The sequence below is a fragment of the Solea solea genome, chromosome 21 (assembly GCF_958295425.1).
Source record: "Solea solea chromosome 21, fSolSol10.1, whole genome shotgun sequence".
Classification (NCBI taxonomy): domain Eukaryota; kingdom Metazoa; phylum Chordata; class Actinopteri; order Pleuronectiformes; family Soleidae; genus Solea; species Solea solea.
In genome coordinates, this window is record NC_081154.1 from 10,740,704 (window position 1) to 10,804,012 (window position 63,309).

At 41.8% G+C, this 63,309-nt stretch overlaps 1 protein-coding gene across 2 annotated transcripts; it reads right to left on the reverse strand.

The window, feature by feature from the left end:
* Positions 1 to 9,143: 9,143 nt before the first annotated feature.
* LOC131449029 (glutamate receptor ionotropic, NMDA 2C-like) lies at positions 9,144 to 54,360 on the reverse strand. Of its 2 annotated transcripts, XM_058621957.1 has the most exons (17): positions 53,604 to 54,360; positions 53,006 to 53,146; positions 44,921 to 45,293; positions 43,781 to 43,879; positions 35,265 to 35,330; positions 34,585 to 34,773; positions 34,117 to 34,457; positions 33,399 to 33,513; positions 29,631 to 29,842; positions 23,848 to 24,016; positions 21,687 to 21,840; positions 21,162 to 21,287; positions 19,499 to 19,728; positions 17,223 to 17,383; positions 16,802 to 16,989; positions 13,304 to 13,536; positions 9,144 to 12,232 (listed from the first exon to the last, which is right to left on the reverse strand). In XM_058621957.1, the coding sequence occupies exons 3-17, from the start codon at positions 45,275 to 45,277 to the stop codon at positions 10,682 to 10,684; spliced, it is 4,191 nt and encodes a 1,396-aa protein (XP_058477940.1). In that variant the 5' UTR covers positions 45,278 to 45,293; positions 53,006 to 53,146; positions 53,604 to 54,360; the 3' UTR covers positions 9,144 to 10,681. The 2 variants fall into 2 exon arrangements, with proteins under 2 accessions (XP_058477940.1, XP_058477941.1); XM_058621958.1 differs by lacking the exon at positions 53,604 to 54,360 and having other exon boundaries at positions 53,006 to 53,255.
* Between the last annotated feature and the right edge of the window lie 8,949 nt (positions 54,361 to 63,309).

Below are 63,309 nucleotides of genomic sequence, written 5' to 3' on the forward strand. Positions count from 1 at the left end.
AATAAGCAAATACTAGGTTTGTTTACCATTCCTTACGTAGTAAAACTCAATCTTTATAATCTGACATTATATCGACCGATGTGAACCCTTTTCATTGACTTCCTTTCCTTGTCTTGTCTCATCACCTCTGTTTTTCTTCCTCTCCTCCTTACCCCTCATAGTTTTTTTTTTTTTTTTTGTAGGCTTCACATCCAAACCAGTGAGTCTGGTTTGATCTCTGCCTGATGGTGATCTCTCTCTCTCTCTCTCTCCCCCGAGCGCTGACAGATACAATCCACATCCTCTGCTCAGCAGCCGATGACTCAGGGTGAGTGATCAGAGAGAGCAATGTTCTCTCCTCCATAAAAGAATGGGCTCCACCATATCAAGTCTGGAGAGGGAACTAGTGAGTGCAGGTGAAGATAGGGTGATGTCGGCCCAGGAGGGAAATCAGTGAGAGCTGTGTGCCGTCTTGCATGTGTATGTGTGTGTGTGTGTGTGAGAGAGTGACAAAGTAAAGTGTGTCCATCGGAGACAGACACTTTCACTGATTCACAGATTTGTTTTCTGTCACAAGGTTTCATTAATTATATAATAGCATATTTATTTTACTTACCAAAACATATTAGAGAGTCTGAAATGACTCTTCTATGACTTTCCAGTCAACTCTTTTGGACTGTTAAAAATGTGATATTTCCTGTTTTAATTTGAAGTAATTCTACTTCCTGTGTGTGTCTGGTTTCCTGCCTGTGATTGTCGGCCTCATGTGTTTCACCTGGGCCTGGTCTTGCATGCCTCCCTTTTGTGAGTAGCCTCTGTGCTTCTTGTCCTTTTTGTCACTTTATCTCTTTATTAGTTCAGCCTTGTTCTTCTCTTCACGTCACAGCACAAACTTTACTTTCTAATACATTGTTTATTGATGTTGTTTGCCTCAGTTTTGCCTCTGAGATGTAGATTTAATTATGTACTGTTCCCAGTTTGCTTGACTCTCGTCTCCGTGTTCACTGTGTGTTATACTGTGTGGAAGTAGAGATTGAATGTTATTATGTGGTGTCAGCAGCATTGATCTGAAAATAATACAACTGCGGAGTCACTTTGTGTTTTCACACAGATTTTTACTGAATTACCCTGGATGTACTCGAGTGTCAATCAAACTGACCTGATTTAGCAGGTGGATGAGAGAGTGTCTGACAGAGAGGGAGGAGGGGGGGGGGGGGAGAGAGAGATGGATCAGCAAGTCTGTTTCACACTCCCGAGACTCGCTTTGAAGAAAATGGTCCTGTTTTCTAAAAGAAGCACAGATCCTATCTTCTCAGTGTGTCACACACACACACACACACACACACAAGTGTATTATCGGTGCTGTTAAAGGTAGTTTGTGCTGACTCAGACAAGATATACTCATCTTATCTCCATTACAGTGTGAACCTGTGTGTATTCGTCTGGTGTGCTCGCTTTACTTTATCACCTTTTTATGTTTTTTCAATATTATTTTATTGACCGATTTTAATTTTATATCATCTTGCACTGATGTATTGAGTATAGGGTGAAATATTAAAATGTTTTACTGCTTGAGAATATGCAACTTGGCTTGACTTTTGAGTTTATTATACTTTATTTTACTAATTATTTTTCTTTTCTTTATAGGACCCGTTCTGTTGCTATGGATTCTGACGGTGACATCATGAGTTGTGTTCAATTAGCTTAACATGAAGTACATGGTTGTGGTGCTGTTTAACGCTCTCAGGGTTTGTGACAAGTCTATGCGGCAAAGTGATAATCTAACTGTCTGTAAAGAAAATGCCCTTTCCATTTGTAATCCAGATTTACTTTAATCCCTTTGGTGAACTACATTCTCTTTACAGATTTAAATGACTTTCTAACTAACTAGAAGTAGAAGCATTATGAAACAGAAAATCAATGTCAACCCAAAAGTTGTTTTTTCAAACACTTGATTGGCATTACATGTGTGGCATCACCTTGAGATTGTCTAATCCATGTTCTGAGAATTTGTATTTCACTTATGAAACAATCTCTAATTTTCCCTCTGTCATTTATTGACTCATACCTAAAAACTCATTTCTAATAGGAATAAAGAGAAGGATGAGCAAAAGTGTGTGTGTCTGCACCCGCACGTGTGTGTTTGTGACAGTTTTGAAGGTTGCTGTGTCCCTGTACCCACTGGCTCGGAATCATTGTTCCAAATGTGTAATAGTTGCTGCTCCCTCATTGATTTCCTCGGGGGGTACAAACCAAACTAAAATGGACTTTTGCTCAACTCCAGATACATTATCATATGTTTTTTTTTTTTTTTTTATTCTAGTTCGTGTTTCAGGCATGACCGTACTCTTTTAGAGCTCCAGCTGCTGCAAATAGTTTTATTACTAACTAAATGTTAATTCTCTAGTTTTCCCAGCCTTGGCCATTGACCCGCTTATGATGCCAGATTCATATGCTTAGCTACACACACATGCATTAACATCCATCTACGTACTGTCCACGCCATTGTGAAGTGCATGTTGACAGAAAGGAGTAAAGTTAAAATGTTTAAAAAAAAAAAATATGGTGTAGAACTCATTTATTTCTCTCTACGGTTCACGCTTGGATTTCTTTTTCTTTTTTTTATGAAGAAAATACGAAATACTCACAAAAAAAAAGGAAGCCCTTTTTAGATTCTGCATCATCCTTTCTTATATCAACAATGAATTAATTATTTGACCAGTTTTTGAAATCATTAGGGGAAAAAAAATGTATATGCTGTTTTATGTTTTTTTTAATGACACTCACACAAAGGTTAGGAATCAAACCATACACTGCAATAATATTTAGTGATGTTCCATCAGTAACAAAGTAGGTCACCTGTCCTCCACATTAATCCATATGTCTGGTTCATAAATATGTCCTGAGTATTAATGTTTTCCAATGTAAAAACATTTTATTATTATCATTACATTATCAAATAAATAGAATCGCATTCGTTTTCAGTTTCAGTTAGAGAAAATAATCACCCACTGAAGTCCAGGACTCTTGTCCTGATTTTCTACACTGAAAATAAGCATTCTGACTTGTTTTGTTAGTTGCCTAAAATAGGTCACATTAATTTGGCAAACAATATTGAAATATTACAACATGAAATCAGTTTGTGTCTGATCTGAGTGGAATACAGGAGTCCATCTTTTGATGACTCAAACCTGACATGGACTTAGTTTAGTGATTTGATTGTAAGACTGTTGTCAAAAGGAGACAAAATTGGTCAAATGATCGAATGACAGGTCAGGGGAGATCTTGTCATACGACTTCGAACCTTCATGGAGGAAAAGGCCATTTAGGAAAAGATTGAACATTCTTCAGCATTAGCAGACTTACAGAGTACAAGACACCGGTATTTATTTATTTATTTATTTATTCATTTATCTACTTTATTAAGTTAGAGAGAACAAAATGTGGACCACACCAAAGCACTCTTGCCTTTGCAGCAAGAAGACCCGGGTCAGAAAAAGGACCTTTCTACATGGAGTGTTCTCCCCCGTGTGTGTGTGTGTGGGTGGGTTTAGTCCAAAAACAGTGCAGATTTGGGGATTAGGCAAATTGGACACGTCAGGAGAAGACCCAATGTGTGATTGATAGACTGATAAAGGTTGAGCACCAGAAATCTTGAAGGAGACTGAGCAAGAACTTGGAAAAATAAATAAGATTACAAGGCTGGAAGTAATCACATTTTTGGAGTATGATGGAGTAGAAAATACAGTCTGTAAATTCTCCCATAGCACACTGCAATGTTGAAAGGGGCCCAACATTTCATTTGTTAATGGAGACTTAACTAACTGCCTTCTCTTCTCCTTTGGCAGTGTTCCTCCTGGGTAGCAGAGACCTGAACCTCATTTTCTAGCAGAGCAGGAAGATACTTGGAGAAGATTGAAGATCTGGCTGATACTAAAGCTGCTCTTGGCTACCAGGTCAGAGGGGTGTGACTGGCTAATTAGACGGCTATGGTTTTGGCTTCTGTAGCCTGCAGAGAGTGTGTGTGTGTGTGTGTGTGTGTGTGTGTGTGTGTGAGAAAGTGTCTTGTTGCTTGTTGGCAGACTGGAGGATGTCTGTTCACGCTCTGTGATATGGCATGTGTGTGCGCGTGGCCTGTTTCCTTGGTGATGTTGTTGTGGAGATGGTGTCGGCAGGTCGTCATGGGGTTTTGTTAATTTGCTGAGGTAATGGTTGCCAAAACAGCCCAGGAGGCTGTCACCTTGGAAGGACACGAGGGGAGACGACAGAGTGTGTGCTTTATGGTGTCATTCACAGGACGTCAGTAGTGTGACACCGCTAATGACGGCTGCGGCTTTCATCTGATGACCTACGGTTTCAAGCCGCTCCGCGGAGCTGATTTATTTTTCAGATGAGGTGAAGGTTAGCACAGAGAACTTCTCTGGATGCGGCTTCGTTTCTTAGTACGGTGATATATAGGCTGTGTACGCACAAGCCAGACCCGAATGTGCCACACCGAAATTGCTCACCAAAAAACTCATTGAGAAACTGGTGTGCCTCAGGATTGGAGTCTCTGGTCTAATAGAGATCCTTGACAGTTAGGAGAGGATGAAAAATCTGTCTGATCAATAAGAAGCTGAGGAAAACACCACATGAGAAATAGGACGTAGAATTGCATCATTATTCATCTACGCAGTCTTCCACTATACTGTTAATTTGTTTCCCCTAAAAGAAATGGGGTAAAAAAAAACATAATCACTGCCAGTGTTGTGTCCACTAGCAATTTTTTGAGTGTGGTAAATTTAAAGTTAGGTGTGTGCAGGACAAAAGTTGTAGGAACAATGCAGAGGTAGATGGAGTGAGTGTATAAAAAGGGCAGATTAAATAAAAAGGGGTTTGCAGCCCAAGTTCTCAGTGTGGTGAGGTTTAAGCAACAGAAGTGTTTGTTTTTCAGATTTTAACCAAATTATCTGAAAATCTGCAAAAAGAAAATGCTAATCTGTGCCCATTTCTATCAGGAGTCGGTTAATCCAGATAAGCAGTAGGGGGTGCTACTTCTCTGGTAGGGTGGTATTATATCATGAGTGCCAATCAAACCTGAGCCGTGACTTTATGAACACACTGGAAAGCTTGAAGACAAAGAACACATTGTATTTCCCTGCGTTCATACTAGAGCTGAAACAATTACTCGATTACTAAGTTAATCGTCAACTATTTTCATAATCGTTTTGAAGCTTTTTTTCGTTATTAAAACAAGATTTCTGATTGTTTCAGCTTCTTAAATGTGAATATTTTCTTCATTTCTTTACTCCATATAACATTAAAAGAAATCATTAAAAGTTGATCATTTTGGTTTGTGGACAAAACAAGACATTTCCAGGTTTGAAAAAAACTGATCAGCATTTTTTAACGTTTTCTCACATTTTATGGTCCAAACGATTAGTCGATTAATCGAGAAGATAATCGCCAGATTAATCTATTATGAAAATATCTGTTAGTTGCAGCTAGTTTTCATCCGCTTTCATGTGAGTCAGTCATGTGATTTCTGTACATCATTTATTTTGTGAATCTGTGAAAAAATTAGCAAAAGTATATTGTATTTTGTCATTTTGTTTTAGATATGCAGATGTTATGATTTAGAGCAAAGCATTTACAATGCACACAAATTGTATCCTAGCTGTTTTTTTTTTGTTTTTTTTTAAAGTAAAGGATAAAGGTGTCATTTAGAGCCTGGAGGAAAAACCTCTGGACCTGCTCTGGACCCCATCTGTATTCTGCTTATTTGATTTCCCTTGTCCCTCCAAACCAATGTGAGTCAGAGGCAGGGTTTGGCTTCTTGAACGGCCGAGTTCATTCCCATCCTAGAGATGGAAGTGATTGTGCCAAGTGAGCCTGAAGAACTGTGGAAGTAATTAACGTTCCTGCTGGCTGGCAGATCCAATCGTCTAGTCTCTGCTATAACAGGAACTGCTACACTTATGTACACACACAGACAAATGTGGATTCTCATATTCAACGTTGAAATGTTGCACAGTGTGTGTCCTCAAATGGTTGAGTGGCAATAGGGTGAATGACAGTCCTGTCAAAGCCTGAGCAGCTCTGCATCACCTGCACTGGCACCATAATAACTTCTGCATACATCCCTATCTTTCTTATGTCGTGATTTTTTTGAAAGAATAAAAAACATAGGCTACTGTACCTGGACATGGTTTGTTTGTAAGTCCACCGGTATCACTGGCTTGTCAACAGAATGCTCAAACACCATTGTTACTTTAATTGTGGTATTGTGTGTGTTTATCTCCCTATAATGAGACTTTATTTTAGACGTTGAACTTTTACAGTCTCGAAATGAAGGTGTGTTTTAGAGACGCTGGATTTTTCTTTGTCAGGCTGCACATAATTCATTGCCCTCAATTGAGATTCTAATCCTTTCCGTGTCAGAAATATAGAAATTCATTCTCTCTCCTCCCCTGCCCTCTTCTTCTTCTCTCAATCTCGCCTCTTTCTGTTCACCTCCCTTGCCTTATTCTCTCTATCTCCTCTCCAAAGCCACCTCATCTCCTACCCTTCTCCTCCTTTAAGCGTATCCCATCCCTCCTTTGACAATTCTCAGCCAACTCCTTCTCTTTTTCCTCTTCACTGATACCCTTTACCCTCGTCCCAAATATTTCTCTGCCTTTTTTTTTTAATCTCCTTTATGTCTTCTCCTCTTCCTCCCTCTCACCTATCAGGGAGGGCAGGACAGCCTTTTGTCTCAAGGTGACTCTGAGCATCTGGAGCTGTTGCTGCGATATGTGAAGCAATTTATTCGCAGGTGGGAGGCGTAAGGAGACCGGACTCGGGCCCTCTGGTGCCTCCACACGTCTTGCCCATCGACCCTGTCAAGGTTGCCGCATCTTGTTGTTTATATACTGTAAATAGTGTGCTTTTAAGTCAGCTGGGACACGCGTTTTGAGTTTTGCAGTTAATCTAATTCAAAAAGAGATCCGAAAATAAGCAGATGGATAAAAGAGCTGAACGTCCCTGGTGGAAAATTAACAAGTGGCATGAGTCTGTGCATGAGTGAATAAATGAACACATTTTGAACTTCGTGGGTGGTCGTGCTAGACTCCTGACACGAATATTAAATCCTCATCCTGGATGAACATGCCTAATTATTCTTCATTTCTGCATTTACGTCCCAGCTCCTTCCAATTTGGTTCAAGTACACCTGCGAGTGTGTATGCGAGAGATTTTGGAACGGGCACATATTTGTATATTAATGTGAGCTCTGTTAGTGATGTGTCATTCTCTGTGAGCGTGATGTTTTCAGCGTGTCCCAGGTGCTCATTGATGTTTTTTTTTTTGTATGCACAACTCACATCTTTCATCATTTGGCAAGACAGGCCCTTCATCAATCCTGATGCAAGCACAGCACACACACACGCACACACACTGTGATCTGAGTGGGTGCTTCTCATTCACATCATGGGTGTTTGTTACTACAGCACTTGAAATTAAAGTTGAAATTATAGACACTATGAAATCCAAATTGCCAGCCTGGTGATTTGCTGATGTTCCTACAAGGTTTACGAGAACAGAATAGGAGGAGTTACTGGTGCAGTTCTGTGTGGTTTTTGAATTAAAGAAGCCTAAAGTGAAAATAGGCTACAAAGTACAGGTGAGACACGACTTGATTTATTTTCCCCTTCATGAGTCGTGAACTAAGAAGGTAAAATTTAAAATTCTGATGCCATATGTGAAGCCTGTAATCAGTTTTTTGTTGTTGTGGTGATGTAAAAGGGTGAAATGTGGCACACGGATGTGGAGCCCAGTTGGTTTGAAAGTGAACGGGTTGTTTACAGTCTGTCGGCGGTTAAAGTGAGTGGCTTCCTCACCTCCATGCTGCAGTCATACTGTATATGGAGACGAGTGTGCAATGTGTTTATCGTTGTACAAATTGTCTAATTATCATTAGAAATGCTCACCCGTCAGTGGAGAGATTTTATCTGTAGTTTTTCACATTTAGTTCCGTGATATTGCTGTGTATGAAGGTGGATGCAGGCGTATAACTTCATCCGTTGTTTTGCTACTTGTAGTTGTAAGTACTTAATTCAATAGTACTTAATTCATCAGCTAATTAAAGTGTCAAGTCAAATTAACTTCAACATATGTATTTATTTGTTTTTATACAAATATGATTTCATGTTGCAATGAAGGCCTTCAGCTTTGACTGATGATGGATTCTTAATATAGCGCGAGGATCAAAGGATGTAGTTATTTCGGGAAATAATGTGTCCTAAAAACAAATGGTTGCAGTGAATGTCACTTCCTCTTCAGTTTCTCATCCTCGAGTCCATATTTAATTTTTCCACTCCATAAATAGCAGGTTTAAAAACACTCAAAATGTCAGCGAGGACCAGTTTGATCTTGATAAAGTTTAAAAAAAAAAAAATTGTTTTGTGATGCACTGTAGATGGAGACATATTGTTCCATCCAGAGAATGAGACAGAAAATGTCTACCTGTACGTGCATACATTTGTGCACATTGTGAGACTGACAGTTATTTCTTAATTACATACTCATGATATCATATTGAGTCCCTCTTCAGACATGAAAGAGTCCAATTATCTTGAATTCTAAAAATAAGGGATCAACAGCACAGCAGGACTAAATCAATATTATGGCCTAGTTTTAAGCAAAGTATGGCAACAAAGCAGAGACGACTGGGAAAATCAAAGCGTTCAATGTTTGGACTCGAGAGTAATTGCCATGGCAACAGGTCATGTATGTAAACTTGCTCCAGGTGAGCACAGCTGGACACCTAAAGCTGTGTCGGTGATGATCATGCCGCCAGGTTCACCAAACCTGTCAGGAACCAGGTGTTAGGAGATCAAACATTTGACAGCAGATTTAAAGGGAAAACATCATTTTATCCTTTTTTTTTTTTTTTACTTTGCAGCGTATTTGTGTCACTCTCCAGCTGGCATGTGACCCGAGCACCAGAAGGATATTCCTCTAGGATGCTGCAGCAGATGACTGACCTCCACAGGACAAGATCAGAGAAGAACTATGATCTGCTGGTCAATCAAAGCGATTGACCAGCAGATCATAGTTCTCCTTCATGTTCTGTGCTTTTCCATTCTACCTCATGCATTTCTATGCAAAGGCAAACAATTCTGGAAATACCACTCTTATTCATAGAGTTGAAACAAATGGCATTTTATTAATCAATGAGCCTTACATGTGCTGGTAAGTGGACTTTGTTATTAATATTGGACAGTACCAGTGTGGTTTCTCCTGTCCATGTGCTGGAGTAACATACTGTAAGTGGCAGATGGCAACAGTTTCTACCTCATCATCTAATATAAATTGGACCATTTCCCTTAATGTCAAACCATGTCTTAAAACAAGCATTTCTTAAATGCTTGTTTCCATATGTGTGCATGCCCAGAAAGACAAAGGCTCTCCAAAGACACACACACGCACACAAAGGCTCTTTAATTTGTCTAAGTGATTAATTACAGGGTAAAGGAGCCAGGTAATATAGATACTAGAATAGCTTTCAATTACCTCATTTAAATGCAGTCATTACACAGTTAAAGGGAACGGAGAAAAACGAGGGTGGATGAGGGAATATAAAACAATGAAAAAGAGAGAGAGTGATGAAAATCTTAATGTAGGCCGACCGATGGAGATAATACAATAACAAATATTCAAATAAAACGGCAATGGCTTTACAAAAATGTGCCAGAAGTGTAATTATAAAATTTTAAGAGTGACTATAAATTTCCTATCATATGTAGATTACATAAACATGACACTAACCAGCCTCAAGTAACACATCTATATCTACATATAGTACTCAGAATACAGAATTTATTTATTTGTGAGGCCCTGTGTGATGTTGTGCTGTACTGTAGCCTCACAATGAGACCCAGTGAGGAAGAGTCCAAGGTTTAAGACACCTAGTGCTGGTCGTTGCTCTCTTGCTACTTTTTCCTTTTTTGCAGATTGTGTTCATATGGACTCCTCGCTTCCTCTGGCGCTTCACTAAATGAAGACGGGAAGGATTTAGCTCCAAACACACTTCAAGAAGTTACCTGAAATTCATAAATGGATGTCCAAAAATGATTATTTCATTCTAGAAACCTTGCTTCCCTGTGTCTGGTGTGAAAGTGTTTTAATTAAGTTAAACTCCGCACATGTACATCCCAGCTGTCTTCACACATTTTGCTACAGTGGCTGCTTGTGTTTTGGTGGCTGTATTTAAAGAGACAAAAGTTTACTCCTCCGCTATTTCTCACCAGCTGTAAACAGTTCAGCTACCTGACACTGACACCCAAGACTGAGTCCCAACCGTCCACAATAAAATACACACGACACACACAGAGACCATGCGGCAACACCGTGGACTGTTGTAGATCTTAGTGCACATTTAAGCACAGAAAAACACAGAATCGTTGTCGTAGGAAAGCAGTGAGTAAAACCTGCCGACCCCAGCTTTCCGCAGCTTGATTAAGAAAGATGCAGTCTTCTGATCTCACAGCGTACATTGAATTGGTCCCTCTCTTGTGGAAAATGCAGACCATAAGCTTTCTTTTTTTCCCCCAACACCCAAATGACCTCTTTCTTCAAGTCATGTTTCCCTGTTTTGTTAGTTGAATCACTATAGCCTCTCCACAGTGGTCTTATCTGTAGGAACACCATGGTAGCCATTTTCTTAGGTCCTTTTGGTCTTCCATCAGACCTCAGACTCCAGGCTAGACACCCGGCGCCAGGGACGGAGAACACAGGGACTCCCTACAGGCTGCCCCCCTGTTCCCTGACATGCCAGGGCCTCTGATCCAGTCTGGGACCCCTGATAGACTCCATAGGCCCCATACACATTGTCCTGATAGAGTACTCCTCGCTGACCCCCACATTGTCCACCTCCACAGGCCAGCAGCTGACACACTGGGCTAGGGTTGCTGGAGGGCTGACTGTGGTGCTGTAGGTCCAGGGGGCCATGGTACAGTGGTAGTCCTGGGTATGAGTTTAGGTAGTGGGCGTACTGTCTGCTCAGCAAACTTGTGGCTCTACGCACCATGCCCCGCCCTAACCCAGTCCCATGTCGCACTGCTTCTCCATATGTGGGTAGATGTGTGGAGTGGGAGTAGCGCAACCTCTGACCCTTTCGTCCATTGGGCCTCTTCTGGTCCTCCCTTATGTGGAGGTAGGCCTGGTTCCGTGGGAGGCACAGGTTGTTTCGAAGGTGTGCAGGGTTGTAGGCCTTGGCAGGTGTGGTTGATGTGAGAATACACGGGAACAGGTCTGGCAGGGTAGAAGGTGATTGGCTGGACAAGGACGACTGGGATTCGTCATGCTGGCGGATCTGCTCACTGCCCCAAGTGGCTTTAAGAAAAGAAGGGCGACGATGCCTGCGTCTCCCTCTCAATATGAGGTCTTCTGGTGGCCAAGAACTGTAGTTCTCTACCCGAGGAGGACCCATGACCTCTGATGAGTAGATGCTTTCAGCACTGGCAGCAGAGATGTGGTTGTCCTGGAGGTGGTTGGCTTTGAGTTCACTGACACAGATGGGACTTTTCTCACTCTTTTCCAAGTCCCTGTGATTTTTCCTCCCCAAATCCCCATCCTCGCACTGAAAACTCTTGGACCTCCTTTTCCGGCGGGAGAAGCCCATTTGGATGTGCTGGTTTTGAGGCGAGGAGACTGGGTGTGAGGTGTAGATGTCAGGTAGTTGGAGATCAGCGTATGGGATGAAAGGTGAGTGAGGATGGGTGTCTACATAAAGTCTCCCTGTGGTTTGAAAGTGGTGAGGGTGCTGATGAGGGAGGGGCTCGCCCACAGCCAGGTGGGGACTGCTGAGGCTTGATACAGGAAGTGGATGGTCATATAGACATGAAGAAGAGCGAGTTGGGAGTGTGTAGCGTAGTGGCGTGGGTCTGGTCACGCCCCTCTGCTGTTTAAGAGAGGTAACAGCAGACAGAGGTGGGGTCAGCGAGTGTTGGGGGAGGGAGTGATTCTCAGTAATGTAAGCAAACCCTCCAGGTACTGCTTCAGTGGCTATTTGTGAAATACGAATAGGCAAGCTGCCGCCATGACGGCTTAACTGCTCTATAGTCTTGGTGGCATTGTCCAGGGAGCCCTCTACATTGGCAGTGGAGACCAGGTTCTTGGCAGTGCGAAGCATCTTCAGCATGTTTGCTTGAGCATAGTTAGAGGTCAGGTCAGGTTTGGGAAAACCAGATGAACGTCCTGTTTCCTCCACTCCATTGAAGCAACTGTAAATACCCTGAGTGATGGAGAACAAAACGGATGAAGAAACAATGACATATAGGAGAGAATATGAGGTGGTAAGAAAGGACAGTGGAGAAGAAAAAACTTGCATTAGCTAATTATTTTGTGATTAAAACATTAGTTACCACAAACTGCTTAACCAACCTTTTGGTCCAAAAAGTGACAATTTAACAGACGTGACTCTAACCAATCTCTAAAAAAAAGATTGACCTCAAAGCTGCTAAAAATCCCACTGTCTGTAACAAAACTGATTTCATTAAGGTAACATTTTATCACTGAGGCAATACTTAGTCACATTCATTATGCATTCTCCCGGGACTCAAAGGAAAACAGTTTACGCCGAGAGGATTGCCCCAATAAATGCACATGGACACATTCGCCTAATGTCTCTGCAGAACAAACTGTCTCAAACTGCATGGACAAATAGAGCCAAATCCCATGACTGGTTTCTGCCTACATTTGGCTGTGAGATCCTGAAAGAGGCATATTGAATTTGGCCCTTGAGGCTGCCCCATGCGGATTAATGATCAGATTGTCATTTAGCCTTTAATCTGATAAAACTGAGATCCAGGCACTGTGGTATAATTACAAAGTGAAGTAGAAAAGAGGCTAGTGAACATAGTTTATTTTTCCCCCTTTTCTTTAACATTAGCCAGATATTTGCCTCAATAACTTCTTTGCCAAACAACAGCATCTGCACATGAAGTTAAATCCTGAATCCTGCAAGGATGTTTTGTAATTGTATGTAAATACACATCCATGTTGACTCATTTATCATTAAATGAAAGCCACTTAATTAAAAGCAGCGTAGTTGAAGGAAAAAAACATCCAAACTTGCCACTTAAAGTCAAAATAATCAACCAATCTCTTACTCACTCAACCGAGCTCTTGCTCGGCTAATCTAATCATATCCGACCAATCAGTCGCCTAACTAAATCATCAATGTAAAAATCTGTGAAGCAAATTCTTCACACCATCAACGAAGCAATCAGCAATTGAACCAATCAAAGGTTCATGAATAACAAACAACCCTGTCTTAAAAAAAACACTACTTAACAAATCTCACCCTACTGATGGCCAACAGGAAGTCAAGCTTGTGAGACTTGTTGACGGAGTGTCGCAGTTTCCAGTAGAGCAGGTGTTCCCAGGCAAAGACCAGCAGGCTCAGGCCCATGGCCACTAGCAGCATGTAGAAGACGCCCGCCATGTTGTCGATGTCTAGTTTGCTGCTCATCACCTCATTCTTCTCGTTCTGGCAGATCCCCGACAACCACACCGTCTCCAAGCGCTGGGTGTCTCCTGTGGGGCCGGAGGTTTCAGTGAAGAGACGGAGAAACAACAGGGGAAGGGAGGAGGAGGAGGAGGAGGAGGAGGAGGAGGAGGAGGAGGTGAGAGAGGAAAGTTTACAAAATCCGGACAATATTGGTGCACAATGATAACCCTGTATAACCTGTCTGTTTCTGATCTGTTGTACTGTGCAATCAGGAGGTTGGAGAACTTTGACTGGGAGATTAAAGTTTGAGCCAGACACTTGATTCTTTCATGGGTCTTCTTCATTTATATTGTGCTAATATCATATGAGAGGTCATTTCCAGTTTACAGCTTGTATTAAGCCACGATCCGGGTAATAATTATGGTACAGTGTAACAGTGGCACTCCTTACACTCTGTCGTCCTTATTCTTTGGCATAATAAGTCCATTCGCAATGCTGACAAAGCACAGTGTGACTGAGCCATATTTTCAGTGCTGAAGCACATCTCCATTAGCGGTCCTCACATACACACACAAGCTATTTCTTGAGGCCTATGAACAGGTGGCCACCTCTTGAGCTGCATCCTCCCCAGCAGCCTCAGGGGAGCACAACCATTTTATCACTGTTACCGTATGTCAACAATAAACTCACTATTTATTATATCATTGTGAAAAGCTCAGAGTGAGAACAGGAGTGGGTGTGTGTGGGTGTGTGTGTGTGTGTGTTGGTCTTAAGCTCTCAGAGGAGAGAGGATATTAACTCCACAGCAGCAGCCACCATGGTGGGTGTATTCATGGGTATGTGTAGGTAGGATACGCTTGTGTGAGTGTGTCGTATAGAGATAATCATGTCCCCAACACTCCCTGCTGTTCTGCAGGATATTAACTCTTCACTCTAAGCCCACCTCCCCGCTGATGGAGCAAACACTCAACTGGACTGATGCCAGTCCCATGTTCACATACTGGGATCCAGTGGGTTTGAACCTGCTGCCCGACTGAGGCCTATCTGTGAGCTTGTGCTGACTGTTATATATTTTGTTGAATAGTTAGCCAAAAAGGTTTAAAACACTCTTAAAATCCGTTAAAATCTGTATTTCTCTTCAAGGACCATTTCCACGTTACCTGTCTCTGCTATAACCCCCCACCCCCCACCCCGAAATGTCAGTGAGGAAGAAAATATTTGGTAGGCCTACTACTATTTTCATTTTAATGCGTGTATTTGTCAGTAATGGATCACAACGACTCATTTCCATTTGCTGCGCATTCAGCTGCCAAAGCTCGCCCCATAAATAAAGAGTGAGAGCTTTGGTGGCAGAACAACAATTCCCATAATCCAACTAGGGGCTGTCACTTTTTAAATGAATGCATCCACCTTATTCCTCGAGGAACTACTGGAGCAGCAGCACGCTAGTTCTTTCCAGTGGCCGCTGTTGTGACTGTAGCGCACAAGCATCCTGCAGTTTGTAAATCACCTGGTGTGAAAACTAAAACCCAGGCTTGGTGATGTGGGACATACGGCTCTGACTCTGGCTCTATGTCTGACTTTAAATAAATCAGATTGTGTCTCACCTCCTTTGACAAAGCACACCTGACTGTGTATTGCTGTGTAAATACTGATATGCCTCTATTGTTCATAGCTTCACCATCTGTAGCGATGGAGTAAATCTCATTCTTTACATTTACTATTATTTGGGAAATACAAACACTGTTGCAGTGCGTTGTTCTCACGTGATATTTACACACGATAAAGCTGTCTCGCAGTGTTCAAGTAACTCTAAATGAGTCGATTTAACTCTTTATATTTAACTCTCAGTGTCATGTAAACACCATGTGAAACTCAAATCCCAATAGTAGCTTGTCTTAATTAGAACTGGTGTTAATTTGACACCTTTAGTGTAACTTTCGCACTGGAAAATGTACTGTGTAGACGAATGATGACATCATGACGCTTGAGGTTCATGTTCCCAAATGTTAAAATTCACAGTTGTTCTCTCAGATTATCATCCAGTTACCAGGGAAAACGCCGGCTCTGCTTCAGCAACAGGACGCTGCAGAGGTCGCACCCATAATTCACACAAGGTATCATGGGACTTGGGAATACTGTAAACCTCTCTGTGTCGCTGTCGCCGCCCCCTATTACTCGACAAAGTCACAGTTTTTATTCATTTATTAACAGTTTTAATAATTGTTACTTTATAACAGTGCTGCTCGTGTATTCATAATATACAGCACTCGGCAGAGTAGGGTGTAGTAAACGGGAAAACACATTTTTAGTTATTTCCTGTTTTATTTTGGTACTCACAATTACCTCTCTTTTCAGGTCACTTCACTTCCTGCCCTCTTGTGTCTCCCTGCTGACCGTCTGCCCCGCCCTAATTACCCGTGTCTTGTTAACCCCTTGATTATTTAAGCAGTGTGTTTTAGTTCAGTCTGTGGCAGAGCCTTTTTGTCTGTTTTTCCTCTTGTGTTCCAGTGTATGACCCAGTTTTCCTGATTAGGATTTAGCCTCTTGCCCCCTTGAGTTTTATCGGATACCTCTGCTCATTGAGCTGCTTTTTCTGTGTATAACCTTATTAAAGTGTCTCGTGAACTTGTCCTCCCTGTGTGGAGTTCTGCTCTTGAGTCCTTTATCTGAGCCACTATAACAACAACAACACGAGGAACCTTTGACCGCTTTTAACTATAATGTAATAATGTTACATAGGTTCTATGTTGAAACATAAAGCTGAGAGTCAATGCAAATGGCAAACACAAGTCTGTCAACCTGATAGGGATTGAGTGTGACACGCACTTGCATGTCCACAGATGTCCCTGGCACACATGGATATTTATGAGCCACCTTAAAGAGAATTAAGGTTACTTAGTGGACCTCGTGTCTCTCCACCAATGCAGGGGGTTTTATTCTGCAGGGAGAGGAGTCTTCCTCATGTAGTCTTGCATCTCCAAGATGCTGTCGCTGCTGCGGCTGCCTTTGCCTAAGTCACTTGGTTTGTACAGGTCCCTCTTGTGCTCAGTCACTCAGTCATATGATATGGTAGGAAACCTTACTGTATGTGCATCCTCTGCTTGATCCCTACCGGGTACTACTTTAAATGGTCTATGAGCCTGCATGCGTTTCAAGTTGGTCATTAGAGCTTGAATGTGAACCCATCGCGTACCCATCAGTGTTAAAAACTACCCCCATGACCATCAAAGGATATAGCGGTATAGCTAATGGATGTAGGATGGTAATAAAACAGAGTAAAAGTGTGTAGGTATGGATGCGTATGATATAATGCGAGTACGTTTGTGTCAGTGACAAGTGTCCACCCACCGTCTCCGAGGAACTGCAGCAGAGCCAGGTCAATGAGCCGTTTCCAGCGCGAGTCCTTCTGCAGAGCGATGCCGTATCCCGTGGTAGCAAACACTTTCCCACTGCCAATGGTCACCAGCTTGCAGCCCTCGTCCTTCCCAGCCATGTAGTTTAAAACAGCAGCATCATAGATGAAGGCATCCAGCTTCCTACAAGCAAAGAAAGCCCCTTTTGTCTGAGAGAAAGCACTGTTCCTCTGAAGGTTAACATGCGCGTTCTCTCAAATATGATATGAAGTTCAACAATTGTTCCACTGTCCAATCCAAAACACAATCACACTGTGGCCTGTTTTTGTAAAGGTGGGATGTTCGACAGCGGGTCAGTATAAATGGCATGAGTATTTGTTAACTTTCTGTTTAGTTGTTAACAAGGGAACAGTTACCCATTTTTGAGGCTCTCCAGGGCTTCCTCCACCCCCTTCTGGTTGTACTTCATCATGTGTGTGTGCATGTCAGGATAGTTGCTGCGGATGTTCCTCTCCGTGCTCCCATTTGGGACCGTCCCAAAGCGAAAAGGGGGATAATGCTCATGTGGTTTCTGGAACTGTAGGGAGATAAAGGAGGGTGTGAGGGAAGGGATAGATGAGAGGAGGGAAAGAAAAGTGAAGAAGGTTTAGTTTATGGGGAATTGAGAAAGGGGAGAGAAGGGGTGTATGGTGACCATGGTAGAGAGGAGGAAGACTGAAGAGAGTGAGAGCAGAACGGGCAGATGAGACACAGCATGAGATGACGAAAAGAGGAAAATACAAGACTGAGAGACAATGGAGGTTAAGAGGAAGGATGGAATTAGAGGAGAAATGGACAGGGCAGCAAAGATGAGAGTGAAGGAAAAGACCAGAAAACGAGAGAAAATTGAGAGGAAAGAGAACAGCAAACACAAAATAAATGGCAACAACAAAAAGAGGAAATGACAAACAGGGTGAAGGACGGAATGGAAGCAGAAATTCCAACAGATGAGAGAAGGTGAAATGTGGTGGGGGGTAAAGAGAAGGAGGGACTACTCGGTTAAATGAAATCCGTTTTTGATTCTTTCCGATTTCCCAAAACTGACCTAACACTCGCTTTAATCGACACACGTGAATCGTTCCACTCTTCAAATGTGATCCTAATCTGGTTCAATCTGTGTTGGATCCAAATTCCCATTTCACGAGCTGTCGCACAAAATGCGTCTGTTAGAGCTCAATTAAACTGTAAACGAGAAGCACCTATTCATCTTGGTTACAGCGGTGACCTTTTGAGCCGAGCACCAGCGAACGGGCCGCTCAGAGTTTGCGCCTGTGTAATCACACGCAGTCGTTTGAGCAGCAGCCCACGACACGAGGAGATTAGAAGTTAAAGGGGTTGTTTCACAAGTACCCTCATGTCTTCACTAAGGGAATTATTAGTCCCTGTAAATGTTTCCCCATTACTGACCACAAATACATTCCGTCTGAGACAGCTTTTAATGTAAATTTGACATAATAGTACTGAAACACTTCCCTATCGCCCTGGTTGCTATAAAAAAATGACTTTATTTTAAATGTCTTTAATAATTTCTTCCCCGTGAATTAATACAATTTTGTATGAGTTACAGGGAAAAATATAATTTCTAAGTGTTCTTCCAGTGAGTCAATGCCAGCTCTCTCCAGATTTCATTTACTGATAAACTTTGTGACTTTAACAGCCTCAATATCTCAATTTGCACCTTTAGTCCCGTCAAAACTAATTTCCACATGTATATTAAACTATAGGGCATGCTTATGACGACATAAATGTCTTTATTTGGTATGGGGAGTGAGGAAACGTATGCAGAGGAAACCCATTGTTGATTGTTGTCTTATTCATTGTGTTTATTTGACGGTTAGAAGCATTGTGTGGAATACGAGCAGCCTCTACCCGTTAAACCCGCATATGAGCCGAGCCAGGCTAGGACGTAAAGCCGCTAATCCTATGTTGTGTAGGATCTCAGTCATAATAAAACAGCTTAGGTTGTCCTGTGTGGGTTTTTTTTTTTTTTTTAATGCTGTGGGACTTTAATGCATCTGCATATAATTTATACAGTCACTTAATACAACTGTAGATCTCTGAGGTGGCTCAGCTGATCCCTGCCTGAGAGTTCTTTTCGCTGTCTGTGGAGAATGAAGAAGTGAAGAAGTGCTTTCTTGTAAAGCTCCTCTGATTCCAGGGTTGCACATTTAAGTGGAAGACAAATTCACGGGTGTTTTTGTTTGGTTGTTGTCGTCTTTTCATCGTTTGACATTTGGCGATCTTGTTCCGGCGGCGTGTGAGCGAGACAAGAGACGGAGACGGCACAGGGGGAATATTGATGGACAGAATGAAATACTGACAGGACAAGTCGAGACGCAGACACCATCTGTATTGACAGAAGGCAGTAATTGATTAGCCGTTCATGCCACCGGGCTCCCCCACTGATATGAAAAGGACAGACACGTTCACAACCAAGTCTTTTTGCTCGGTGTCCTCTGCAGGTCTTTTGTGTCTTCTGTTGCGTTTATTAATCAATGCAGTGACAAATAGAGAAAAGAGGAGATGACATGAGCTGGACTCAAACACAAAGACGCCGTGTGTCTAAGGAGACCTTCAATGACTTTCCCGTCCTAGAATCTCTTTGAGTTTATTATTCCAAGTAAAAAAAAAAAAAGGCTGCTCCATCTCTTACCTTCTTGTCAGAAAGCCCGGACACTGTGTCGATGTACTGCTCCTGGATCATGAAGGCAGCCAGGTTTGCAGTGTAGGACGCCAGGAAGATGACAGCAAAGAAGGCCCAGACCAGGACCATGATCTTACTGGTTGTGCCTTTAGGGTTCTCAATGGGGACTGAGTTGTTGAAGACGATGCCCCACAGGAGCCACACTGACTTGCCTATTGTGAATGTTGGACCACCAGGAGCTGAGGAAAGGAAGGGATGAGAGTGTGAGAGTTCTGACTCTGCTTCTTCATAAAAGAAGTTCACCCTAAATCCTTCCACTCATATGAAACAGACAGTGTGTGGTCAAATGGTGTGTCATGAAAATGGATAGGTTAGGATTTAATGGCTTCGGTCTGTTTGTTTTCTAGCCATTCAGAAGGTTTGAGTTTTATTTGGACCCAAAAAAAGAAATAAAAACAAATCAATGACACATCTTTTCAGCAACAATGTTCCAGGTATTGTATTTCACAAACCATGTTGTAAATGGCACACTGATGTGATTTCTGAGTCATGTTATGCGTCGCTTTGAAAACTAATTGTAAATTCTAAAAGTTTTCTTTCAGACATTTTCTGATCTAACAACACTTCAGTTGCTTTTCTTTTCTTTTCTTTTCTTTTCTCTCCTTTCCCTTTCTTTGTTTTTGGCATGCAACCTCTGAGCATAAGGCCTGCCGTTTGTGTGGAAACACTTAGCCATAGCCACGAGTCTGAATCAATTCTGTGTTACCAGCTGTTGCAGAGATGTGAGGATCCTAAAGTGCTTTGTACAGATACAATCAGGAGACTTGGAGCTTTCAAACTAAATCTATGAAGGTTGTTTGAAGAATGAGTCGAGCACGGACCAAATGACTGGCTTGTGATATAATAGGAATCAGGATCAGAATCTGTGGAATTTGCGTTTGTGCACTGGAGCAGAAACAACACAGAAAAAAGGAGAAATATGAATTAAGATTAAAAAGTCAATAAAGAGTCAAGATGATTAAATTAACAACCTAATATCCAGACTAGCATATTTCAGCTTGTGGTTTTAATCAAGTTGTTCTTTAACATAAGGTTGCTGGAGTTCTGAATCCATCACTCAGTTCTCTACTAGATATAACAATGGAATTTAATTTGTTGTCCGTAGTACATAGTGAAGCGGTTAACCATTTAAATAATATTGTTTTGTTTATAAATTCTGTCATCGAAAGAAAACATGTCTCATGTTAGCCATGTAAGCATTCGTCAGCTATCTTGTGCCCTTCTACCAAACAACACAACAATTCCACAGCCTCGGCCCGTTTCCATCGCTCTCTGCCACTGTTCTGCTCATGTGCAGCAACAAACGCCGCCGCCATCATCAATCACACTTTGATTAGCGCAGCAACGAATACTAATTAAAACAGGAAAGTGACCTTTTGGACCTGGAGACAAGGCACGCTCTGTCAGCGCTGCATTCTGGGATTGATTAGGCCTCTTTCTAAAGTTCTGTGGGGGAACTCATAGCGTCGCAGGACAGGCACGTGAGGCTGGACTTACTGTGAAAATGCTCTCTAAGATCCAAATAAAGAGCATGTTATGGATTTCCTTTTTGACTTCGCAGCTGTGGATCATTTGAAATGAAGCAAATACACGTAAGACATGTGACACTTACCCTTGGCGCTCACCAAACTGCGATTGTAGCCAACTGGACTGAAGTATTCAAACACGAAAACTGTCACCGCCACGACGGTCAGGCACATCACAAACATCATTACCCACACTGCTGGGCTGTAGGGCTCTGAGGAAGGAGGAGAATTCAATGGAAAAAACATAAAAGATTCAATAAAATCTCTTTTGTGCATCCTGCTTCTCGACTACAGTCTGTCATGGAGGTCACCATGTGTGGCCGGAGGATACCAAAAAAGGTAGAGCGAAGAAGGGAGCGTGTGTAGATATGAGAAGAGAGGAATGCACCCTTCATTTTGGGCTGAATTCTGTTTGGAAAGGGGATTAAGGTGTGTATGGTATGTAAGGGGATTTAGTTGTAGGCTACAGTTATCAGAGGATAAAAGCTTAATGGAAGATTCCTGAAGCCAGCAAAAGTAGGCCATGTGGGGAGAAAGTGGAAGAGAAGGTGGCGGCAACAAACCATTAACTAAATAAGAAGCCTTTGCTGTTGTTATTTTTTTTTCCTTACCAAGAAAGGCAGATGGCGAAACTGTCCCATTGCTCCGGGCCACCATGACGCTGATGCCCGTCTCAACAAAGGGCACAGAGAAGTCGATGATTTCTGAACGCTCCTCGTTGATAGTGAGGGAGCCGATGGCCATGTCAGCTCGTCTGTACACGACCTGAGAAAGGAGATAAATAAAGCACTGTAGCAATCAATGTGGAAAAACATCATTTCCTTGATTAATTTTGTCAAGGAGGTTACGTTTTCAGCCGCCTTTGTCTGCCTGTGAGCAGCATAACTCAAAAAGTAAAGGATTAATAATTAAGGTGACTTTTATGGGGATGAAGGTTATAGCCAAGAGGAGACATTAGATTGTTGTTGGTGATGGAGAATGTGTCGAGGCTTCGGTGGAGGTTTGTGCGTTTTCTCCGTTTGTACCACAACCGTATTCCCCTCATTAAAAGGAGAGAGCACTAAATAGTTATATATTAACTCAACAAGACAAGTACAGCGCTTTGCTCAAAAGGGAACACATTCTGAATTTCATGAACAAACCTCTTTGCACATTAAATGCAGCAAAACACTCTGTGCTGAATAATAAGAAGACGGTGTGCAGAGATAAATGACTAAAAATATTTGTCACATCACCTGAGCATCCAGGAAGAGAGAAAGCTGCACTCCAGGCAAACTCATACTCAAGGTAGCTTTTATATAAATAAATAAAAAAAATAATAATATAAAAAGATTTTATTTTTCTCTATAAATGTAGTGCACACATAAACACACACGCACGCACACACATACAAATACAGATGCAGAGCAAAGTGCCTTCAGGCATGGAAACACAAGCAAAAACATTTCTCCTGAGGAACACCTGTTCGGGGCATTTCACTTTGAGATGCAGCTGTGTTTGATGTGTGAGAAGTGAGCATATGTATATGCATGGCCTCACACCACTGACCTAGAAAGAAACACTTTGGGCTGCGCAGTGTTTCTGTCACTTGTGTATTACAATCATACACCATCTGTACTGTCACAGCGATGCGAGAATTCACTAATCTTCATCTACTCGGGTCCTCATTACACTCACACTATTTACAAAAGCAGAGGCTTCGAATCGAGACATTTCTGTCACGGGAGAAGCAGTTTAGAGTTAAAACAATACTCGCTGCTGCGGTTAATCCATACTGACAATACAGGCTTCGTTGGTAGTGTTTTAATAGTGTTCATGTGACAGGGATGATTTTGTATTCATGAACCCATGTCTGTTTTTCCTCTCCGCTCTGTGGAGAACTCTTGTGTCTTTAGGGTTTCGTGGTTTGGTGTTGTGGCTCTCAACTTGAATCAAATCATATGTTTCTCAGCTGCAGATCTTCAGGAATGAAGGGTGCCAAACATACGTCCCGTGGGCCAGATTTGGCCCACCCAAGGATCCAATTCGGCCCGCAGGATGAATTTGTTCAAATGTGACATTATGATTACAGTCTTCTCATAAAGTGAAGGACGATATTTGTCCGTTTCAGTTACCTGTGACTAAATGTGTGGTGCCTTTGTAGATCCACTGTGATGTGTGCGTGAACGTTTGCATAATGTTGTTGAAATGGCACTTGTTTTTCTCTAGAAATGTCAGGTTGTTCATCATACGTTTTGTAAAAAAAAGATACTTCATTAAATGTAAAACAAAGGGAAAACATTGGGAGACCTTGTTGTTTAGAGGTTATAATGCTTATTTATTTATTTACTGGTCAAATTGCGTTGTATGTGACCCCTGAACTAAAATGAGTTTGACACCCCTGCTATTAACTGAATGCAACAACTAGGTGGTGAATGTATTTGAAAGAGAGTAAGGGTCAGAGCAATGACTCCAATGATAAGACATTGTTGATCTATTTTCATATGTTTCAAAACGTTCATTAAATTCATCACTTGGTAAAAATGTGTCCTTGACCTTCAGGGATTCTTAAAAAAACAACAATCAGTGACTATATTATATAAATAATGTGTTCAACATTCACTGCTGTTGTTGGCGATTTCTCTTTCTTAGTATGAGGCCATGTCATAGCCCAAAGCTACACTTATTTTGGTTAAATGTGTGTATAATGCCACCAGCAAACTCAGTGCAGCCACACCAGCTGTTGTGTTCAGGGATTTATCCTTCCTTAAATAACTAAGTCATCGCTCTCACCTCCCCAATCATGCCGTTCCAGGTCCCACGGACCAGCTTGCCGTGTTTTCCGTTGGTGACCAGGTAGAGGTCATAGGAGAACTTGATGGTGCGGGACAGCTTCTTCAGAATGTCTATGCAGAAGCCCTTGCAGCACAGTTTGGTGTAGGACTCTGATTGGCCAGCTATGCTGTGAGACGAATGAGAACAAGCAGAGCAGTTTCAACAGCGGATCTGAGATCAAAAACAAACGATGCTCTCTCAAGCTTTGGGAACAAAAGCTGTAGTTGTACTTTGTTTCAGGGAGTGAGCGCTAACCAGTGCGCTCACACTGACACTGACTGTCATCCGCAACAGCAAAGTGCAGGGCAGGCAACGGCTGGTTCATTTGCTAAAATCAATTTCTCCAGAGAAAATGTCTTTCAGAGAGACGGACAAGGCAACTACATATCGCAAACACACACACACACTGTGTGTGAGACAAGGCCCACAATGGTTGAATGACTATGATGGCCTCTAATCAAAGGCCATTAAGATGAGGAGCATTTAGGGGACACACACTTCCTCTCGGTGACCTCACTACTTAATGGGGTGTGGAAGGAAAGCAAGGAAAGGAAATGGTGAAAAATAACAGAGTTAAAAAGCAATGAAGAAACGCTGGACAATGAAAGTTAAAGGCAGACAGACAGAAAATGAAGTTGACACATTTCCTGAGGGAAAAAAAGAACTCCTAAAAGAAAAAAGCCTAAAACCTGCTGGGGCTGAGTCACTGTGTGTGTGTGTGTATGTGTGTGTTTGTAGTCGTCTGAGGACACATTTTGATTCTAACCTATTTAACTTCAAAGGTTTTTTTTTGAGGGTTAAGACTTGGGTTTAGGTTAAGGGTCAGGTGAGTGAGAGAATGCATTGTTAGTGCGTGTCCTCACTTAGAATGTTGTACAAGAATGTGTGTGTGCGTGTCATTGATTCAGCATAAGAGGTGACAAACTAAAACGAGTGAATGTGAGTAAATGAGCAGAAGACTGAATGAAAAAGAGGGATGGCAGTGGTCGCGATTCAAATTAATCACTTTCAAATGCGTGAATGTTAATTTTAGCCACAGTTTTTTCTGTTTTTGAAAAGGCTCACTTTATTCACGGGAGTCAAGTGTTCTGATAAACGCAGTGTTAACTGAATTGCTGCTTGAGTTGGCCACCTGTCACCACACACACACACACACACACACAAACACACACATAAACTGTGCCGTGTTGTTTTGTCCCGCACGCAAACACATGCACGCATTCACTAATGGATCCTCGGAGGATTAGCAGCAGTTGTGTTGTGCCGAGTGTTCTCTGCAAATTGCCCAGAAACTAGTGCAGCGTGGAGAGATGAGGGAGTTGGACCACAGAGAGTGAACAAGCAGGATTCTCAGGTGAACGGTACGAGAAACACAACCGGATGAGGGCTGACAGAGTAATTTAGATCGGCTGTTACCGAGTTGAGGAGGAAAAGGAGGGCATGAGGATGAAAGGAAAAAGGAAGAAAAATATATTTGAAAGATGGAATAATGTAGAAATGTACTGGACTCATGTATGTATGCTTGTACATATACTCATATATATATATATATATATATATATATATATAATCAGTTCCTGATTAAGCTATTACTCAGTGCTAGAGGTAACATCTTAAGTGACGGTAGAACGCAAATGCCGATGTGTCCTTGTGTCCACGCGGAAACAGAACCAAACGAAAATGAAATGTTTACGAAATGTATACGAATACTTTTGGCCATACAGTCTATGTTTTTTACTGTAGCTGCATATTCATTCACTTACATTACTTTGCATTACACTATAAACCCTTTCTAAACGGGTTAATATTTTGCAGCTGGTCACTGCTTGTTGTGCTGTGCCATACTTTGTGTATTATTCTGGGCCGTTCGTCAGCTCAGCTCTCTGGCAAAAGAGGCCGTCATCTGTCCAAAGAAAGAGGGTTTTTAATGAGCAAGACCAAATTTGTAATCATGCTAAACATCTGCTCTGCAGGGAAGCTGCTCAGACAACACGGCAAAGATTAAATGATTTATATAGCTGCTGTCTTCTGGCCCTCCGTGTTTCCTTTTTCCCCTTTTGTTGGTCACCGTCCAAATGGGGCATGCCAGCCAGGGAGAAACAGTGAAAGAGAAACAGGGCGATAACATTGTCCCATGCTATGACAGATGTCCCCATATTGGACAGATAAATCTTCTTTTTTGGCAATCACTAACGTGCCATTTCACCCAACAACAGCCAGCACATATTGTATATCTCTTTCTGTAATTAACATGCAGGCCACAGTCCCACAGCTCTGATACTTACACAATGAGACACAGGTTTCTCTGTTTTGACACATACAGTTTTTTTTACTGTAGAGGGCGAACAATTACCTAGCGAGAGCGAGCGAGTGGCCCATCACTGATGGCTAAACCCCATTGGTTTGGACCAATCAGCATTCTGCCAGCTACAGGCATGTTTTAGGTGTGGTGACACTGAGAAGTTACTGTTCATCATAAACATGGACAAAAGGATTAGACTGGCTTTGTTCCTCCATGGACAAGAAATTGTTGCTACTCTCCTTACAGACCTCACCTTAATTGTGATAGGTGGTGATGACCCATCCAATCAAATGCCAAGTATCTTTGAAAGTGCCTGCTTTTTTAAAATAATCAAATGAAACCTCCCCACATGCGTCTTGTGTAACAAACCATTTGGCACATCAGGTGAGGGAGACACCTCTTTCCACTTGATGTGCAAAGATACAACACATAATTAATAGCATTTCATATTTACTTCAGATGTTTTCAGATGTTAGCGATTATCCCATCAAACATTTTCCATCATTTTAGCAGGATAATCCATTTTGTAAAACATTTTGTGGGTGCTTCTTGGCCATTTTTGGGTCCAGGGATGATTGACAGCAAGAGAAGCTCTGCCTCCTTGAAAATGTCATAAAATAAATGGGTTGTATTTACATTTTATCACTAAAAGGGCGGGGCCTGGGGGTGGTGCTCGTCAAAATAATACCCCCCACGTAAGATCTGTGTGTCGTAAAAGGTGACTAAAGGAGGACTACATTAACAGCAGGGGGCAGGATGCCGGGACATATCCCTGAGGATGTAACGGCATCAGGCAGCAGCGATGAAGTATAGGAGATCTGACAGCAGCCCCCAACATTATTGATGGGCATGCTGGCAGCAGACTGCGGTGAAGAAGACAACATGAAACCACTTCCCTATTTTTCTACAAGAACATCATGGAAAGTCACAATTTGAAGACTAGAACTCGATCAACTCTATGAGTAGTTCGTTCAGAATCAGCTGTTTATCATCTGACTCTTTAATTGATCTCTATGAGACGGCACAGAATAGCTTATTTCACTGTGGCGAGTGGGGCGGTGATTGGATAAATGCAGTAAAACTTCCAGGGAAGCTCAGTATCTCTGAGAGTCAATGGAGAAGTAAGCGAGCGCAGACGCTGGGCTGATGCATGTGATTAGAGGAACTCTCTCCAACAGCAAACAGCAGCCTGTTGTCTCTTTTCTGCTCCACAATATAGCCCTCAAACAATTCTGTTTGTACATATAAGCTGTAAATAAAACACCATTTTAGCATTTCCTCGTTCCAGTTGTTCATTCGCTCATTCATTTTTATCAACACGGGTTTGGTCATGGGGGGGATAGAGCACTTTCTACAAAAGGAATGGAGGGCAGAAATAATGTAAAAATAACTGGGCCAAGAAATCAGCTCCCCCTGTTTCAAAGACCAGCAACCACCACTGTTTGCCATTGTCTTGCTTTACTGCTATGTTGCTGTTGTTCTGCCTTGCCTACACCAGTTGGGCTGTAAAAGGATTAACTTCCTGTGTGCGGAACAAAGTACCACTATCCTTAGAAATACAGAGAGAGTCGCATGAAGCTTATAATTAAAAGTTATGCACTGCAGCTTTGATTTGCTTTTAATACCAGACTGAGGTATAAGCAGTGGTCTTGATCTCAAATGTAATTGTACCCAAATTGCATTTTAAATCACTGTGTAAGTGGAACTTAAATTTGTCTACAAAAGTTGTGGGGGGTGGGGGGGGGTTTCAATCAGTCTGGTTTTTGCCATCATCAAAGTCCCTGCTGCAGGTAAACAACACAGCAGCATGATTACATACTATCACAATCAATAACAGGGCTGCGACTTGAAAAAAATCTATTAACCGTTGATAAAGGTATTCCAGAAGTCCCAGTCATTTAAAAGTCAATCGTTGTCCGCGGACAATGCGGCACAGACAACAGTCTGAAAGGCTGTCTCAGAAAAATACCCGACACATTTCATTCAAACAAAAATGTAAAGGTTGGTTTTAAATTCAATAAGGTCGAACATAGACATCATGATATATAGTACATACCTTTCTATTAATCACTTATACACAATTCACTCCGATTCCATATAATCTGTTGACGAACGGCAGATTTTATGCACCACTCTCTAAAATAGGATTTAGTAACAGCTCATTAGAAATACAGAGACGCTGCAGAGGGAAAAGTTTATGAATGTTGAAACTTCTTGATAAATAAAAGTCCATTTTATTTTATTTTATTGTTAAATCTAAATGGTTTGTTGTACCAAACGGAAAAATCCGACTAGTTTTACCAATAATGTTCTAGTCCTGCTTTGAGTGCCCTTTATTCATTTTACAGAATAAACATTGCTGAGTTTTATCAAGTCAACATAACACTTATGTATACAGTTAAAAATAAATAAATAAATAAGCTGCTCCTGTAGTTGACGTGGAACTAATTTTGTGTTCAGAATTAGTCCACGGCTAAAGACGACGACTGTCATAGGTTTTAAACGTGGACAGTGTTTCCCAGTGGGGGGGTTGTAAAATATATGATGTGTTGTGTCACAGTGGGAGAAATAAAGCTAAGCTGACAAAGTGTTTGGTACGTTTCCAGATCTGCCATTACATTTACGACAGAGCATTACAATGTATTTGTGCTGTCTGTGGTTGTCTGAACATAATGAAGACATTATGTATTCTTGGCGAGCACCTGTTGTAGGTAGTCAGACATAATCGCTGTTTAATGGTTGTTTTTTTCGCCCATGCTGCGATCTGTTTGACACCAGAGGTGTGTTTTTAAAGTGCTTCGATGGTACACACAATTACTCTGTGTTTAATGAAGTGTGGAGCTTTGCGGCGTCTGCTCAGAACTAAACTAGGGCAGAGGAACCAAGAGTGTGGGTGCAGACGTATGTGTGCGTAGCACTGGGTATTATATGAAATGTGTCAAAACTAGTGCAATACAGACTGTAGTTTTCTGAAGTCACTCCAAAAATGATTCTTAAAGCTGCAATGAATAACTTTTGGTACTTTCTGTTGATGTGATTTTATTTTTGCTCTGTTTGGCCTTCGTGCAAAGAAAACATCCTGCATTCTTCTTGAAAATGGTCTGTGCATACTCTGTCCTTTCAATCCATTTAAACGGCTAAATTACTTTTTGTGGGCACTTCTTTGTGTTTTCAGTCATACCCCAACTTGTTTGCATTTGTCTCACTTTACTAGTCTCAAAATCTTTCTTATCTCAAAAACAAGAGGACCCTCCAGGAATTTACTGGTCAGAGCCAAGAAATAGTCCAACACATAGTTGTGCAACCTCTTGTTTTAACAGCTAAACTAAACTAACCAGCTGCAAGCTCTGTATTTAATGGGCAGCATGAGAGTGGGATTCAATGTTCAAATTGACATGCGGGTAAAAGAAGAAAGTATGAAATATGTAGAAATATGTACCTCTCTGTGTGATTATACTGATGTCTGCAGGGCACTGTGTTGCGGACACATGTGCCAGTGCCCGGGTCCACGTTCTCCACCATGACAAAAGGATGCTCCTCCAGTGTGGCCACGGTCAGGTGTCGATCGTCAGTCACCTGCTCGAGAAAGCTGCCGTACCGAGGCCAGACAGGATAGCGGACCTGGAGGATCCCACGGGCGTATGTACCCACCTGGAGATGGATAGTGAAAAGTGACATCGCATATAAGTATGACTCTCAACAGTGACCTTAATTCATGTCAGACTCTATCTGTCTTCACTGCTTTTTTACTTTCCCGAAGAGATTTTTTTTTCTCTCTCTCTCTCTCTGTCAAATTTTATTTTACAAAGGAAAATTAGCATTTGCTGACCTGGAGGAAGAGGATTAGAAGATGAAATGAGAGTTCATTAATGCAGACTGAGGAGACTTCAAAGTCTTTGATTAAGACATATGAGACAAAAAAAAGACAGGAACTGATTCAACAAGCAAACTGCGACTCATTAATTATACATCCCTGCGTTTGTTGTCTTCAATCTGTGTTCATTTTCTGAACTGAAAAAAAACAAACTAATTAGAATGTCACTGAACATAAATGGAACTATTCAAGTGATGAGTGTTGTTGATTATACGTACTGAAAATTGTAAAACATCTTTGCAGGTCCACTGTGTAAGAAATAATGACATTTAATGGTAAGAAATGGAGGACTCATCTCCTCATCTTTGCCTAAAGTCTACATTAAAGGCTTTTTCTAAGGCTATGGAAAACAAACGATTATTCAAAGCGATTATACACTAAAACATACTTATATGTACTATATTCTATTTATGCCACTGGACCTTTAATACTTAAAACAGAATCTGAAGCAGTTCTATAATCTACAATAAGTCCACAACCAGAGATGCTGACGATCAGTGTTTACTATTGCAACAGATTTTATAATGTAAGGGAGACTCATTTCTGACTAATGTCACATGACACAATGAAGAATCCCTTCAAAGTCTTCCCTGAGCTCCGTGAAACCCTTCCTGTGAGAACCAGAACTGTTTGTCATATCAACCCAACCTAATGAGCCGTACCGGGCTTAGCCAGCTTTCACTTACTGCATGTGAAAATGCACCTCTCTCTAGTTTAATGAGACTTCTTCTTCATACCAACTCTTGATTGGTTCCTCGGCTCACTCGCAGCTACGCACACACTCTTCCTTTGTCATACATGGATGATTTACAGATCTGCGTTAAGGTACAGTGGGATGTGTGAAGATGGTGATTTGTTTCTCCGCGCCATCTGTGAATCTCTGAGATGCCACTTGTAAAGATCAGTCATTTCAAACTGTCTTTTATGGGACTCTCACATATGTTTTTTCTTCTCACAGAAGCTGTCATTCCAAAGCTGCAGTCAGACAATAAAGGATTGTTGCCGGTGAGATGGTTGCTGTGTGAGATGAGGTGATTATGGTCATAAACTATCTTAGCTAAGAAACATTTGCTCCCTTCAAAGTCACTGTTTGCTATCGACACAGGTGATAAAACCTGTTAAGTTTAAGTCCAAACTTGTTAGGTGTTGCATATGCGAGACAGGTTAATGTCACACTACTGTGATAAAGAGCCTAACCCAAAAGTATCTTTTTACAAAACCTATTATGAACCGCCTGAAATTTCTTGAGAAAAATAAGTGCAATATCAACAATATTATGCCTAAGTTTACCATTTAAAAAAGCACACAACATTTAGCCGCAGGTATCTGCAACTTTTTCAGTGAAATGTTCACAAATTCATCCTTGAGGGCCAGATTGGACCCGATGTGGAGCCAGTTCTGGTCTGTGGGCCGTAAATTTGACCCCCCTGGCATAACTCATCCAAATGTCTTCTGAGTTGGGCTATAATCAGGCTGATGTTGTGATGTAGACTGATGGAAGGGTGTCATTATACTTTATCCTTTGTGCTGCACAACTAAGAGCGATAACTAATAATCCCCAGTGGGTTCTTATACACTAAGCATCCTATATTACTCACTGTGATCCAAATCATTGTTGATATGTTTATATATGCAGCAGCTTATTGTGACTACGCCACATGTGGAAAAAGACATGTGAGAATTACTGGAAAAGGATGAAGAAGTACTGTAGATGATGGCCAAGCACAGCAATGGAATTCCCCCCTGTCCAAAATGCCTCTCAGCAGCAGCACTCCTCAGCAAAATATCATGTTAAGTTGTCAGGGTGACACGACGGAGACGATACACTTGAAAAGAAGAGGTACACCACATCCTGTCATCTTTACAGATGAGTTACATCACACAAAGAAGAGGGGAAGAAAAAGGCAGGCACAGATCAGACAGAAACACAGAACCAGAGAGCGGATTCACTGAATTCTGCCCTACGTTTACAATGTGGTGGTTTATGTGGCGTCAGCAGTCTGTGTAAACAACAGGTGCACCACATCTGAACCTGAGAGCGTACGAGCATGTGAAACCGTTGGCTGCACGAGTGCCACATTTCAAAGCGAACCCCACTCGAGAGCGCGATTGCGCGTCAGTGTTCCGACACACAGACGCACGCGTACATACACACTCAGCCACAAGGTGACATTGATAAAGTAGGTTGGTCTTTCCGGCGCAGAAATAAATGAGTTCAACTGTAGCTGAGAGATTACGTTCAGGTCTCTCTGTGTAGTCACACTTTCTCAATACGCCCTCAGGCTTTGATGTGTGTGTGTGTGTGTGCTTGTATTTGTTACCTCATTAGGACCTTTTCGAAAGGATGGTTTCTATGAAACATGGTTCTGATGAGGCAGAACTTCATTTTGGAGGAACCAGTTAAGTTAAAGGCTAAGATTTTAGAATTGTGGTCAGGTTAAGTTTGAAATAAAACTTTAATTCTACTGCTCCTCAGCTGCTCTTCCTACAACTCATGGTGGAATCCCCGTGCAACAGGCAAAATGTGTCACCTTCAGATTGTACATGTATTGCTAGTTCACGGGGAGAGGCGAGAGTTGGCACGGAGTGAGACACATGAGGCAAAGATACTGCGTGAGGTGTAGGAGACAGGTACATAATGGTTTTCTTAAAAACAACAGAAGCTTCTCTCTTGTCATTGGATTACTATATAAGCAACTGAATCTGCCGGATTGCCTGTGACACACAATTCATTATGGGAGTTAGGGTGAAAGAGATTGTGTTCACACATTGGCTCATACCATGTGTGTAAGAGATGCTATCTGATAGGTCTGCTCCCTGTCAGATTTATTGTTGTCCCAGTTTACAACCTGTGACAGTCTGTCGTCTGTACAATCCATGTCAGGCCGCGTTGCACGTGTTTTTGCAAGCTTATTACCGATGCTCGAGTCACACATACAGTACATGTTAATGGCTTTTGAAGGTGGGCGGGTCTGGAGGTATCTATCAGAGGCAGGAGCTGCTAATGTTGTACCATGTCCACCTTTTTTGGGTGCACTTTGTCCGACAAAAACAGGGAACAAGGACAACAATCTCGTCCAAGACTGGAGCATTAAATGTGATTTGATTGTCTAGCTCCTGTGTTGGAATAATTATTTGCACAACATGATTTGATTGGCTGACGCTTGGAAAGTAGAGCATTTCTCGACTTCTGCCGCGTGCAACGGACCCACAGTGTGAACGAGAAGCATATCACTTGGCGTGTCCGTCACGTACGCGTGAGTCCAGCATGACACGTCTCTTTTTTCTTGTTTACTATGTTGCCAGTCAGTTTTTTTTCTGAGTTTCTCATACCTTGTCCCAGAGTCTCTCCCGGTCCAGTGCAATGATTATCATGGATGGGTTTGAGAGGAAGCCTTGGTTGTTAAATGACAGATCTCTTTGTTCCCACGTCACGTTCAGCATGTGCCTGTAAGTCACAAAAACGCAAACTCAAACACATTCAGGGAGAGCACTGTGGTATGCAGTCAAGGAACTTTGATTCCACATCACACAAGAATTTGCATATTCATTGTGGCCACAATTAAACACATATAATTATCACCTCCTAATTAAACCCAAAGCTCCCCAGAGAGGGATTAATCTAATGTGGGAGACTGGAAGTAGTTCATTAGGAGAAGGCAGAGGTGTCTGATTGGTGGAGGACAAGGTGATTTTGCTATATAAGTATACATCCGTGACAGACTGGCCCGTGAGTAATGAATCCATGGTGGATTTGCATTTCAGACCACATGCAAAAGAGGCTCAAACTGCTTTGACTTTGATAAAAAATTAATTGCATCCAGATGAGTGTTTCACCTGCACAAACGGCTTGAAAGTGAAACTGAGAGTAAGTGTTAACAGAGTTGATACAGGTAACTGTGTTATCGTTTTCAAAGGTCAAAGACTGAAACGCAGCCTCGCAGGTTTCAAACAGAAATGGGGCTTGCTGTTTTCAGGTCTCAGAAATGCTGCGGGAATGTGGATTGCAGGCAAATCCAGAGCAGAATTGATTCATTCAAGAGAGCCTCACCTGAACACAGTATTGTTGTCTGAATGTTTAGCTGGCCTGTTGCAGTCTCCGTGTCCCTCAGGGATAAAACCATGCTGCTTCCTGAAGCTCTCAGTCCCCTTGGCTACAATGGCAACACCCTCTCTCACCCTCTGCCGCAAGCTTTTCCTCCACTGGTCTGTTATCACACCAATCACACCAACAGGGAAGCTGACAGGTGGAGTGCTGTCAGGGTTGCCCACGGCCAGACTGGGAAGGATCCAGATGTAGCCTGGCCCCAGCAGACCCACCTCTGCTGCCTGGCTGAACAAGTACTGTGCCTCCTCATGGGAGCAATATGCCAGGAGGACCTGAGAGTCCACCTGTAGACAGAAAAAAAATAAATCTCAGAGTGGTAATTCACAGAAGAATATGCCACCAAAGAACCGAAGATGTGTCTGATGGTGTAATAATTGTAGCCCAATGCAGGAGCTATACATGTCATCATACCTGCTGCAGCATGCGCTTGGTCCTCGCATCATTAGCCCCCACTGACATCTCCAGAGTCAAAACATCCTGTAGGTTCCAAAGGAAGTAGGATGTGTCCGTGTAAGACTGAACTATATCCACAAAGGTGTCGTATCCCGGCATCAAGCTGGTGATCACTGCAAACTCGCCCCAGTCATACTCCTCCATGAGCTGGAACAGGGATATACAGCATTCTGCAGATTATTTATTGGCAACCATTGCACTCATAATAGTGTGAATGATGCTGAGAACGCTCAAACCTTTTTATGCAGATTGAGCAAAGAAGGTAAAGGCTAACAAATGATCTGCATGACCTTTGATTAGAGCTAGGCTAGTTGTGTCCCCCTGCTTTAATCTTTTATGCTATGCTAATCTAGCTGCCGGTGCCGCAAATGAGCGAATTTCTTAAATAATTAAATTTAATTTATCTTGTTGGACTAACTGTTAACACATAAAACACAGATTTAACTGAGATCAATTCAATCCCTCTAATCTCATTGCAATTTGTAAGATCCATCCTAAATATAGATTGTTTCCCTCCATGGCATTAACAAACTGTCAGACTTGACCCTTTCTCCTCTTGTGTTTGTTTGTTTTTTTAGGCTGCAAATATTGTTTAAATGCTGTTTGATCTGTTTCACTCCAGATTGTCACGTATGTACCTTGAACATGCAGAGGATCTGCTGCTCCAGAGATGCTCCCATCTGCAGAAACGAGGATCCCTCCGCCTGCACACAGTAAGAGAACCTCATTTAAGAATTTGCATAAAATCGTAAAGGGCTATGGGTGATGTAACAACATCGTCCACCTTAGTTTTATTCAAAGATGTTTTTCTTCTCAAAAATATAGTAAAAGACATGGCAAATATGCACTGCCGACAGCACATCACAAGTTCTAAATGGGCCTTCAGGTGAGGAAATGTTGTTGACCAGTGAACAGAAGAAGTCTTCTCAGGTAAAATATCCTGAGCCATTCAGCATGAGGGAAATCTAAGAATAGAGTTTCTAATTTACCACAAAAAAAAGGAAACTGACAAAAGGCTTTTATTTGAACTCAATTTGCCTAAACCTTTAACACGGTTACTGCTGCAGAATATTTTAATTTGGATGAAACCCAACCACTAGTAAGATAGTGCATTTTAATAATTTGATCCCTCGTTCAACTTGTAAAAGCATAACTGCTCTAAGTCAGCGAGGCAACACAGGGGAACGGCCTCTTAAAACCAATTAAGTTGAAGAGAAGTGACAAAGAAGGGACTAACATTTAAGTAAGCTATGCTTGCACAGGGGTGAATTAAAGTAATGACATGTTTAAGAAAAAAAATGCTGACGTTCTAGATCATCATGGGAAACCAGGTGTGTGTAGTATGTGTGCGAGTGTTGAGACACAACACACAACTGCTCAAACACTGAACCCTCCAGCAAGAACGTTTACATGAAACAAAAGAGGTCTGATCCAGACGCTGTCCAGACGCAGACGCTGTCTGGGACAAGTGTCTCTGAACTGCAAACACTTAGTTCTGTTGCTCTCTTTCTGTCAAAATGGGGGGTGGCGAATATATTTGCATACCCGACTCAATGTGTATTTTTGTTCGACACATAAGAAGGAAAGTTATTAGAGCCCATTGAATTAGAGCCCATTGAATGTCCTTCAAACATCATTCAGATAAAGTAGGCCACAGAGATGGAAAAAAAGGGGGCGGGGTGATATCAGAGAATGTTCAAATGTGAGCGGGGCTGCTATGAAGAGAAGAAACAGTCAGGGGGGGGGAGAATAAAAATCAATCACTTATGTAAGTGAAACTCCTCACCAGTGACATCAATGTTTGTACAAAACTGCAGGGTAATTCTTACAGTAATAGTTCAGCATATGACAATTAACCTCATAGTTTCCCAGCTCCATCACCAGAGAACGATCAAATGTATGCACAATGTATTAAGGTAATGCTAATGTTGGACCATGGATGTCTCTATCCAGCATTTCACACAAAACTGCAAACACCAAACTTATAGTGACTCTAGAGGTCAAGAAAGAAACCGGATCCTCTGAGAACGACGGATGTCATGATCCAGGATCCGTCTAGTTTGTTGAGATGTTTTAGTTTAGACTGAACGCTCGCCGTGCACAGAGGCGCACACACACGAGCACAAAACATAGCCACGTGCAGAGGATGCTCACAGCACAGAGGCTGAACTCTGGTGTAAAGCCAGGAAACTGTTCCACAGTCTGAACGCCCCATGTCCCTCTGCTCTTTACAGATCGACTACCAATCCACAGCTTGCGTTAGATCTAAAGGGCTTAACTTTGCTGTCAGGCATAATTAAATCTGTGATGGGAGCAGACTGAGCAATGTTCAACACAAGTAGTAATATTCTAAAATTGATTCACTAACGTACATTGTGCTGGTGCAATAGGGTTAAGATCAGAAGAAATATTGTCTTGTTTTGAGATGTAACGCGTCACAGAGTGAGCAGGAGAGAGAGAGAGTATATAGTGTTAAACTGTCAAGTGCCATTTGGGACCAAGTCTCATATATTCTCAGGCTCTTCTCATCTGAGAGGTGACTAACTGTCATCTCTTCATCCTGTTGCTCCTCCCTCTCCCACAGCTCAGAGAGTCTGTAAAGCCCTTGAGAGCTGTGCAGCCCGAGGGGTACCACAGGAATATCACAGCCAGACTGTCCTTCACTCAATTTTACTAGTTTCATCTCCGCCTGCGCTTGTTTGAGACTCACCTCCCGAGGCACAGACGCTCCACCAGACCACTGACTGGGCTGTGCACCAAAATAGGTACAAAAATAGCTGTACACAACCATGTCAGTGTGTGAGTGAATGAATAAAAAATGTCTCTGGATCGGAAGCCCTGGTTAACTCTATGCTGTCCCACTTCAGCAGACATAGGGAGGAGTGGTTACGTTAAAGAAAATCAAATTGTTGAAATCCAGTTAGTTGTTTTTGAGCAATTAAACAAACAAACAAACGATGGCGTGACCCTCCCTGTTAATCACTGTTGGGGGCAATTTTCATTTAGCGCTGCCTTTTAATTGTGGAAAAAAGTCCAAATCAATCGTGTGTGAAGACATCGACTTTCCCTGTGAAATCATGCAAGAATTACCTACTCTTTCATGACTAACTCTTAACCACACACACACACACACACGCATATAAAAACCGGGTCCCCACCCCATCCCCCCATCCTCCACCTCCCAGCCGTCTTGTTCTCACCACCTTGGCAATGTGGCTGTCACACACAGACGTAATTAGCAGTCCTGCTGCAGGAGCGTATGGTAATGTGACAGGAAGACGGTGGACACGGTGGCTGCTCGCACACTCCTCTCACTGGGGGGAAACTCTGTGCTTGAACCTCCCCCTCAGTGGAAGGACTGGTGTTGGTCAAACAGGAGGCAGGTCGTCGACACAGATGCTCACTCGGATGGACTCTTATCATATCCATGTCAATCTGCCACATGTTTTTCTTTGTATATGCAAGCTTCCTTCTCCACAAGGTGGATGTACATCACATTATATATATATTTACTTATATATAATACCTTTTTACCCTACACCCATAATACCCTTTGCCCTGGTTTCCTATTCGTTTTCAGAACTGATTTTCAAATTGTATTGTATTTAAAGTTCTTAATGGTTTGGCACCATCCTACCTCCCGGGAACTTCTTTGTCTTTGCGCTGCATCCCGAGTCTAATAGCTCTGAGGTCTAATAATTTTAGTGCCAAATTCCCGACTAAAAACTCTGGTGTCCAGCCTTTTCTGTAGCTGCCCCTAAACTTTGGTACGAGTTATTCATGGGAGTTAAATCTGATTTTAAAGACTCACCTCAGGATAAAAATAGTCAACACGGACACGTCTATGTAGTTTTTACCATTTTACTATTCTATTATGTCACTATTTTACTGTTTTACTTCTATTTGTATTCATTGATTTTATGTTTTTACCTTTTATGTTGCCGTACCTTTAAATCTGAAAAGCACTTTGGTCAACCTTGGTTGTTTTTAAATGTGCTCTAGAAATACAGTTGACCTGACTTGTTTTACTCTATTTACATTTTACATTAAGTTACTTTCTTTTATTGAGACTATACTACATTAAAATGTTCCTAACACGTTACTGTCTCAGTAATAATATAAAAATGGTTTACATTTATTTCCTGATTTGACTGCTGTGCTATATATTTCATAATACAATATTTGTTCTCATGATCTTATGTCATTTTAGTGCCACTGGATCCTCCAAAAACACTAAGTGTTTCGTTTGACTCCATAAACCTCTGCGACCACAGAGAACGATATCTCTGAAACTTTCTCCATGCTTAGATATAGAAATATATTTGTGTGAACCGACCCTCTAAATAGAAACCATCGCTTTTGGCTTATGGTAAACGTATTGGTCACATGTAAACACAGTTGGTTTCAATATGAGTTAGTTCCGCTCCATTAGGCCTCATTATACGGCGGCTCTAAAAGTGATGGATTTTCAACCATTGGGAGAAAGTTTTCTGTCTGCTTAGATAAACAATCAGCTCCTCCTGCAAGAAAAATAACTTCAGTACTTAAACTACATCCTAAGCATTAGTAGTTTGCCTTATTGGAATTACTGGGCCATGCTGTGAGACTTGGAGGCTGCATGTCATTAAAGTCATTTCCTTCCTAGTGATAAAAAGCTGCTTGAAGTGGGAATACTGCGCTGCGGCTCTGGGCTCCTCGTGACCTGCTTCTGGAGTTTCTGGACCATGAGGCCATACGAGAGCAAGAAGTGAGGAGTTTTTGGAGATGGAGAGACAGGAATACGGGAGGAGAAATGAAGACAGCACGACAGTTTGAGCAAAGACACACAATTACAGGGGGGAAAAAAAAATGCTCTGTCATCTAATGAGACACATTGCATCACTCTGGTCCAAGATGTGACCTTAGACTGCAGCCAGGACTGAGACCATAACTCTTGATACTGTACATAATCGTCCACTGACAGCTTCAAATTGTAATAAATGATGATATATATACTTGAATACTTGAACTCAACATTTTCTTGGCCTCAAAAATCCATCGTGTTTACACTTAAAAGTTACTTTTGTTTTGTGGTTACTGGCAAACACATAACGCCCGTCAGCCCTTGTTTATTCCAGACTTTATCATTGTTTACAGTCATTATTAATGGAGGGAACTGTAATGAGCAAATTCTGGCTCGTGAGTGATTAAATGTCCACTCGGTGCAATGGTGACATTTAATAGTGCCTCACGATTACAGATAACTGTTGTCGCACGTTGTTAATTATTCGGTTCTCTCCCGAAATATTACACAAATGTTTTATGACACTTTAATCATCAAAACAACTGTAGAATAGGCGTTACAAAAGCAAAATAAGCTTTTGTAAAGTATTTGAAGCACGACGTTGTTGAACGATTGATACGATTTTGTATGTTTTGAAGAGTTGTAATGGAGTTTCCGGCTCACACAGCCTCCCACATACTTCGGTTTGCTACGGTCTTCTCAAATATGAGATTATTTATGAGATTATTTCATCAGCTATAAAACATAAGTGAGAGTAAAGTGTCTATAATGTGATTCTTCGGTGGGTACACTCACATGTAGCAGGCCTACTCTACACACTCTGTGTACACACTACACAGTAAACAAACTCTTGAATGCACAGGTAATTCTTGTTAACAGGATCAGTTCATTAATGGTTTAGCTTGTTTTTAATGGATTTAATCACCGGACCTGTACAAACAGGTGCTCTGTCTGTTCACAATCCTTTCAGTTTGTACTAGTTCCTTGGTGTTGATATCCCGAGGGAAAAACTATGATTCTACATTGATGTCAGTGAAGGTTTTTCCAGTTATGGAAGAACCTAAAGCTAAAGCTAAAGTATTTAATTATGTAATAATTGTGTCCTTTATCTGAAAAAAGGGCTCTGTCAAGCAATACTATCAGAGCTGACGGTGGTGGGTGTGGGGAGGAAGCGTTTATCCTGTCAAACTTCTGAGTGACCGGGTTTTTTGAGCGGTAGAATCTCTCGTGTCTTAAAACAAATCATTTCCAGTGTGCGGCATTGGAATGTTGCTGGGTGTCAAGATCTAAACACCACAAAACTGAGAAACACCAAGAGAGAGAGAGAGATGTGTGGAGCTGATGGTTTTAGCACCACTGTGTGAACACACTTGACATATTAAATGTGCAATTTGCATATTTAAAAGTTACGCACTACAGCTTTAACTGGCCTGCGTCGGGGAAAGTCTGTCTGGCAGTTGCAGTTTTGTCAAATTGAGGCAACAAGATGAGAAAAAGATTGTGTTTTGGGTTGAAACATAAACCCTTTTATGAAATTACACTTCCTAATGCGTAAGAGAGCAAGGAGTCACATTATAAGAGGCTATATTTCACATGTAAAAGGGATTTAAATCTAAATGTGACAGGAAAGACATAAACTTTGTCTGTGTGTCTCTGAACATTTCACCCTATCTGAAGACACATGGTTGATGATGCTGATTAACATATTGAATGTGAATCATAAATGACATGCTCGTTTTTCAAATAGTGAAATAAATAGACGGAAGATGTCCGTCGTTTGTTCACGTTCGCAACGTTGGCGGAAACCAAACTCTTCCCACGCCTCGACATCTGGATGCAGCACCCTCTAATGATCACCCGGCACACTGCAATGACTCACAGCCACGCGCACAATGAAAACACGCTCAACCTCTAATTTCCAGCTCCTCGGAGAAATATGTTGCAATACTATTTTTTCCTTTCACTCATAGGCCCCATTGAAAAAAAAGTATTTATGCCTTTTCTTCAGCTGTTCCTTGCACTTTCTCATTTCCTCCTCTTTGCCTTTGCTTGATGTATGTGCCGCCTGACAAAAGACGCATTTCCTCTCCTCCCTTCAATCTTTTCATCTCCATCGCATTCCCTTTTTTCCTTGTTGTCTGCATAGAGAGATCACTGAGACAGGACCCATAAATAGAAGGCCCGGACGGCTGCTGCTTCTTTTTAAACCCACCATCAAAGATATCCATCATCACCGGCCTATTGATAATCAAGCACTATTGAGCTCTTTTATCCCCCTAAGAGAATCATGCACTCAGACATATGTCTCTCGTCACCGAATCCACCTGTTTCATTATGGCAAAAAACCTCTGACAGCTTCTTCTTTTCTTTTTTTTTTGCTGTCAACAAAGAAGTGTATAAGAGAAAGAAAGAAAGAAAGAGAATGATAGGGAGTGTGACGAGGAGGGCCGAAGGACGCCTTGGACAAGAACACAACAGGAGGACAGTGCTTTACTCTCTGCGCTAAATAGAGACGTGTCACTCTCACGTTGGACTCACAAGACAAGCGGTCCCTTGCTACAACAGAGAACACCCCATCTGTGCAGTGGTTTTTATTTATGCCGCTGTCAGGCAAAGAGGTGAAATAATCCAGCCTGAGACGACCGTGATCGGCTTTGCAAATTACAAAATAGAGTACGGTGACAACTGACAAACTTTGTAGACACTGTGCACGGCGGAAGAACTGCCTGAGAGGAGTATCAAAGGGACATCTGGGAAAATGAACTCCTCCTTGCCAGTTTAAGGTGGAGCAGGGAGTATAGGAGGGGAAGGAAAGGGGAGGTGAACCAAGGACAGCAGCAAAACAGAAGCATGGAAGCGAAAGACGAGTGAAGGGTTTTGATTTGGGGATGAATGACGAAGATCTGTGGGGGGGGGGGGGGGGGGGGGGATCCAGCCTCCTGAAGGATCTAATTAACAGTTTAATGGGGTCCTGGAGCCCACAAGCGAGCAGAGAGGAGCAGATTCAGATTGAACACAAAAGAGCCAAAAATTGTTTTATTTAAATGTGTTCAGGAGATGCAGTGGTGGGGGGCAAAAAAAAAAGTGGGATGTGAAAGGTGAAAGAAAGGAAAGGAAAGAGACGGGGAAACGAGAAAGACTATTTAACTTGTGGAAGAAGGAGGAGAGATGCTTCTGTGAGGCAGTAAAACACTTCTTTCAGGCTGCTGTCAGCCAAGCTTTGTCGATACATTTTTCTCCTCCCTCTGGCTCTTACTCAGTCTGCCTTTGCCACTCTGACATCAAAACACAGGCAAATCGGTCCGCCTTCTGCAGCAACACAACATCCTGTTTAAAACCCATACAGTACAACATGACGTCTGCACATTTGTTTGATTAACAGGGAAATGGTAAACACAGCGAAACTTTGCCGAGGGGCAAAAAAAATCCACCACTTGCTTCACCTTTTAGCCGAGTTTGGTTGCTGGTTAGATCTAGGAATTCACTCCATGTGTGTTTGTGTGTGTGTGTGTGTGTGTGTGTGTGTGTGTGTGTGGGTGGGTGGATTTTGGGGGGGGGGATCTTGTGTGTTAGGGAGTTCATTTGCATGTGAGTTTCTACGTGTGAGAGTTGCTTCTATAAATACGAGGTGTTGATGATAGTGAAGCAGTTAAGGAACGGAGGATAAGATGAGTATAGAGAGAAACGCGGAAAGTGAGAGAAAGGAGGGATGGAGAGACGTTTTGCTCCTCGAAAATCTATTTGGTGTCATTAAGCTCGTCTTTACAGTCCAAACAGCACACAGCTCACAGCTCTCCATTATCCGTTCATCAATGAGATATTTGCTTAATAGTAGCATGGGAGACCTGCTGCTCGTCAGTGATTGATCGAAGCACAGATCACCCCTTGCACTCGTCTCCCCTCACAAACTTTCCTTTCCCACAACTGAGACTTTTCTCATCCAAGGATTAGAGGAGCCAGTGAGGGTCGATGGCTGCAGTCATTGCGGATAATTCACTCGTCTGTTTTGCTCATAACCAAATATTTGCATGCAGGGAAGCGCTTGCCAAAGTAGGTTTCACTGCTCTGACCTACTTAAGTTGTTTAAAACTGAAAGATGCCCGGTGTGAAAGAGTTCTGTCTGAGACAGGAGGCTGTGAGGAGCGAGTTCTGCTGCTGTTGCTGACAGCGTTTGCACGACTGTCTGTTGTTCTTCTTACTCCCAGTGGTTTTCTGTATTTGGGATTTAATTGCACATAATACTGTGTGTAATCAAGCATCGAAATCAGTGTCAAAAGCATGTTTGTGTCCTCACTGTGCCTGTTCAGGCAGGTGGGCAGGTGCAGGTGATGTGCCAGTGCTGAAGTGTCTGGTTCATTATTTTGACTTTACCTTGTAGGGTATGACAACTGCAGAGCCACCACTGATGCCCACGATTGGCAGCGCTGTCTGAGTGGAGAGGAAGTCCAGGATCTGGGCCACTTCTGCCACCTGAAGACAGACGGACTCAGTGTCTGTACCAGTTCATTTGTAGAGAAAGCTAATAACACAACATGGCTCCGTTAATTAGCCCTTTTTCACATTTCCAGTCGTATCACACTTTATAATCTAACTTCTAACATTAAATTTCCACCTTCCATCCCAAATTTGACATTTGTCATAAACAAGAAATCTTCAAAAGTGTTTAAAATAGTGTGTCTCCATAATATTTAGACTGGTGCATATTCATCTACAATTCCATATGAACCCTTTAACACGTAGCGTTTGCACAAGCACACTTGGCATCACCGTAGTTACGCGACGGTTTGTGCTATAGGAAAAATTCTAATGGTTTTTGAAAGCTGAGTAGTTACACATCAAAGCCAACATGTGGTTATTACGGTCATTTCACTTGTGCTGTTTCAGGAAGCCGGCAAATCAGCGTCTTTGTCTTTGTCTTCCATTTTTTTGGCCTGTTTTTGCACATTGAGAGACAAAGACACAATCTGTTGTTCATTTACAACTGCGGTGTTTATCCTTTTTGTTTGTCTTCATTTTAAATTGTCAAAACAGTGTATTAACGTGTAGTAAATTGAAATAACTGCCAGATATTGGAATTTATTCTGGAAAAATGGACAAAAACACTTAGTTACAGGACATTCCAGACAGAGATTTTGAAGGTTAGGTGTTAAAGTGTTAACTGAACTCAATCTGTGAGGACGAAGTATTCTACTGAATGGACCTTGAGCTCCTTCACTTGGTGTTTAATGGATTACTTGCATTTTTATTCACTTCTTTGTTCGTTACAAAATTACACCAGAACTATAGTAGTTTCATTTGGATATAGCACAGGCCCGGAATCTCAATGAGTTCTTGTTTTCTGCCGCTGCCCTGTGTGATTTAAGCCGACATGACAGGGAAGGTGTTTTTCTTTTACATGAAAGTGTTTCTTTGTGCAACTTTTGTAAACATGGATGTAGGTGACTGAACACCGTGACTCTGGAGGCGATGTTTAATCACAAAAAAGCACAAAAATACACAAATCATTTTTACCTGAACTCCGGCACCTGAGCCCACATCGTCCTCAAACACTACACCATGCAGCCTCTCCGTTGCCATGGTGTCACAGAGGCGTGTCAGTAGGTCGCGGGGGTTAGTGTCGTTGACCAACACAGTCACAGGGCTGACCACCACGGGCAGATCGACAAAGTTCTCCCCACTTAGACGACCCCTGACCTCATTCTGGTAGCTGGAGCCACTGAACACCACGGCCACATTGATGGACGGGTGGAGAAGGAGCGGCCGGGCCTGCAGCGGGAGCGGGGAGGAGATGAGCAGGAGAAGGAAGAGGAGAAGGAGGAAGAGTGGAGACCAACGAGAGAGAGGAGGATGTCCCATGGGTATGGCCATGTTACCAGCCTACTGCCTGGAAAAGAAGGGATAGAGAGAAAAGGGCAAGAGAGAAAGGAAGAAAAAACACAAGAGAAGCTAACACAAGGAACGCTACAGTCAAATAAGCTGCTTTACTTTTATTTTGACATAATGCCTCATAATCCATCATTACATATCCATCCTTTATTTCTTTCTCTCATGGTTTCTCTGTGACCCTTTTGTATCATAGTATTAGTAGCACATGCAGACTGTGAGTGTGTGTGTGTGTGTATGTATATTTGCTAATGTGTGGAGCAAGTATGTGTGCATGTAATCCTCTGTAATCCAGCCCCCAGTGTCATGACTGTAATCACCTCTCCATCTCTACACATCTCTGATTCAGCGCTCACAAACACACACACACACACACACACACACAGACAAACATGTCTTACTCTGGACATGACGAGGCAGAATGACAAAACTATCTGACCGTTTGTTGACCACTGTCACTGAGATTATGTTACATTACTTCAGTCGGCCACTCGCTGTGTGGTGGGATGCCTTTTCAACTACAGCACTACTGGTTTTTGAAATATGTACATTTTTACGTAACATAACATAACATTTTGGACGCGAATCTCCAGTTTTGCCATTAGCATTAAATTAAATGTACATCCAATACCTACACTCTAATCCTGGAGACAGTAACGCAGTTTGCTCATCACCTTTAAACATCTAACACAGAAGAAGAAGAAGAAGAAGAAGTCCACACAACACAACTAACACGACAAGTTAGAAGACAGAGGACAGGAAAGCATTCCCGCTGGTTACATGTTGTCAAAACAAGCTGTTGTAGGTCTTCATGTAAATAGAGAGCTTCTGTGCTCTGACTGAGTCTGTGGATTAGGCAAATTGGACACTCTAAATTGTCCGTAGATGTGAGTGTGAGAGAGGCTGGTTGGTGTCTCTATGTGGCTCTGTGATGGACTGGCGACGTGTCCTAGCTTTACCTCACCTTTCACCACCTTTCACCCACGACACTCATGAGGAGGATAAAGCGGTAGAAGATGAATGAATGAATGAATGAATTAATGAAAGTCGATGTGTATTCATGATGAAGCTGCAGATACCTATAATATGTTGACATAGTGTGCATTACGAGGTGGTAACGTTCACTACTGTTAAAGATTATTAGTTATTTTGTATCTTTTTGTTGCTTTTCCCATTGTATCGAACCAATACCAAACCATGACCCCAAAAGCAAGGCGCAAACTTATGTTACGGCCCTATTATTTCGTGTTTTTATTACAATAACGACACAGTGAGGTCCAGTGATTGTGACCATTCACACGGGTATGCCACCAATCACCTATCAACATCCAGCAACATGGTAACACTACGGCTACCCTAAATTCAAATCACTGGTGCTAGCCTACAAAGTGCTCCATGGGTCTACTCCAACCTACTGCTCTCCTAAAGGCTTACGTTACCCCCCGACTACTCTGTTCATCAAAGGATTGACGTCTGGCGTTGCCAGAACCCCGCACAAGATAATCCAGACTCTTTTCGTGTGCCGTTCTGCTCGAATGACCTACCGAGCGCTCCCAGAAGAAGCGTGTCCCTGTCTATCTCTTGCAAGAGCATCTTCTGTCCTAGCACTGACCTCATTCCCTCTTTCTGCACTTGGATCCACCTCTGCACTCTCACCCTCTGTCAGTCCACTGTTCCTGTCTAGTGGATTTATTTCCTAGACTTCATCTTTTGTAAGTCGCTCGGGATAAAATCGTGTGCTAAATGCTTAAATGTAAATGTAACACCAACCAAAATAGGTTCACCCCCCCCCCCCCCCTGCACCCTCAATATAAGCAGATCTGAAATGTTTTAATTCTTAATCTACGTCCCAACAAGATCAGATCACAATATAGTAGGACCGATTCTCTACAGACGTTAACTGATGTTTGTTCAAGAAGTAAATGAGGGGAAACTCCCAACAGGCAATTTAACTAACAAGACATAAATAAAAAAAATGAAGGTTTCATTCTCTCCTCTAGAAAGATGCTCCTGCAGTAATGAATCACCAAACAACTGATACCAACACCTCCATAATTTACTTCTGCTGTGGCCACTTCAATCAAACACTTGCTGTTTGAAGGTCTTTTCTGATTGAATAAATACCTTTGAACTATTGATAAGGACAGGTGGGCTTTCTTATAGATCTCCACATACACTCTCGTTTATAATAGTGTGCTTTTATATAGAGAGTCGGTCTCATCTGAGGCCATCAGAGACACCCTGATAATTAACAGCACCTCCTATCTTTGGTTCAAAGCTCTTTTCAAAGCAGCACTGGGTTTAACGTGTCCTGCCCCTCCACACTGTTCATATCAATCATTCATCTTAATAAGGTTTTCAGCTCATGGGCTTTAGTTGCCCATAGCAATAAATATACAGTTTGAACATTTGAAAGACAATCCATCTCCGTTATTAGATACAGCCGTCAGTCAATACAGGGTCACATCTGCAATAATGGACATGGAGCAGCCTTGTTTGTGGTTCGTGGATAAATGCTTCATTCTATTTTCTTAAAGATATTTGTGTTTGAAAAAGCAAATCATGTGCATGTATTAGAAATGTATTGAGTGATGTCGTCTACATATAGTGACATTTCAAGTCCATACGGAAAAATAGTTTATTAGAGAAGAAACAAACGACATCTGACAGTAGGATTTTCGACAAATGCTCTGCAAAATGTATGCAGATTTGTACACAGTGCAGTCGAGTCTTACACCTGACTAATTGTGATCATTTTATTTGTCCCCATTTAATCATTATACTTTTCATGTGAGCACAGAGCAGCTGTTAACTGACCACCCACTTGTCCAAGGTGAACATTTAGAACAAACACTCACCCCACGCAGCAAAACTCTAAAAGGAGCTTACTCTAAATGGCAGAGACGCTCCGACCAGCTCATTGTGTTTTGAACGGAGTAGAAAAATATAGGACTTTACGCAAACGTGTGTGTGCAGCTACAGTCGATTAAAGGCCTTTCACCCTTTAATCCAACCATTTATTTTTAAACCACAGTTTGGCACGTAGCTAATTTCACACAGTTGGGTTAATGTTGTAGACAAAGAAATTGCTCGGTATTCTGGGTGATGGTAGGTGTTTTTTGGTTTTTATTATTAAAGTCTGTGAATCGGAACGTGTTAATATTGTGCTACAAATTGATAACCAATCTGTACACAAGTCTGTTATGTAACAGATTAAAAATGTCATGGTTTTTCTTCATTCGGTTGTTTATGCATTAGTAAATAATAGGTGTATGAAACTGTTGTTCACCGCAAATCCTTCAGAAACTATAGCTCACGTCCTTTTTGTAATATTCTGCTTACCACAAATGAAAGAAGGCAGCAAACAAACACTCGCCCACTCACCAGCTGTGAATGTCCTAGTATGCATTGTATTTGACAAGGATTCAAGGCTAGCAGCAAATTCGTGTTGCGACATTTGCGGACATTTTCCATTTTCAGAAAGAAAACGTCTTTCACGCATGTCTGGAAGCAGCATTCGGGGACAAGAGATAGGTAATTGTGGAGACACGAGAGTAATTACATAAACCAGAGACAAACAGACAGACAAATAGTGACTGGGTGGATCACATGACTGGAGAGAAGGTCAAGTGCTCGTTTAACAGTGTAATCTCTGGAAAAAGGCATAATGGGGCCTCAGATTAGTGGTGTGTGTCCTTGTGTGTGTGTGTGTGTATGTCTGTGAGTTGGGGGGTGAGGGTTTGGGTGATGGTAGTTCGTAAATTGAAGAAGTAAGTGTAGCCTATCTGCTCCAGATTAGCAGCAGTATAACAGAGTGTGATTACGCCCTGAAGAGGCTGTGAACACAAGGGACAGACCACAATGTGTTGCTTCTGAATTTCAATCACACACAAACACGAGCACACAACAGCAACAGCAACTATGTTGTTATCCCTTTTTAAACCGAATCCTACAAACTATAAATTACACGTGTTTGTTAAAAGAGCAACGGCAAAGACAAGCTGACATAAGGGAGAAAACTGACACGATGTCTTTTCTTTAATATGCTTCATTTAATCTATAGGGATGAACAAATACGATATTGTATATCTTACAGACAAAAATGTACAATTAGTGACATTTTTGAGTCATGTTGTGGTGTTTATTTCTTCTTTATGGGAGAAGACTATTTGTTACACAGTTGGAGAATGATGTCATTGAAATAGCTCGAAATGTCTGTATCGGACTAACATCGGTATCAGCATCAGATACCGATGTTAGTCCAATACATTAATTTTAGACATTTTAAACCATTAACATTTTTAAGCCGTTAACAACACATTTGTGATTGTGATGCCAACACAAAATACTATGTTTGTACCTCTGGATTTTTCCTTTAATCCACGTGTGGATTGACAGATTAAAGGTTAGCATGGTGGTGCATGCACAGGTGTTATATTCTTTAATTTACTCACTGGACCTCATATAAGGCTTTACCTGCCTCAGAATTGCACGTGTACTAATCACTTGACATGGAAGCTGCACTTCCTAGAACATTTCTATTTCTTTTTCTAATTTATCAAACAAGACATCCAACATGCTAAATCCCTGTGAACTTTTCACCTCTAAATTTGCTCCTGCAGTATATGTAGCAGACCTTGTTGGAGGCTTTCAAAACACGGAATCCTAACTGAGTTCTCACATGATGTAATGCACATCGACTGACGACTCTGTGTGCCATTATTTATGACGGGAAATCTGTTGGACCAAATGTTGGACCACATGTTCAGCTGACGCCGTAGTCAGTCCTGTTTTGTTGAATTGTACCTCCTGGGACGCACGCTCATTTAACTACTTAGCAGGAATATGATGATGGAGTCCCGATACTGTGTCTCCGGGGATGGGTGGAAAGGAAATGAGTGGAGAGAGGTGATGGGATGAGTGACATTGCTGGAGAATTATCAACATATTTTGTGTTATTTTTTGTGATGATTTGATTGCATTAACCGGGGTCTTGAACTACGAGGGTAATGGCCTTACTTTCTTTCATCAGCATACCTCAGACGAGGTGCTCTGACAGCCGCAGGAAACATTCCCTTGAGCCTCATTTATGCAGACTTGAGCTATCCAAAAAAAATAATAATCCTGGAGTGAAAATAATATATACTGCAGCAATGATACTCAAAGTGTTGCTTGTATTCCTAATTCATACTTGATTTTAAGCTCTGCTACCAGTGTATATGATGACATTACTACACAAACCAAATGTCCTCCATGTTAGATTTCGCAAAAACAAATGTTTCCTTTAAAAAATAATGACTGTATTCTTCACAAGCCCACTCAACATTCACCAACTGTGCTGTTCCCCTCAACACTTATAGGAGCAATTTACCATCTTTGACCTCATATTTATGTTTCCCTCGCAGCACTATAATCAGCATCAGTTTCCAGTTAAAGCTGTTTTTAGTTAAAAAGGCACAAATAAACCCACTTGTCACTCCCTGTTCAGCAGCACCAAATGGCAAATGGAAAATAACAGCAAAGCACTGAGCAGCAAAAGAGCCATACTTTTCACAGGAGGTGGTGGTGACCAAAAGCAGAGCTAAAAGGTGAGTAAATATTGAAGGGGAGGATAAGGCTGTGATTTTTGTTTACACTTTGTTGTGCCATTATTTCACCTAAAGCTTGTTATATAACTCTATTACCTGATCTTGACATTTTTCTCCTAATAGGTTGCTGTAAGAAGTCTATTGCTGGCCATGAGACCTACATTCAGTTCAGGGTGACCATCTCAACTTTATATTGGTGTGTTTTTATTTTGAACATTATTCTACTGAAAACTGAGCTGTGTGAAATGAATACAATTAAAAAGCCTCTGAAATAATCATTTCTATGACTGGAAAGTGATGTGTTTTGGAAACTGGAAACTGGTTTTAATGAATGTGAGAAAATGTTTTCTTGACTCCAGTCAATGACATACCTCTTGCGGGGAAGTCATTGTGAAATTAGTTACATTAACAAAATGGCAGTCACCAAACCACAGACCCTGAATCAGGAGCAGACACTCTGTCAATGTCAAGCAGCTCAAGTGCTCCACCCTTCTTGTCCTCCTTTCATCCCTTCATCCCTGCATTCCTCCTCTTCATGGATGACTTGTGGAAGGCAAGCTGATTTGTAAGTGGCGCACAGGCAGCCCTCACAGCCCCACGCCATGCACACATGCATCATCCCAGCTAATAAAGCGTCCACATACAAATCAAAATCACAATATTAATAAATGAGCGTGTCACGCTTATTATGAAACATATCACGTGATGCCTGCGTCGTACATTTATCATAGTTAGGCTTTTTAACCTGCATCCTCATCTGCTCACACCTAAAGATGTAACAGCTTCATAGGAAATCCGTGCAGGACAGATGTATCGTCCAGTTTGAGCGACGCTGACACGGTCGTGGCATTTCTGGGCTGACTTGGCCTCGTGCCACTCTAATTCAAAGCAATCAAAAATCCCAGTGTCACCCAATCTGCTGCTTCACACTGTCACACAAACCCACATGTAGGCTACGCAGTATTTCAGAAATGAGGACAATTTGTTGAAAAAAAAAAAAAAGGAAATGTGATAATAAAGTGATATTTTAATCTTGCGACCCAAGAGGGGGATCACAAACCTTATTTTGGAAACCCAATGTATGTAAACTGTAGCTGTTGTATATATATATGTCTCTCTATATATATATATATATAAACATATATAAATACATATATATATATATACACATATATATACATATATATATATTCTATATAAGGCATCTATAAGGCAAAATAATCAAATATTTTTTGTCACCAAAAATGACTGAAATGTGTGTATTTCTACTTTCTACTGCTCTCCTTTAATCACATTTTACCCTTTAGATTTATTTCACGACCCACTGAGGAATCACAAAGCCTGTGTTGGAAATCTTACAAGCTTAAACAAACTACCATACTGTTCTTACGTCTGCACGTACGTGTGTGTGTGTGTGTGTGTGTGTGTGTGTGTGTCACAGATTTCGCAACAGTTTCCAGTCATAGAAATGATTTTCAGAGAGGCTTTTTGCAGGAGCGAAAGTATCAAGGAAGTCGCAATTCCATTTTGTTTACAATAGAAATATGTTGCCTCTTAGAAATACACTTGGGAGCCACTGAACTGTCTGTTGCAACGTGATATGTGTAAAGAGGAGTGAAACGTGTCTGTCACTAATGGAGAAAAATGAGATCTGCTCCATGCAGCTAATGGGACAAATCAATGAGCATTAGCAGATCACTGATATGACAGTAAAACACTGCAACTGCAATGTCCTTAATCAGTGAGTGAAGAAATGAGTGGTAATGAGGAAACATGCAGGTATGAAAGGATTATATTTGGGTGCCCACACACACACACACACACACACGTCCATGACTCCAAAGCTCAGAGTGATAAAATGCTAATGTATCCTCTTATAGTAGTTCCTGTTATAATAACGACTGGCAGCTCTGCGTCTGTCAGCAGCAGATGGGGAAACTCTTCACTTGTGAAAACTGAAAGAACGACTGCACTTACACACTCATTGTCTGTCCTTCTCTACCACCTCTACACACACACACACACACGCGATGAAGGTTCAGTGACAGTCTAAGAGAGTGAAGTGAGGGAATGTGTCCTTACATCTGCACGTACATGTGTGTGTGTGTGTGTGTCACAGACTTACCTGCTCTCTCTGCTGTCATCCAACTTGAACTCGTGCTGCTCCATCGTCCCACAGCTCCTTCTCTCCAAATCCCCTCTCTGTCTATTTACGTTTCTGTCCTTTCTCCCCGGGTTTTCACCTGCCTCTCTCTGCTCCCAGCACCTGTTGGAGTACGCATTTAGACCAAGTCTTTGTGTGAGAGAGGGAGTGCTTGTGAGTTATCAGTGACTCTGTGTCTGTCTGTGCATTGTGTGTGTGTGTGTGTGTGTGTGTGTGTGTGTTTAGCAGCTTTGGATGTCTGCACACTCCCCTGGAGAACTTCACAACGTGACAGCAAGCGTATGTGATCTCCCCCCCCAAAAAAAAAAAAAAATCCCTCCTTCTAACTCCTCACTTTCTTCACCCTTCTCTCACTTGTCTGTTTTTGCTGCGTGTCGCATAGAGACATCATTTACAAGTGGTCATGAAGGTGAAGACAGGACACCCAGAAAAAAAGGAGAGAAAGGGAAAGTGGGGGGAAAAAATGAGGGTGACAGAAGACGAGAGGTGCAGGAGCCTGCAGACAAACTTGTGTGTGTGTGTGTGTGTGTCTATAAGTGTGCATATGTGCAAAACCCACTGTGTTTATCTCTCTGTCTGTATCCTCCAGGCTCCCCGCTGGTCGGATGAGAAGAGTGAAAAGGGGGGGAGAAGAAATGATACAATGCCTTTTGAGCAAAACAGCGCAAACACCAGTAACACTTCAGCAGTGATGCCTCCACACCGTTTCTTCCTTTCTCCCCCTCTCTGCCTCCTCTGCCTCCCTTTCCCTGTCCCTGGTGGGGGGCAAGAGACATGACCGATCCATGGGAAGTTAGGAAATATCACAGACAGAAAAGAACTGGTCCTGTGAAAGCCTCTGCATCTTTGGAGCAAAAGTTTTCCCCTCCTCTAGTCCAGTTATCAGCCCAGGTGGTGATGGTACTCCACAGCGAGGGATCTCCCCCTCTGGTGATGATGTGCCTCCTCCGGTCCTGTGTGATCAAAAAGGAAGAGAAGAGGACAATATTTGGGGGTTTTGGCTCATTTCCATATGGAGGCGAGGTGATCCAGATGTTGTTTGATGGTGGGAGTGCTGGGATCACAGAGAGAACAGCGGGACAGATGGCAGGTCTGCGGGGTCGGGCCGGCTGAGCACTAGCAGGTCTTCATCCTGTTGCACTGATTTGTTGTTGTTGGGTTTTTTTTTTTTCTCCCCACCACAGTTTCTCTCCCTCCCTCAACGTTGTGCTGACGCTCATCTGCCAGTGCTGTCAGACTAGTAATCCTGCTCTCCATTTCCTTTTTAACTCCATCTTTTCTTTATCTCTCTCTCTATCTGCTCTCACTCCATCACAGGAAAGGCTGCATGTGAGTCCCGATAATAATGGTGCGAGGATTTAGTCTGCCTCCCTTCCTCTCCTCGCTCTCACTCTCTTCAGCACAACCCCTCCTCCTCTCCCAGCCCACTTTTGCTCCCAATTTCTCTGTATTATTCACCTTCATCCTGTCATGTATTCTGCCTTCTTTTCTCTAAATCACCTCACCATATTGCTCTGCTGTTTCATTCCCAACCTTTTCTCTCTTCCCTTCACTATCAACAGGTCCTAAAGGAGCCTCAGTAATTGTATTGTTTTTCCAGTCAGGACCCCTCAGGCTCTAACTGATATTTATCAGTGTGAATAATTTTTTACAAAACCAATAAGGTCAAAAGACATCACATTTACATTGGACTGTTCCATGAGAACACACAAGCCTGTAGCCCAGGAACAGAGCGCTAAATTAAAGGAACTTTAGCTTAAAAAAAACAGCAGTATATTAAAAGCACTGCACTGATATTACGCACTCAACCATCATTAAAAATATTAAACTCTTCTGTGAATTTTCGAGGAGCTATTTAAAGTTGGAGAAAAATAATCTGTTTGTGGCTTTGGAAAAAAAAAAAACATTGTGGAACATTTGTGGAACAAACTGGTGAAAAGATGTGAATATTTAGCAGGAAAAGGAAAGTGTTCAAACAGAACACGACCAACTGTTTGTGTAACCAGTTCCTCTTGCCTCTAAAAGCAAATGTATTCTGCTTGCAACGTACAAACTGTGTTGACAAGTTAAACAACGAAAACAATCATATTTGTTACAATATATTATAATTATTATTATAATAATAATAATAATAACAATAAAGTCAAAGGTTCCAGCTCAGACATTTCGCACAATTTTGACAATATGCTGCTTTTCTTTGTTTACACAATGTGTTTAGGTTTTGACATTGTGATTTTATTTTTGTAGTAAAATACTACCTCTGTGTCAATAGCACGTGTTTCACAATTGTATTGGCGTTTACAGATGAATCAATAAAGTCAATAATCCAATGGATGTAACCATAAAGTCCAACAAGCCCTAAAATCCCAACGTTTACCTTTGGGAACTGGTCAAACACACAGACTGCCAAAAGCACACAGACAAGGCAAATATGGCGATGATCTTGGACGTGTTACGTCCACACAAATGTGTCTCCTGTCTCTTACAGTGTGTCGCCGGTTCTCGTTGATGCTCATTGACAGGACAATCATCGCAGGAGTCCCCTCATAATTCTCACTTCTCTCAAGTCTGCATAAAAAAGAAACAATTAGTGTAGTTTTTAGATAATTTTAACTGGAATCGTGTTGACATGCCTGTGTGAGGCTGGGTGTTAATAGGAGAGAGAGAGAGAGAGAGGAAGGAATATGATTGCCTCTCACTTTTCTGCTCCTTTTTACGGCACACTCGTGACAGTAATTTCACAGGAGGAGAAACTGTTTCTGTTTGCTCTCCTACACTTTTTTTCCCCCTCACTTTGTCAGACAGGCGTTTTGTAGTTTTAAAAGAGTGCTGTCTTTTGTAGGTTACCATCACTCCTAATAAAAGCTGCTTTCTTCTTTTCTTTCTCTTCACCAGGCAGCTTGGTCAGGTGACATACCTTTTAACACAGAACTATAAATACAGATGAGTGCTAAAATAGAGTGTTTGAGATGTGAGGGGTGTGTGACTGAGGTGTCTATATCTGTGTGTGTGTGTGTGTGTAGATGGGTACACTGATGTTGCTGATGAATGAGAGGAGACAATAGCAGACGTGTGTTTCAAGACTCCCTCTCTCTCTCTCTCTCTCTCTCTCTCGCTGTGTCTTTTAGCAGCTGGACAGTGGTGAACATATGTTCTCTGGCCAGACGCCCGATCAGATCCACAGATTAACTCTGCGATTGGTTCAGCAACTAACAAAATTAGATTTTGCTTGGGGAGCTTGCAGGCTGACAGGCAAATAATTAATTCAACAATATGTGTGTTGTCAAGAGGGATTTATGTTATATGCATCTTGTGTAAGATGTGGATTTGTTGAGAACCAACGCTGTGTGCTGAACTGCTGTCAACAAATCCAGCTTTCATCCACACGAGCCGCAGCTCGAAAACACAATATACACATAATTTGCCGTGTGTAGAAAAGAAACAATTACTCAGTTCAATAATTTAATAGCACCGTTCTTTGTCATCATAGGTTTTGCCATATTTGATTCGAGAGTATTGATTGGAGAGAATATACAAACAGGATGTCTGGTAACTATAGTGACAAAATTTGCAGCCACTTCAATTAGTACTTTTGGCCATCAGGAGCAATAAAGTATATAAAGGGTCAGTAATCTATATCGTTGTGCTCTATAACATGATATGATAGGATCCCATTCATGTGTAAAATACGTAGCACCAGATTCAGCACCATGGACAGCACTCCACAATGTCGCTGTCCCTCTTAAAACCTCGGGCAAGAGAACATTCCCCCGAGGTCGAGACATGTCTGGCGAACTGTCCTCCTACCTGACAAAATCGGTTATTGTGCCAGAGGGCTGGATATTTTTAGAGTCCGTTGTGCAACTTGTTTTTATTTATTTATATATTTGTTTGTTTGTTTGTTTATTATTCGGCCCTGTGATGGACTGGCGACCTGTCCAGGGTGTGACCCCGCCTCTCGCCCTATGTCAGCTGGGATAGGCACCAGCGCCCTCCGCTACCCTCATGTGGAGGATAAAGCGTTATAAAATGGATGGATGGATGGATGTTTATTTATTTAGTTGTCCTGATTGGACATACACAGATAATAGAGCAGGATAAAGCAGTCAACTCAGCTTGTATTATGAGGTGCTACTTGTGCTTCTCTGGTGCACTGGGGATTTTACTTATTAATAGAAACATATTTGGGGATATGTGTTTCAAATCACAATCATGTGCATGTGTACAACCAGCACCTTGTTAGCTCAGCTAAGTGTAACAGCTGGAAATAGGTTGAAAAGGCTAGTCTGGCCCTATACTGTAAGTCTAAAAGTTACAACATGTTGACATTCATTACATTAATTGTGTGGAACAAATTAAAACTTTTCTTTTTTTTTAGGAAACTGTCATTTTCTGTCAAGTACTGGTGACGTGTGGATGGAGGTAGACAAGATAAGATAAGCAGCTTCTCCATTTATATTTACGGCGTCAATCACCTGATCAAAGTCTCCATTACATGAGTGACTGTCAACAGATCCATTAACATTATTATTGCCTTTCATGCCTATCAGTAATGCTGGGTGTGGTGAGAGATGGAAGAGTCTTGAAACTTGAGTCAGAGAGCCAAAGACTCACCTGAAGTGTCTCTGGAAGATGCTCTCTACAGTGTCTCACTGAACTCTGCACTGCTGCAGCTTCACTGCTCTTTTCCAGCATCTCTGTCCTCGGCTTAGCATTTAATCAGCTCCACCTCCACCCCAGAGTCAACCTGTTTGTTCTTCCAGGGGGACGTCTGCTCTCATCACTCCTCAATCTTTCTCTGTGTAGGTTTTTTGGCTGCAGGGAGCGACGAGGTCCAAGCCAGGGAGCGACGAGGTCCAAGCCAAGACACTCAGCAGCAACTGTACTGCTGCACTTTATTTGTAGGGAGAGATTTGTAGTTATCTGCAATTGTATGAGCAGTGGGAAAGGCATTTCCACAGTACAAGCTGAAGACACAGAAAAGTGCTTTCAAGTAATGAATGATTATGTATAAATGGAAAAATTATATTTTTAAAGAAGACACCAACTGACTTTGCCAGACTGAGGAGAAAATACTAAAATATCCTGACAGACAAACAGTAAATAGAGGCAGTGATACAGAGAGCATGACTCATTTATAAAAGCCTCACATGGGTGGCCTTGATAGTTTTTAGTCTGGGGAGTTATGACTAAAGATAAAAGCGAGAGTCAAACTACAGAAGTGAAACACAGACACTGAAGATCCATCTGGGCCTGAATAATAAAACTGAGCTCGAAACGAGGCATCCTAAGAATTAAAACAGGTGCGGAGATTGCCATTGACTGTGGTGTTAAAAAAAGGGACAAATTCAACAATCCCTGCATTATCGTCCTCAAACCCGCCAGAAGCTCCAAGATAAACAACACTTAATATCTGTTAGCTGACAAGCCACACCGTGAAATAGGCTTCCACACTCCCTGACTCTCAGTGAGACACAGAGGAGTATCGTCTGCATAGCAATTAGCAAGTTATGCTTACACATGATCACACATACTAATATCACGTATTTAAGGCAGTCTTTTCAAAAACTGACCCCGCACTAATGCGGCCAAAGCCAGAGATGAATCAGCATTACAGGACCAGTATAAGTCAGACTGTGACAGTTGAATGGGTTTGTAATGTCAGCCGTGTCAAAGGCAGAGCTCGGGTCGAGCTGCGTGAAGAAGAAAAAAAATTAAACATTCATACATTTGATGAGCACTGTTTCAGATTTCAAAGTTGTCAAGAGTCGACAAAATGACATTCTTTAAAAATTTCAGACATGAGGGCTACTTTTGAAGCTGAACGTGAACATTGGGCTCTTTGAGAATGGAGGAAAAACAGCAGGGGAACTATTAAAGCTACACCGAGCAGAGAACTTCTTGTACTACAGCAAAAAAAAAAAAAGCACCATGTACAACCATGTACATCACCTTAACAGTGATCCCATCACAGATTAAACTTCAGCACTTCATCTTGGTTCAACTCGGGTTTAGTTGAGCTGCTTGGAAAAATTGTAGAAGCTAAAGATTGGTAGTTTTCGCTATTCATGACAAACAATGTGTAGTTTTTATTTATTTTCACCAGCTAATGACCTCTGTGCTGTTTAGTTGGTTTTTTTTAATTATTAATTAGCTAAGTCTGGAAATAAATCTGTGTAAAGTGGTGATAATGAACCCAAACAGACTGGTAATGTACGGCTGAAAGGCAAACCACTTTTATATTAAGGTAAAAGTAAGTGTTATAAATTGACTTGTCCTTTACTTTAAATAACCAGATATATTTTGAAATAAAGATAATAATAAGGATTTAATTGAAACACAGCAAACAGCTAAAATGAATTATTATTTGCTTAAAATGAAATGATATGGGTATAAAAGAAAGAGGCATAAATACATCTACAGTTTTAAATTAATTGTTTAATTGGTTGGTGTGAAATCTGCTTCAGAGTTTTCTGATTTATTTAGACCTGAAAGCCAACCGGATGTGTGTGTGCATGTGTGTGCGTGAGCGTGTGTGTGTGCGTGTGTGTGTGTGGTCAGGTGTTTAAACAGGCAATCATCACTCAATGAGTAAACAGCTCTGGAGATTGGGCTAATGTGTGAGTGAGTGGAGGTGAATACTAACAGGGGAGGACATGGGGGTGAGGTGAAAATGACAATAGGAGTGGACAATGGCAGAGTGAGCGTAAACAAACTCCATCAGCTCATATTAAAAAAGTCTGACTGCAGATCTGTGATTATTTTTATCACCCAATGCAACACTTTGATCCCGCCCACATGTCAGAGACTCCAGAGTCATCCTGAGGGACATTTTACCCCAAGTGATGGGTTAAAATATCAAATCCTCAGGCCTTCAGTGACAGATCTTCTCGGCCTGTGGCCCACACACTTTCTCCCCCAGCGTTCACTTAGTCTTAATGTCCGCATCTTCATCAGTGCCAGCACCCCCCCCGAACCACCCACCCACCCGTCCAACTGTCCCCCAAGGACACTTTGAAAAGCAAAAAATAGCTCAAGATCAGAAAGGCGCAAGGAAGTGTCAGATCCACAAATAAATGTAGTCCTTGTGCACCTTGTTTGAGACTGGCTGACATTTTAAAGCCTGCCAGATATTAATACCATGTCTCGTGAGACAAAAATTGTACGTGTGGGTGTATGAGCGTAAATGTGCGCGTGTGTGAGGAAAAGCAGAGCAGGGTTGTTTTTTTTATACTTCATTAAACTTCATTCTCTCTTTCCCTCTCTCTCTCTCTCTCTCTGTTTTCATTCATCTATTCTCAGTTGTTTCAACACAAGCCCAAAAGCAACATTATATGTCAAAGTGGCATACTCTTCTATGGGCTTTTTTTTTTTTTATGCATTTTATGAAACTCATTCATTCATAGCCAGTCGCAGCTCAGTTGGGGCGAAAGGCGTATTCTTGAATGTTTTCTGGACTTGTGCGAGGAAACCAGAGAATTCAAATTCTTTACACAATGGCCCAAATACGGGACGCAAACTGTTTACCCTCTTGCTGTGAGGCAGCAGTGATTGCCACCTGCACCACCATGTGGCCGTTATGAATTCACCCTTATCAGTGGGAGTGAACGTTTACCTCAGTGACACCTCAAGGCTTCTGTGTCCACGATGCATTGTGTACTTGCAGTAAAACCACTGTTAAACATGTGTTTGTCTCTGAGTGGGAAGTGGGAATGATTATCGTCGCCCTGAGGAAGAGAGGAAGAATCACAGGAGGTGAGCACAGGTTAAAGGCTATAAGACACAGGAGGCAAGAGGAGAAAGTGTGCAGAAAAGGTCACATTAGCTCATTGTAGCAATGGATGCATAATCCCTACATGCTCCTCCTGCAGGTCCTCACTGAGATAAGGAAACCTCGAAGGATTTTGTTGGGATTTGTAGCTCAGGAACTCAGGGTGCATCTATGGGGAATTGCTGGGTGCCCTTTAGTAAAAAAACATCTTTGGATTGACAGTTAATTTCATTAAAATGTTAAACAGGATTTGCAGTGGCACTGATGTTCTCAATTAGTCTTTGTGGTATAATGTTAATGGATTAGTTTTAGTCATTTGGGTCACTTTATGTTTTTTCTCTTTCTTGTACATTAAAACAAATACTCATGCATTCACTCATCTCTTGAGTCTTTAATTGGATTTATTTTGATTATTTTCAGCATATTTGGATTTTGGAAGAGTGCAGGATTCTGAATATGTCCAGTCAGGTAAATAACTGTCTACCATGACTCGAAAACTCCCAACATGGCACCCGATATCAAATTATCTGAGTTTGCTGGGTATCAGCTGGATCATACAAAACATAAAAATGATATTAATGTATAGAAGAATCTTAAACATATAATTGCAGATAGCTTCATTCAGTTTATTATTATTATGGTTCAGGAGGGGAAAATTCCAAATGTCAGTGATTTCTTCCTGTCTTATTTTCAGAAGTCTTTGAAGTGTATTTTGAACTAAAATGAAAATGATTATTATTATTATTGTTGTTATTATTTTGCTGCTGTTTATGACCGTGGCTGATTTACTAATGCATCATGTTGCTGCTGCTGTTGCTGTAGGGTCTGTTCGGGTCCACTGCATTTTGGAACAGTTTATATTTCCCTGAGATCAGATCGGGGGGTGTTGTTTTTTTTTGTACTTTTTCACTGAAAAGTCGTTTTGCTTTGAAGAACGAGCACCCAATATTCACACATTTGACGTTTTAAGCTTTTCACGGGGAAGCCAGTGCTTTCATTTGTTTTGTGAGGACAGTGTTGTGTATTTAATTAAGGATCTGTCTGGAGTCAGACTGAGTGTATAATTATACAACGGCAACTGGATTTGTTTGAGCAACTTGAAGATATTTCACCGCTCTTTGGGATGAGAGGTGAAACGTCTTCAAACATCTTCAGGAGCCTCAAGTCTCATTGCCCTTATATAACACTTATGTAACTCATGACTCACTGACATCTAGTGTCAGGTTTTGCAGACTTGCGTAGACTCTAATTTCTCTGCTATGATGGTAAGATATATGAAAGTTTTTTAATTCCGTGGCAAGTAGTGGTTATGGAAAGGTCTTCGCTTGTTTGTTTGTGTTTCCTAGATACAAATCTATGTTATGTTCCCTTTACTGTGTGTGTGACAGCTTTATGGCCGAGTTGAATCAGCACAGTATCACTCAGGTTGCCCCCGGTCCAGAGGGAGAATTAAAGAAAGCCGTAGGTGTTTGTGGAGGTCAAAGGCTAACAGAGCGAGAAAGGTGAGGAGGTATAAAGAGGGAGTCATATACGTTGACCTAAGTATAGACATAGGTTTCAAGGTCTCCTCCTCTTTGCTACCACTCGCTTTCACCCCTTGGTTGATTTTTACGAGGTCGGGGGTCACTGGTAATTATCTTCTATTGTCAAACTGAGGAGGCTCAGTGAGACACCAGGTCACCTGTGATTCTGATTGAGGTCCTGGGTGCTCGCACATGCACGCGCAATCCCACACGCACACACACAGATACATAGGGAATCAGCAGCAGGCAACTGTGCGGCTTTTCATTACGCTTCTGATTTGGTCATTCATCATTTGCACACAGTGGCCAACACATGTTTATGTCTGCACAGGATATCTGTGTGCCTGTGGGTGTGTGTGTGTGTGTGTGTACATGTCAGTGTGTGCGTGTGCATATTAGTTTCCTGGTTTCTCATTCTACATGTGTTTGATTCAAATCTAAGGTCGTCACCATCACAGTAAGACATTGGGCAAATATGTAGCTCATGCGCCCGGCCCTTCCAAAATTGCAAATAGATTGTAGGCTCCATTTACAATGTAAAGAGACAGATATTGGCCTATGTGTCACTTCCTCCTCATCGAATCCATCCATATCAAAACAAATAAAAACCGGCACAGATATGGATACAAATGAACAAGCTGACAGTACCAATTAGGATAATATAAAGTGAATAAACTGGCAAATAAAATAGCTGAAAGAGTTCAGTGATGATGAGCAACAATTATCAAACGTGTAGAGCACTGGAGTAAGAGAATGACCTCCGAACTTCACGTCTAATACGATATCTAATGTTGAAAAGGATAAATCAGCTTACTTCGCAACACGCTGTGAATATTAAAGGGCGAATTTGATACATTATTAACAGTGTTTTAAAGCTTTGCCTTATATTTCCTGCCTGGAATTTGGATTTCCACTGTGCACGAGCAGCTCAGCTGGGACATACTAGATGAGCTGAAGGCAGGAAAAGCAGA

Bases quoted from the DNA above. Each gene is read 5' to 3' on its own strand.
- LOC131449029 (XM_058621957.1), bottom strand. From the start codon at position 45,277: ATGGCCATACCCATGGGACATCCTCCTCTCTCTCGTTGGTCTCCACTC. The intron at 34,458-34,584 runs GTATGATGACAT...TTCTGTCTACAG, and splicing joins CCAAGCGCATGCTGCAGCAG to GTGGACTCTCAGGTCCTCCT. The intron at 16,990-17,222 runs GTAACTGTTCCC...CTTTGCTTGTAG, and splicing joins CTGGAGAGCCTCAAAAATGG to GAAGCTGGATGCCTTCATCT.